Source organism: Pseudochaenichthys georgianus, chromosome 20 (assembly GCF_902827115.2).
Source record: "Pseudochaenichthys georgianus chromosome 20, fPseGeo1.2, whole genome shotgun sequence".
Lineage (NCBI taxonomy): Eukaryota > Metazoa > Chordata > Actinopteri > Perciformes > Channichthyidae > Pseudochaenichthys > Pseudochaenichthys georgianus.
The window spans coordinates 22,183,194-22,246,422 of record NC_047522.1 but is presented as its reverse complement, the minus strand read 5'-3'; the positions used below and the strand labels follow the sequence as shown (position 1 = coordinate 22,246,422).

The window sequence follows — 63,229 nt, the reverse complement described above, 5'->3', positions numbered from 1 at the left end:
ACTCATATTACTCACCGAAACCTTGTAAAGCCGGTCCCGCTGCTCTTACAGAACCGACTAACTCCCCTTTCGTGTATGTACAGCTCTCAACGTGTCCAGACTTGTAGTCACCTCGTTTTATACTTTTATTCTCATTCTGAAAGAAACAGGTGAAATTTGCTAACGTGACGGCCGTCTTTGTGATGGTGACGCGTATTGTGCGAGACGAGAGACCTGTAGTTCACTCAGCGGTTTCACAAAAAAAATGTGTAACTTCACAGTTTTACGACACATTTTAATTTTTTTGACTTTCAAAATATTCTTTTAAATTGACAAACATCATATGTGTCATTCGTGGCACAATTCAAACGGGATCAAAAGATAACCTTTCTCTCTCCATTGACTTCAATGTATAATTGTACCCTTCCGGGGTCCCATGGAGGCTCCCGGAAAGGGAGGGACTTCGCCTCTCTATAGAGTCTGGCTGCAGGCGGATCCTATAGGGGCGTTTCCTATAGTGACCGACGGGAGCCGGCTCTCGCCCGCGAACGAGCCGTTTTTTGTTTTGTTTTTGCGGAGGGATCTAGATCGGCATGAAGGCAATGGGCAATGTGGACATTATCCCGCTTATTACACATGGCCACATTCTCAACAAAGTAACGACATGACTCCCAATAATAATTGAAATGCTTTTATGGATTTAGAAAAAGATTTTATTGATTTAAAAAATAGTTTTATGTATTGATTTAAATTGACATGCATCCGCTAAGAAAAGTAGTCCGTTGTTACTGTTTGAACTACCGTAACAACGGCAGGAACTGCTTCCATAGTGTTTTTGAGGAGCTTTTTGATTACAGATTTGAAAACATCGTTGCTTGCTTTAAAAGTAGCACAATTCATTATGTCAAACCTTGAAAGATATCCCTGCCCTAATGCCAAAAGTAACTGGCAACTGTATATTTGTCGCCGTAGCTATGATGTCTATGTCTGGACCGCTGCGTAAAAAGGAGGGTTTCTGACCCATTACTTCTCTTCTTACTTCTATAAGAATAAAACACGGAGGACGGAGATCTCTTTTGTCCCCCTCTTCTCCCCGCTGCAGCCTAGCAGCTGATCTCAAAGCACGCTCCCCTCTCCTGCAGGGAGAAAAACTATATTTATATACTTATATAGGTTGATACAGTAGCCCCTTTTTTAAATAGTTTTTATAGGTGTTGCTATCTGTTTTGTGCAGCGTGGTTCTACAAGCAAGTCAATGCATTCATTGGGTGGTATCAGATTGTTACACGGGTCTGTAAATGCAATGAAAACAATTGGCCACAGCAAATAATTTATATTAAACATGTAATTTTTACTTTTGAATACTTTAGTACAAAGGATGTCTTGAATAATTTAAGTGATATATGTGTACACATATAAATAATTAGTCAAAACAGCGCTACATTTGATTTAATTAAAAGGTATAATATGTGGTAAACTGAAGAGCCCTTTGGGAGCCGAAAGAGCCGGCTCTTCTTGGTGAGCCAAATGATCCGGCTCAGCAAGAAGAGCCAGAATTCCCATCACTAGAACAATAGAGGCTTCTCAATACTCAAATTTCCCCTCCTCGACTCCTCGACTCCTCGGTCCTCCGGTAGTGACCCGGAAATGAATTTCAGCGCGCCATTTTGAAGGACGTCTCATTTCTCTAAATGCACACCGAGGACCGAGGATCGCGCGTCGAGGAGGCTCTCCTGGAGGAGCTATAACCGAGGATACACTGATGGTCCTCCACGGCTCCTCCGCGGATGCATTTCCGGGAACTGTGGAGGCGTGACGCACGGCCGGACTTATCTCAGCCAATGACAGCTCTGCATGCATCCCCTGGATATTATTTGAGAACCTGCTCTCATTGCAACGCGATGTTTACAGAGAGAACAGCTGTGAGGTCCGTCAGAAAGCAGAGCAGAGTGTATAATATTATCACTCAGTATAACAGGCCTACTCTCTTTATTTGCTTTAGTTAGTAGATATCTACAAACAAAGAGTCCAATATGGGTCTAAGACCATGTAAGTGCTTCACATAATAAAATACACAACGGCTGTAGCCTGATTATGCTTTAGGAGCTGTAGGTGTGTGTGATACAGTGTGTAGGTGTGTGTTGTACAGTGTGTGTGTGTGTGTGTGTGGTGTGTGTGTGTGTGTGTGTGTGTGTGTGTGTGTGTGTGTGTGTGTGTGTGTGTGTGTGCGTTGCGTGCGTGCGTGCGTGCGTGCGTGTGTGTGCGTGCGTGTGCGTGCGTGCGTGGTGTGTGTGTGTGTGTGTGTGTGCTGTGTGTGGTGGTGTGTGTGTGTGTGCGTGTGTGTGTGTGTGTGTGTGGTGTGTGTGTGTGTGTGTGTGTGGTACCGTGTGTAGGTGTGTGTGTGGTGTAGGTGGTGTGTTGTACATGCGTAGATGCGGCGGACAGACGGGTCTCAGTTGGTTTGGTGTCCTCTGCTTACTTTTAATACTTGCAAATACAACTTTTGGCCCGTCATTTCAATTCCCCATTTCAGCGACCAGAGAGAGGGGGGGGGGGGTATATCCAGTCTCTGATTGTGTTACGTTATTATGAGAGTGCTCTCATACTTTAAATTGCATATATTTATATAAATATATTTGTGTGTGTGTGTCCACATCTGTAGCCTGTTATTGTCTCATTATACCGCACTCTCAATGAATTCAAGGTAAATATGTGGGGGAACAATGTTCAGCTGATCCAGCAGAGATTATAAAATATGACAAAACACTCGACAGCTGATGCAGCTGTTGCCACGTAATAATGAACGGACGTCTCTTTAAAATGACCGCTCAGAGGAGAGGAGTTCTCATTTCTTTAAACGTCTGCTGCTTCCCTTCCTCTCTCCTCGGTTCCCCTCCTCGGTCCTCCGCTCGCATCTCCTGTGGGCGGGACTAAGTCTCGAGGAGGGGAGTCGAGGAGGGGAAATTTAAGAATTGAGAAGCCTCTAATGACTTCTTCTGCGAGGATTTATAAAAGCAGCTGGAATCCCTTAAATTGCTATTGGATAAAAAAAGTTAGGAAACGCCCCTATAGGAAACGCTTCCTTGCTGCGGTCTGCAGCCAGACCTGAGCCAGACCCATCTCGAACATTGATCCCTTTCCCATCCCATTTGATGCCCTTTCCCGCCTGAAGATGGCGTCCAATGCAGGTTTATTGTGGCAGATTTAAAAGAAGAAGAAGAAGAAGAAGAAGAAGAAGAAGAAGGCCTCTGTAATCTGCGTCATGTTTCCTCTCCCCAGCAGTCTGCAGGGGACACTTGTCTTCACCATGCTCTCCTACCTGCTGTCTCGAAGTTTCTGCCAGGTTTTTGCGGAAGTAAACCGCAGCTCTTACAGGACATTTGGCTCTGTTTTACGGGATTTCACAACCTCCAGTCCCACCTTTGGAGACGCATCCGAAAATGGTAAACATGCTCAAACACTCAGGTCCAACAGGAAGCCTTATATTCCTCTTTGCCTTTGTGACAGTGTCTCTCAATCTACTGTAATGAAATGTAACCTTGAATGCTGTTTGAGTACTGTACACGCAGTGGCGGCCGGCCCATAGAGGCGCTAGGGGCGCTGCCCACCCTCTTCCCACATGTTTGATTGTCATTATAAAAAAAATTAGAAAATAAATAAAAATTATATTTCTTTTTTAATGTACAAGGTAAATATTATATAATTGGTATTAGTAAAATGTATAATCTACAATACAATTTCGTTTAAAATAGTTTTACGATATCTAAAGTTACTGATAAGTCACATGTTTCCTGCCTGGCCGCAGCGTGTATCATTACCCTCTCTCGTCAGGGCGGTAGAAAGGAGCCCTCAGCCAGAGCAGCAGCAGCAGCCAACAAGCTGACTGTTGCTATCTGTATACTATGCCGCCGAAACAATTTCAGCCAATCAGCGTCGTCAGATCTGATGCTCAAAGGGCGCCGTGTCAGCGCCCTGGCCTGTGTGTCTGTGAGTTGTTTGGACTCGTATCCAAGGTGACGCTACAGTAGTTGTCGAGGATGGCTGCGTCTCGGTGCTAGTGAATCGCCGGAGCTGTAGATTAACATTTACATGCTTATTGTAGTTGTAAGGGCAATGCCTGTAGCGCCATGGAGCATATGTGTGGGCTGGACCTGTATTTTACAGGAAAGGAGTGAGCAGAGGGTGGAGTTGTCGATTCTTGTTCAGTTTTCATCTTCCTCACCCTCTCAAACTTTAAGTTGCGCGGCTACTAAAGAGACGCGCTACCATGGAAACCAAACAATGGTGGAGCTGTATTAAAGTCCGAGTGGAAACAGTCGTGAGTAAATCTGATTTTGTCAGAAATCGGGAGAAATATGACCCCGGGAGGAAACCGGGGAGAGGGCAATGAAATCGGGAGTCTCCCGCGAAAATCGGGAGGGTTGGCAAGTATGACTGACACACACACACACACACACACACCAACACGTTCTCACTCCCATCCCGTCACATATTGACGGACGGTCAGGGCCCCTCCCCGTCGCTATATTACGTACAGGGTACCCCTTGCCCGTCAGGCTTCTACGGGCAGGGCGTCCCATAGACCTTCATAGACCACGTGATCAACAACGATGGCCGACCTTCGTGTTATTCTCGGTGGAAAATGCCTATTTTAAGGTTCATTTGGCCATTGAAATGCGTTTTGATGTCATTTTATGCGAGTAATGAGTTTTTATTTCTGATTATTTGTGCAGTACATGGACATGATGTTTAGTTTGCCAGTTATGACGAAGATTACTTCATGAATGTGTACACATTCATGGTTGCTAAGGTGGTTGCTATGGACGCTGCGACAGCTCCCAGACCACGTGATCAACAACGATGGCCGACCTTCGTGTTATTCTCGGTGGAAATAAAAATAAAAATAACCGGAAACGGACGTCGGCATTTCGAGCGATTACCCAAGATCCTCAGCTACGCTGATTGGATGTTTTAGCCGCAATGCATGCTGGGATTTGGTGTTTATATTATATGAAATCCGGAAAACATTTTAAAAGAATAAAATAATACTTAATTCCGAGTGCTCTTGCTTTTCTCTTTGAAAGTCATCACATAACGGCATTGTAATACACGGTTCGGCTGCATTACATATTACAGATCTGCCGTAGTTCTTTATGTATGATGATGAGAAGACCTTTGGAAAAACTGAAGAAATGCCGCCGAAACTGAATACTTGACGTGGATCATAAATATAGCAACAATTAAAAAAACATCTTTAATTTCTCTTCACACAATACGTCTCCTTGCAGTATCAACACTAATTCGGCTGACTTTTACATTTGATATAATTCATAGATAGGTTATATTTACACCATAACGGTGCACAGCTGATAAAAAAGGACTTGTAGTTTTTGAAAGATATTACTGATTTGAATTGGATTGCATTTTGAATATAAGAATGTAAATACTGAGTCTGAAATAGTATAGAAATATGCTGTAAAATTATGTGAAAGCATGCATAAAACTACACATCTTCAGATGTTGTACATACAAGTGTCTGTGTGTACCTTGTGTGCACCACCTAGTGGTTAAAGCACGTTATTGAATTATTGTTTTTATGTGTTATATTTGATTAATAAAATATTAAGAGTACATATACTTTCATAGGGGGAAAGTAGAAGGTCTGTGATAGAAATATAAAAAATCAAGAAGATACTATAAGTGATCTCTACAATAAAACAGTTTAGTGCAGGATGTACAAAGATATTAATAGGAGGAGGTGCAAAACAGAAAAACGAATGAACCTTTATTTAAACATTAAATAACAGATTAATATCTTCTTTTAAATAAGAAAAAATCTATCTATCTATCATCTATCTATCTATAAATATTAAGCCTGACAAAGTACTTAACGTCTAATATATTGCTTTCCTGCAATGTTAACCATGTTGAAGCACTTATTTTAACTGATATTATACATATGGATTATACTCTTATGTATGTAGATGGAATAAGAAATGTGCAGAATATGACAATTTAATGGTGGAGGTACACACATATTGATAGATGTCTTGTAATGCACTGTTGAGGAACCTGTGACCCAAGTTTTTCATTCATTGCATAACTACACCGTAGTTGTGTATGATATGTCAAACCTTTGAAATCTTGAAAGGGATGTGCAAAATAGCCATAATATTCAGTCTTTAATTAACTATTAGTAGAGAATAACGAGTAATTAATATACTTTATTACTCGTTTCCATTCATGTCAATTGCAGATACATGTTTAGTCTTCTCAAGCACCAACTATCAAATATCTCTCCTGATTGTTGGCACTTGACAATCACCTTCCCTGCATTTTACTCAGGTGTAACTAAAGTCTGATTTAAGGGTTGTTTATATTTCACATCATTAATCAGAATCTGCAAAGTAACTCAAATAAATGCAGTGGAGTAAAAATACCAGGTTAACCTCTGAATTGTAGTGGAGTAGAATTACAAAGTATCAATGAGCTGTCATGTGGTTATATATTGATGCTATATATTGATGCTGCGCATTATGGACAGCGATTTTCACCCATTTATTAATTATATGTTTTACCAATGTGTTTAATACTGGCAACTTCTAATTGTGGGAAAAACGAAAAAGTTCAGTAGAGACGTCCCATAGAACATTTTGCGAAACACAATAGCCAGCATGTGTAGTTCTGGGGGGGCGTTCGATTCCAGTTTTGGATAGACTGCCGTGGTTTCGTTCCATTTCAAACAGCTGTTTGACGCTCTGCGTAACCTTGGCGCACTGCCACTCCAACATCCAATCCCAGACCTTGAAGAGTAATCATGGGGACTGTAGTCCTAAACGATAGCTGGGGATTATGGGTAGTGTAGTGTCTTCGGCCATCCTAAACTCAAAAATGTTGACAATCGCAATGATGCTCGAAATGTCCCTTATAGGCCTACGTCTGTTTCCGGTTATTTTTATTTTGAAATTCAGTTCCTGACGAACACCAAAAAAGACCGAGATTATGGAATTAAACCAATAAATAAAAGCAAGGATAATTGTGTGTTATTGGTGAGTAAATAAAAGTGTGTTATTTTGAAAAGAATAACAAATTAGAAGGAAAAAAAGATTTTAAAAATACGAGGCTCTGAGCCCCATGTATTTTCCTCACAGACGGCGACACTAAAGGTCTACAATAAAGACCTAAATGAATATTTGGGATGTTCTTGCCTTTAGATTCTCCCAATAAGAAAGAATAAAAACGTTAGCATTCATGAAGTAATCTTCGTCATAACTAGCAAACTAAACATCATGTACATGTACTGCACAAATAATCAGAAATAAAAACTCATTACTCCCATAAAATGACATCAAAACGCATTTTAATGGCCAAATTAACCTTAAAATAGGCATTATGTAGGTCTATGGGACGCCCTGCCCGTAGAAGCCTGACGGTCAAGGGGTCCGCTGTCCGCAATGAAGGTCTATGGGACGCCCTGCCCGCAGAAGCCTGACGGGCAAGGGGTCCGCTGTCCGCAATGAAGGTCTATGGGACGCCCTGCCCGCAGAAGCCTGACGGGCAAGGGGTCCGCTGTCCGCAATGAAGGTCTATGGGACGCCCTGCCCGCAGAAGCCTGACGGGCAAGGGGTACCCTGTACGTAATATAGCGACGGGGAGGGGCCCTGACCGTCCGTCAATATATGACGGGATGGGAGTGAGAACATGTTGCGCACACACACACACACACACTGCTCTTCCTCCCCCCCTCCCCCCCCCCTCTCGCATTTTCTCACGTTCACACTGAGAGAAAGTCTCACCTGGGCCATGCTGCAGAAACATCCTGAGGATGCTCCAGTTGGAGACTCATGGAAACCCGAAACTGTCTGTCTCTCCGCCGCAGGATTTATGCAGCCCGACGAAATAAAAGAAGCCCGTGAGAAAGAGGAGAGGGGTGGGGGGGGTCCATAGGGAGGAGAGGCTGTCCAGCAAAACACAAGCTGTTTGTAAAGTGCTGTTCCTGGGTAGCACTTAATAATCCCTCCTTTGTAGACAAGCAACTGTTGATTCAACCCTAAGCAGTGGGACTTTTTTATTCTAGACATGTCCTGTTTTATTAACGCAACGAGTTACACATTTTAGCATTCAGTATAGAAATATGTTCATATACTACTTCTGAAAGTAATATCAGAGCACCATAAAACCTTGATTGCTACCACTTTGATAACAAATACAGCTCTTACAGGACACACACACACACACACACATAATGTTCGTATTTAGTCTCCTGATTTTAAATGGGAATTAAATCCTTTGAGTGTTCCCAAAGCACCAGTGTTCTGCAGTGTGTGTGTGGACCCACTGTACTGTTGCACACTTTTGGAAGATTCAAAGCTAACCACACTGAAGATTATGGATTATCTCATATTTTTAAGCCTCAATTAGCCCCAGCAAAAATAATTTCCACCAGCCGCCACTGTGTACACGCATTAAGAATAATGTTTGAAGGCATCATCAGCGGCTGCCTGTGCCTCCTGCCAGCATTGTGACTCTGAATGGCCTGCAGTGTGTTCTGTTATTGTCTCAAACACAGAGTTTGGTTGACTCTGGCATTTTGTTTCAAGTGCACAACAAAGGTCTGTCAGTGGTCGGGAACAGGTCTAGTTTATCCTCACAGCAGTGACCAGCTCGGATAAACCAATGGAGGGTAAGAGTAGGCTCTTGCAGGCAGCAGGATGCGTTCCATTGGTAAAAAGGTGTATTTTCCTGTATAATAAAGTGTCATGTTTCCCCCTCAGCTTCTGTGGTGACCTACTCTCAGCTGAAGACCATGCTGTCCAGCGGAAACGTCCAGCTGTTCGATGTGAGAAATCCTGATGAAAACCAGGCTGGACGCATTTCAGACTCCCTCAACATCCCGTGTAAGTGTTAACACATCTGGGATTAAAGGGGCCTGTCTATGTTTTTTTTTAAATCGTATATTGTTTGGATATCAGTGGGCAACCTGGAGGAGTCCCTGAAGCTGTCCTCGGAGCAGTTTCAGCAGACATTTGACATAAGGCCTCCTGGGAAAGACGACGACAACATCGTGTTTCACTGCAATAGTGGCAGCAGGAGCTCCAAGGCTCTGGACATCGCCCGCCGGCTGGGATTCAGCAGGTAACGGACACAGTATGCACCTGTAGTCCAATTATCACCTTGTAAAGGGCAATGGCTATTACCTAAAGAGCGTGACTCGGATTGCAATCATGTAGGAAAATGTCAACCACATAATACGCTTCGTCGGAGCGCTATACAGTTAATGGCACATATATTCAATTATGAATCCTGCTGCATATTAGAGTGCGGTGCTCTCATACCCTGCTTTGGTTTGTTGAACGCTGCATGACCTTTTTAGTAGAAACAGCAACATCAGTGATCAGAGGCTAAGCTCTTCTCTTCATGCTTCTTCTTCCCAGGTCCAGACATTATAAAGGAGGGTACAGTGAGTGGGCCGAGCTAGAAGGAAACTGAACCCACGCTGAGTGACATCTTTTGAATACAGAATAACATAAAAGTCTGTATCAGTTACTACATATTAACTGCTACATCTTTATAGACACTGCATTTAAACCTGTAATATCTAATGTTTGGCATGAGCTGCGTAACCTTTTTATTCCATGACAATAACTGTGAAGGTGTTTGATGTTGATTAAATGATATACACATTTTAACTTTCTGTCTTTGTACATATTTGTCGTAGTTTGTCCTAATTCTGCTGTAGAAAATAATTTCTTACAGTTTTTCCACGAAATTGTCTTAGATCAAAAATCCTTGATCCCTGATTGGATCAATTACATTTGGATAACTTGCACAAACTTAACATGTTTTATTAATACTTGCTGTTGTTACATTTTGCCCCCATTTACTTCCATTTAATCAAACAAAGTTTCCTTCAAGAACTCAAGATAAAAAACGAGTGAATAAATGAAATACAAATTCTCATTTCGGGGGTAAAGTATTCCTTTAACCAGTTCATATGCACATTCATAATTGACCTATTTAATGTGAAAACGAACTGATTTGAATACTGTCACGTGACATTGTGAACAAACTCAACAACCTGTATTTGCATGAGTTGTACAGGTTATACGCAGTTACATCCCTTGGCCAGTAGGTGGCAGCAACATTTCACCCAAATGTTTATCTCCATTATTCCACCCACTGTCCTTCTGTCATTAGTGTAGCTGTGTCCTCAGGCCTGACCTTCACTAAAGCCATGCATCCTGTGAGCTGTCAGCATCCCAATCTGCACCGGGATCAGAGGTGACCATTCAGAGGTGGGGGGCAGGTCCACTTCTCCCTCACCCCACTCAATCTCACCGGGGCCATTTGCAAAACGTGTGTGTGTGTGTGTGTGTGTGTGTGTGTGTGTGTGTGTGTGTGTGTGTGTGTGTGTGTGTGTGTGTGTGTGTGTGTGTGTGTGTGTGTGTGTGTGTGTGTGTGTGTGTGTGTGTGTGTGTGTGTGTGTGTGTGTGTGTGTGTGTGTGTGTGTGTGTGTGTGTGTGTGTGTGTGTGTGTGTGTGTGTGTGTGTGTGTGTGTGTGTGTGTGTGTGTGTGTGTGTGTGTGTGTGTGTGTGTGTGTGTGTGAATGATCTGTTAAGTCTCTCCGTGGAGGGAGTTCATTGGACTGTTTAAAAACACAATTTGTTTTTTTGCACCTTTAACGCATGAATCACACAGCCTCTAAAAAGAAAATGACACACTTCCAGGAGCAGCCGTTCACGTGGGAGAGACAGATTGATTTCCTGAGTGTTGCACGACACAGGCGTAAATGGAAAGCAAGTGACGTCTGGATTTATCAGATGTTGGATGAGTGAAGACACCGCTGTGCACGCATCTTAAGACCCAAGACTTAATGTCACACACCATCACTTCTGACTAGTTCCTAATGTATGGATTCCCGCCAGCTGCAGTTAGGACTCTCCTCGCTGCCGCAGCTGCTGCTCACAGGAGATATTAACCTGCGTGCAGCTGTGGAGAAGAAGGATGGCTGAAATGTCCAAGGACATCTGGACACTTTAGCGTAAGTTAAAGCACAAACCGACTTCCGGTTGGTAGTGAGAAAAATGATCCGTTCGCGCGGTTTGTCAGCTGCTGCAGCGACGTCGAACAGATCATCACCCTCCTGCTGCTCACGGCCTTTTTAAAAGATGCACTTCATGGGAGATAGCAACATCTGGAAACGTTGTTTTCATTTGCCACCCTAATGATGATGTCAGAACACAAAGGTTTATAGAATTGTCTCTGATGTTCATGAATAAATTGGACTCTTTGCGAGTTGGAGCCGGTTCAGAGGATACAAACACCTTCCCTCGAACACTTCCCATTGATATCATTGTTTGTTTGGTTGCTCGGATCCTGCAGGGGGGTTCGCTCATATCTTAACATGCCATGTTGGAGATAGAGGAACAGAACACAGTGGCTGGGATTGTGATTAGCTGTATCTGCGGTGGGCTTTTTGTGTCTTTTCGTGTGTAAAAAGGGGTTGTGTGGTTGTGTACCAGTAGATCATTTGATGCATAGACTAGCCTGACCTCCTTTAAGTTCTGTAGGTACTGATCCTGTGTTATGATGTCACTTCCAGCAACCCAGACTGCATGGTTCAGGGTCAGGTTAAGGACTTCAGCCGTGGGGCAGGACTGAAACACATTCAGACATATTCTGTGTTGTATCATAGCAAATATTAATTTACGTGAAAAAACAACGTTGACATTAAACTGTTCTTTGGGTTGTAATAATAAGTCATTTGCGACTGCAGCCCTAAACGCGCATCCAAAAGGGAGACACCTGACGTCTCCACAATTACCCGTGCCTCCCGCGTCATGAGCCTGCAAAAAAAGTGGAACAAAAATAAAACGCCCAACACGTGTGACCGACATTCACACAGCCACACAGGCTTGGTGCACATGTAGATAGTCAGTGGTTCATTTGGAGCTTGCCACATTCACAGACCGCTGTGCGCAATGGCACGAGCGCTCCTCCCGCGGGGCTGGGCGCGATAACCGGATAACTTTCCCCTCTGCCTGAGGATGCTTTTTCTCGATGGCATCTGATGAATTCTCAACTGGGAAACAGTAACAGGTATGTAAGACTGGTTACTTTACACACACTAAATCAACCTTAAAAGCCTGTGTGAAGTTTCCTGTTACTGTTTTTTAAATGAAATTCTTATCTTCCGATTTGTTTTTGCTTTTTTGTGTTGTGTGTGCGCGCGCTCTGAAAGGTGATCATTACAATTATCCCTCTGTTACTGGACTGTGTCTGATCTCGAGGCGGGATAATGGAGCCTGATAAGGGGCTCTATCTCGGGCATTTAATTGAATGTAATGATGGGTTTGATTTGCGCAAATTAATCTTCCTTGGCATTGCAATTTTGGAAGAGATAACCAAATGCTTTATCTAGCCTGCTAAGACCTGAGTACATTGATTTGCTTGATGCTACATTCATTATAAGCCTCATATAATTAGAGTTATATCTTGAATACACTAACAACCTCCTTCCATTTCCTATGGCTGCAGAGTACACACACACACACACACACACACACACACACACACACACGCACACAAGCTTGCAATTAAGGGTCCATTCATGTCCAGATCACAAACACGTTGAGGTCAGAGTTCTGCACATTGCCATTGGTTGATAAGGGAACAAAAGAGTGACGAGGGGAATCAGTTTCAATTTCCACTTGAGTTACAACAAACAAACCATTCACTGGAGCACTCGCAGCTTTGTGTCATCACGAGTGCCGCTGGATGTAAATGAATGTGTTTGTGGTTTTATGATTTGCCATCTTGGCGACCTGTCACACCTGACTTTGATGAACTCACTCCTATCCGGAGGCTCCAATAGGATGGGTATCAGTGGCTGCTTCTGCGTCCTCTCTTGTTGATAAGGACACTGGAGCCTAACAGACTGAGAACATCTTTAAAAAGCCTTACTGGGTTCGAGCCAGGTCTAAAAATGATCTTCTTCCTCTTCATTTCTGTCGCAGGAAGAGAGACTGCATGAGATGGATCAGTGTGTTGAGCATGCAGACACAGGTGTGTGAGCATAACAGCAATGATATGTGGATTCAGGCCAGGGAGGATGCATTGCGAGGAGCAGAGCCGGGCTGGCAGCCAACCAGACCTCTGAGACTGGACTTATTACCCCTCCCTCATGAGCTAACCTCCCCGACACCGCTCAAAGGCAAACTGCCAGCCCCTCAGTGAAGTCACCATCTCTGCTTTTGGAGTTTGCCGTATTCAAAGTTGTTGCAGGAGGGAACGCGATGAGAGGCTGACTGAATGGCGCTGAGGAAGGTTGCTGTTCAGAGCATTCATCTCGAGTTCCTTAGCTGTATATCCAAGGAGCTCAGGAGGCATCGATATTTGCTTCATTTCTCAATCAGCAGGGGGGGGGGAGCACTTGAGCAAGTGTATACTGCAAGGAACTCCCCTGCAGGGATGCTTTTCAGCGGTTTTATTTATTATCTGGCTAATGTTACTAAAGGAGCCAAGAGATGTTCCGCAGCGGGCCTTTCGACCTGGAATGATCCCGCCACCAACATCTGAATGGTTTAAGGCCAAATACATTTCTGATCTCTTATGAACCACCCAGAACTCTCGGGTCTTCTGGGACGGGTCTGCTTTCAGTCAGAACTACATGGAGAAGCAGCGTTCAGTTATTATGCTCCATATTTGTTGAACAGAATCCTTCGTGTCCGCTGCAACTCTTACTAAGGCTGAAGACTTTTCTCTCTGTCGCTGCTTTTAATTGAACTTTTCACATCTCAGCAGCACTATTTCCTAATGCTCTAAATGCTGTTGTTGCACTTTGAATGGCCTTGTGTTGAAAGCTGCTATATGAATAAACATGCCTTGCATTGATGGTGAATGTGCCACCCTTTAATCTAAAGCAGGGGTGTCCAAACTTTTTCTCCGAGGGCCGCATACATAGAAATATACGGAGGGCTGGGCTGCTCACTAGAGGTATATTGCCTCATAAGTTAAGTTAGAAGTCAGCAAAATATGCTTTATGAAAACAAACAGCCATCCCAGCTCTCCAGAGGGCTTCATATATCTTGTTGGCAGCTCATTCCTTAAAACTTCAGATTGCTGATAATAAGAGGAAATAGGCAGGGTATATTTCAAGCTTGTTATGTAAATAAGTTATTGGGCTTTTTTATTATCAACTTTCAATTCATGAATATTAGTGATCTAAAGAGATGTGAGAGGAACCAATAGAGCAGGGGGGTCAAACTCAATTTCATCGCGGGCCACATTCGCATTATGGTTGCACTCAAAGGGCCGGTTGTAACTTTAAGACATATAAAAATACATATAATATTTAACATATATAAAATAATGTATTATATTACATTATTGCTCTGCATTGGATTATTATCGGATAGGGTAATACCTTCATAATTAACTACGTCTGAAAGCAGAAGTCTAGGGCAAATAATTGCAAGTCTCTTCAGTGAGAAGGTCACAAAATGATTTAAAAAGAAAAGCCACATTCTGGAAAAAAAAGTCCAAAAAAGAAAAGTGACATTTTGAAAAAAAAGTGACATTTAAAAAAAGAAAAGTCAAATTCTGAGAGAAAAGTCAAATTTCATAAATGAAGTCACGGGCCGGATTTGGCCCCCGGGCCTTGAGTTTGACACCCCTGCAATAGAGGGTAGGTTGTGTGTTTAATGGATAACCACTAAACTCTGCTCTTTCCCTTTGGTAGGTCTGCCGAACATCTCATCTCCCATGTCACCGGGACGTCTCCATGGCGATGTTTAGCAGCGCAGAGCGGGTCTGGAACGAATCGGACCGCCTGTGGTGGGACTCGGAGAGGAACGAGAGCTCAGAGGCGTCGGAGCAGGATGAGCGTAACTACTACGCCATGCTCTACTCGCTGCTCATCCTGGCCATCGTGTTTGGAAACGTACTGGTGTGTATGGCCGTGGTGAGGGAGCGCTCCCTGCAGACCACCACCAACTACCTGGTGGTCAGCCTGGCTGTGGCCGACCTGCTGGTGGCCTCGCTGGTGATGCCCTGGGCCGTGTACCTGGAGGTGAGGAGCTCAGGAGGTCTGCATGTTGAGTGCTTTTCAGGGTCTCCTACATCTTACAGTTTTCCCATTGGCCTAACGTAGTGATAATGCCCAGGTCGACCTCGGGGTTTTGTAGAGCTTACTAGAACATCTTTTAGGGGATTCAGCAGATTTGTCAAAACGTGGCAAAGAAGTGCTCTGGATAAGTTATTAGAGACTTACAGGAAGTCCAGCTTACACCTGTTCTTCCTGTCTATATCTCCCTCTGTGTCGAACAAGCACTAAAGCACTTCAGTCTGTTGACTCTTTTCGTCTCAGACCTCAGCACTTAAAATAGTTCTGACACATTAATGCGTTCAGTTAGCAGATTGTTTCAGATTGTTGATACGGATCTTTTTATGGATTAGGCAGTGTGCTTTTTCTCTAACATGTCATTTAACATTTAAAACAAACGGTTCTTGATCATAAGCTAGCATGCAGCTATTTCCCTCAGTTCTTCCCTTGCTTTTTAGACCACTAGCCCCTAGCCTAAATAGAGCTAATCCAAAATACTATTAGCAATGTTTCAACCATGTGTCTTCATGTAAACGGTCTGCAGAGTCACACACCCTCAGAGTACACCCTGTAGCGAGTAAAGCTCTAACACAGAGAAGACCTGTCTGCTGCCCCAGAACGCCTCGCTGGACATTTCTCTTGTTCCATTGTTCTCTTCCTGGTCGTAGTGATGTAACGGCTCCGCGGATTGGTCCGCTCCTCCCACAGACACTCGCTCAGCCTTATCTTTTCTCAGCCGCGGCTCCGCGCAGCAACCAGGAAACTACACCAGCTCACACTGTCCGCTCCTCACAGCAGCGAGCCCCGCAACGTCCCGCCAACACGGCACCCAGACCCCACGCAGCATTCTCATGGGGGGGGGGGGGGGCAGGAGCTCCAACAACAGCTCCGTGTAGGACAGAGCGTGAATACACAGACTATACAGAGATGCTGTTTGAGAAACCAATGTGAGTTAGGAACATTGAACAATGTAAACTCTTGTAGACCTCAACAATGGAATTTTGATCAGTAGAAATGGCCATGACATGGGACCTTTAAGATTTTGCAACTAACAACGTTTTTAATTCATTACGTTTATCCATTTCAACAGTTATTCCTTTCACTTTAAGCTAGCATCGACTTTTTAGCTTAGTGTAGCCTTTTTGCTAGCTATTTCTGCGGTGTATCCATTCTGCTAATAATATAGACCTTTACTTCGGCATGTATTTCAAGAGGTTTATCCACTTGGCTGTTGGGAATCACTGAAGGGAAGAAGGGTGAGAAAGTAGAGAAAGCAGAGGGGTTGTGGAAGAGATTGATATTCAGATGCTTGGCAGTGAGTAGCCGACGTTGGAGAGAAAACAAGAAAATTGAGCTAAATTCAGAACAGATTACGATCATTAGGAACTTATTATCTAGTGACAATGGCGTGGGTGATGGGAAGAAGATAATGATGATAAAATGATTGTAGATCAAACATAATTGCTATAGCACATATTGAATACTAACACAACTTCATTTTCTTCGGTTAATTGGCTGCGCTTCAAATTATGTTGAAGGGGCAAATTGAAATGTATGTTTGCTCAAACTCGAGGGGTAATTGTTCATTTTCTCAGCTCACATCCTTCTCTCCAGAAACTCCATTACTCGTACCGAAGACGTGACTCTGAGCATCCGCCTTTCATCAAAGTAATGCTCAGCATGCGGAAGACACACTGCAGAGGGGCCATGATTGGGTGTGTGGGTGTGTAATGCCATCTTGGGAGTAACTGAGTGAGTTGCTCAAGGGCAGGTGTTTGACCACATGACGTCTGAAAATCCTCTGGTTGAAGTCAAGTAATGTTTAACAAGCAGCCCAACGGTTGCTCACTGTCAGCAAAAAGCTCTATTTCTGACAGTGAGCAGAACATTCAGCGGCAGGTCAAGCATTACAAAAACATAATTAACATTCTCAGTGGGCAGAATCTGACCAATTAAACATGATGATATCCTACGTGTATGAGAGGTGAATTAAGGTAGCCGGGAACCTCGCCAAGAATCAGTCATGAGTCTCGGCAGGCAGTCATGCAGCTACCGTGTTTGTTTTCCAGATTCAAAGGGCTTAAAATCCCATAAGGAATGAGTCATGAGAAGATGACACAAGGGTACACTATTTCATAATTTAGCAGGAATGTAAAGGTCAGTGATATCTGGGAAACAGCGTTGGGAAAAGCATTTGAGACCAAGGCAAAGACTTTCAAATCCCACGACTGGCAGTGAACGCACCGCCGCCCGCAGGCTGTAATCTGATGGATGGGATTAGCTTGTTGTGACCACAGGGTTGCTGGTTGGCTTCTGCAGTAAAAGTGACCGAGTATCTCCTGTCCAATCCTGTGCCCTTGAGCAAGCTATACCTTACCCCTGATGGTGCTGCTGATGTATGACCTGTACTTGAAGGAAGTGGTTGCATTGGCAGTAATGACAAAGTGCTCACTTTGAACAATACATCCTGAGGAGCTGATGTGTTTCCTGACGACGGCAGCATCTCCACTTGTTGTCTGGAGATTATTTCAAGTCAAGATTTATCCTTGTTGTTGTTATATATTCAATACAGGGGCATCTGACAGTGAAAATGTGTTATGAACCGAGATACAGGACGCAGGACCCAAAAGCAGGATTCGGAGACAGATGTCCAAAAATAGAATGTTCTTTAATCACAAATTAAATCGTACTTTCACAAAAAATAGAAAGTAGATAAAAAGCCAAAACAAAGTTGTACAGCAACACAAAAACTCACTTGACAAAAGGTCTAAATCCAAAGGTAGGTATCAGGAGTCAAAAGGCCTGGGTGCTCACGACATGAAACATAACAAACTGACAAAGGAACAAAGAAACGCCAGGGCTATGTATAGGTGAGGGGGATGGGCACAGGTGAAAACAATCAGGGCAGGGCCAAGCAATCTCACGGGCGGGAAACACACAAAGGCAGGAACTGTGGGATCTGAAATGACAGGAAAGATTACTTTCAAAATAAAAACATAACTAAACCTAACATATCTGTCGAGTCACAACAAAAGGTCCGACGTTAGTGAAGAAAGATAGCTCAAAAAGTTGCATCTCCTTCACGATTATATCAGAAAAAGTATATGCCGGTTTAGGGAGTAACAGATTACATGTAACAAGGAATAAAGAAAGGCAGGTTTTCCTATCTGAGCAGAGGACACTTTGCATTCGATATTATCCAAAAGTAACAAAGTAATCAGGTTACTTTTGTATTGTGATGCTACGATTTATTTACATCTAACTAGAAACCAGAATCAGTTTAAAGTACCTCCCAAACCTGATTTGATATACAAGTTTCTGACAGATCCTCTCCAGCTGCAGTCTCTTAACAAGCTCCCGCTGTGTCTCTTTTTACCCAGAAACGCATCGCTCTTAAGTGCTGCCAAAGTATAGATCACACATGTGCAAACTGAAGTGTCTGCAGAGCCTCGCTGAGTCACCCTCATATTCCCACACGGCACACAATGTCCAATACGTGCCCACATGTGTGCCGCAGCCTTTTAGTGTGAGGGGGTGAACGTGTGAAAACAAGTATCGAGTGTAAATGTGGTGTTTGTATTTGTGCTCTATACTTGAGGACCAAATGTCCTCACGAGGAGATGCTTGGACTTCCAAATAGAGAATATTTTCCGAGACAACAAAGTCATTGTGTATTTGATTTCTTTCCATAGATTACGACGCTCCATTATTGCCTTTGTGACATGCAGTATGGATCAATAGCAAGCACTGTCACAAACCAATCCTTCGTCTGTATGCTTTTCAGACGCTCGGAGCCTATTCAATGAAAGTAATGTGGATGACTATAAAAGTGTATTGTTTGTAGGCGGGTTGAGATTGTTTCTTGTTAAACATTTGAAACGACAGGACAATGTTCCCATTTCTTTTACAGCCATAGATTGTTTTCTTTTGTCCGTCAAAGCTTGTGATTTATTCATTATTTTTTGCGATGTTTTAAACAAATATAATACAAAATGTTTAGGCTTGGGAGAGTTGACAGTGAATGTTTCCACAGTAGCAAGTCTAAATATGTGTTTCTGTCTGTACATGTGATTGTGTTCCCTGGTGTGCCTGCCGCCTGCCTGTGGAGGTTGGCGTTAATTCCCTTCTTGGGCGGAGGAGAATCCAATTTATCTTTGTCAGACAGTTATTAGCAGGCATTATGGAGCCTGAGTGAAAGCCTGTCGGCCTGAGCAGGACTGCACTGGGTTAGAGGTGTTATCGCGGGGGGGGGGGGGGTTAGTGTCTTCTGGAGATTGAAAATGTTTTCACGGTAATTAGGTTTAACAACATGTGTGGGTTATCCATCACACCACATGCACACACTTGCAGCTCGTGTGAAAAGAAGAACAAGGGACAAAGATATTAAAAAGACTAATTAGCTTTATTAAAATCCCTTAGCGTTCCTCTTTCGAGGGGTCCTCTCGTGCTTTGTGGGTTTCCCTCTCCTGGAGTGTGTCATAATGGATGTGAATGGTCTGCAAAGGCTGAAATCAGGGAACAATGATGGGCCTGAAACGCCTCCTTTGTTTACTTCCACAACAAGGGGACATCACACTTGATGTCTTGACGTTTCTATTGGCTAGCGCTCCAACACATTGTACGTGATAGTCTAAGGGACGAGACATATGTAAGCGGTTGCCCAAACGCAACAGAGCCGGCCAGCTAACCAATCAGAGCAGACTGGGCTCTGGTTTCAGACAGAGGGTGAAAAGAGGTGCTGCAGCATGAGAAAAATAAAGAGCTTTTTGAACATTAAAGCATGGAAACATGTAGAGACACTACATACTGATATACACCTGAACATCAGCAGGAGAGGACTCTTTAAAGTAGAGACACTACATACTGATATACACCTGAACATCAACAGGAGAGGACTCTTTAAAGCAGAGACACTAAATACTGATATACACCTGAACATCAGCAGGAGAGGACTCTTTAAAGTAGAGACACTACATACTGATATACACCTGAACATCAGCAGGAGAGGACTCTTTAAAGTGGAGACACTACATACTGATATACACCTGAACATCAGCAGGAGAGGACTCTTTAAAGTAGAGACACTACATACTGATATACACCTGAACATCAGCAGGAGAGGACTCTTTAAAGTAGAGACACTACATACTGATATACACCTGAACATCAGCAGGAGAGGACTCTTTAAAGTAGAGACACTACATACTGATATACACCTGAACATCAGCAGGAGAGGACTCTTTAAAGTAGAGACACTACATAGTACATACTGATATACACCTGAACATCAGCAGGAGAGGACTCTTTAAAGTAGAGACACTGATATACACCTGAACATCAGCAGGAGAGGACTCTTTAAAGTAGAGACACTACATACTGATATACACCTGAACATCAGCAGGAGAGGACTCTTTAAAGTAGAGACACTACATACTGATATACACCTGAACATCAGCAGGAGAGGACTCTTTAAAGTAGAGACACTACATACTGATATACACCTGAACACCAGCAGGAGAGGACTCTTTAAAGTAGAGGCACTACATACTGATATACACCTGAACATCAGCAGGAGAGGACTCTTTAAAGTAGAGACACTAAATACTGATATACACCTGAACATTGATAGGAGAGGACTCTTTAAAGTAGAGACACTACATGCTGATATACACCTGAATATCAGCAGGAGAGGACTCTTTACAGTAGAGGCACTACATACTGATATACACCTGAACATCAACAGGAGAGGACTCTTTAAAGTAGAGACACTACATACTGATATACACCTGAACATCAGCAGGAGAGGACTCTTTAAAGTGGAGACACTACATACTGATATACACTTGAACATCAGCAGGAGAGGACTCTTTAAAGTGGAGACACTACATACTGATATACACCTGAACATCAGCAGGAGAGGACTCTTTAAAGTAGAGACACTACATACTGATATACACCTGAACATCAGCAGGAGAGGACTCTTTAAAGTAGAGACACTACATACTGATATACACCTGAACATCAGCAGGAGAGGACTCTTTAAAGTAGAGACACTACATACTGATATACACCTGAACATCAGCAGGAGAGGACTCTTTAAAGTAGAGACACTACATACTGATATACACCTGAACATCAGCAAGAGAGGACTCTTTAAAGTAGAGACACTACATACTGATATACACCTGAACATCAGCAGGAGAGGACTCTTTAAAGTAGAGACACTACATTCTGATATACACCTGAACATCAGCAGGAGAGGACTCTTTAAAGTAGAGACACTACATAGTACATACTGATATACACCTGAACATCAGCAGGAGAGGACTCTTTAAAGTAGAGACACTGATATACACCTGAACATCAGCAGGAGAGGACTCTTTAAAGTAGAGACACTACATACTGATATACACCTGAACATCAGCAGGAGAGGACTCTTTAAAGTAGAGACACTACATACTGATATACACCTGAACATCAGCAGGAGAGGACTCTTTAAAGTAGATACACTACATACTGATATACACCTGAACACCAGCAGGAGAGGACTCTTTAAAGTAGAGGCACTACATACTGATATACACCTGAACATCAGCAGGAGAGGACTCTTTAAAGTAGAGACACTAAATACTGATATACACCTGAACATCGATAGGAGAGGACTCTTTAAAGTAGAGACACTACATGCTGATATACACCTGAATATCAGCAGGAGAGGACTCTTTAAAGTAGAGACACTACATACTGATATACACCTGAACATCAACAGGAGAGGACTCTTTAAAGTAGAGACACTACATACTGATATACACCTGAACATCAGCAGGAGAGGACTCTTTAAAGTAGAGACACTACATACTGATATACACCTGAACATCAGCAGGAGAGGACTCTTTAAAGTAGATACACTACATACTGATATACACCTGAACATCAACAGGAGAGGACTACTAAAGCAGAGACACTAAATACTGATATACACCTGAACATCAGCAGGAGAGGACTCTTTAAAGTAGAGACACTACATACTGATATACACCTGAACATCAGCAGGAGAGGACTCTTTAAAGTAGAGACACTACATACTGATATACACCTGAACATCAGCAGGAGAGGACTCTTTAAAGTGGAGACACTACATACTGATATACACCTGAACATCAGCAGGAGAGGACTCTTTAAAGTAGAGACACTACATACTGATATACACCTGAACATCAGCAGGAGAGGACTCTTTAAAGTAGAGACACTACATACTGATATACACCTGAACATCAGCAGGAGAGGACTCTTTAAAGTAGAGACACTACATACTGATATACACCTGAACATCAGCAGGAGAGGACTCTTTAAAGTAGAGACACTACATACTGATATACACCTGAACATCAGCAAGAGAGGACTCTTTAAAGTAGAGACACTACATACTGATATACACCTGAACATCAGCAGGAGAGGACTCTTTAAAGTAGAGACACTACATACTGATATACACCTGAACATCAGCAGGAGAGGACTCTTTAAAGTAGAGACACTACATTCTGATATACACCTGAACATCAGCAGGAGAGGACTCTTTAAAGTAGAGACACTGATATACACCTGAACATCAGCAGGAGAGGACTCTTTAAAGTAGAGACACTACATACTGATATACACCTGAACATCAGCAGGAGAGGACTCTTTAAAGTAGATACACTACATACTGATATACACCTGAACACCAGCAGGAGAGGACTCTTTAAAGTAGAGGCACTACATACTGATATACACCTGAACATCAGCAGGAGAGGACTCTTTAAAGTAGAGACACTAAATACTGATATACACCTGAACATCGATAGGAGAGGACTCTTTAAAGTAGAGACACTACATACTGATATACACCTGAACATCAGCAAGAGAGGACTCTTTAAAGTAGAGACACTACATACTGATATACACCTGAACATCAGCAGGAGAGGACTCTTTAAAGTAGAGACACTACATACTGATATACACCTGAACATCAGCAGGAGAGGACTCTTTAAAGTAGAGACACTACATTCTGATATACACCTGAACATCAGCAGGAGAGGACTCTTTAAAGTAGAGACACTACATAGTACATACTGATATACACCTGAACATCAGCAGGAGAGGACTCTTTAAAGTAGAGACACTGATATACACCTGAACATCAGCAGGAGAGGACTCTTTAAAGTAGAGACACTACATACTGATATACACCTGAACATCAGCAGGAGAGGACTCTTTAAAGTAGAGACACTAAATACTGATATACACCTGAACATCGATAGGAGAGGACTCTTTAAAGTAGAGACACTAAATACTGATATACACCTGAACATCGATAGGAGAGGACTCTTTAAAGTAGAGACACTACATGCTGATATACACCTGAATATCAGCAGGAGAGGACTCTTTAAAGTAGAGACACTACATACTGATATACACCTGAACATCAACAGGAGAGGACTCTTTAAAGTAGAGACACTACATACTGATATACACCTGAACATCAGCAGGAGAGGACTCTTTAAAGTAGAGACACTACATACTGATATACACCTGAACATCAGCAGGAGAGGACTCTTTAAAGTAGAGACACTACATACTGATATACACCTGAACACCAGCAGGAGAGGACTCTTTAAAGTAGAGGCACTACATACTGATATACACCTGAACATCAGCAGGAGAGGACTCTTTAAAGTAGAGACACTAAATACTGATATACACCTGAACATCGATAGGAGAGGACTCTTTAAAGTAGAGACACTACATGCTGATATACACCTGAACATCAGCAGGAGAGGACTCTTTAAAGTAGAGACACTACATACTGATATACACCTGAACATCAGCAGGAGAGGACTCTTTAAAGTAGAGACACTACATACTGATATACACCTGAACATCAGCAGGAGAGGACTCTTTAAAGTGGAGACACTACATGCTGATATACACCTGAGCATCAGCAGAATATGTCCTCTTTTAATGTAATATATCAGGGTGAATGTATTTCTGGCATCTTTCTCCCTCACTTGTATCATTCATAGCCCAACTGTTTTCCTTCTTCCTTGCCTTTCTGTCACATGTGCAGGTGTGTTTTTCTGTGCGCTCAGTCGGTGTGAATAAATCCAAGAGAAACATGTGCGTTGATAATAATAATAATAATAATACATTGCATTTCGAAGCGCTTTTCCAGGTGCTCAAAGACGCTTTACAGTGGTGATAAAACATGATAAAATAGAATTTAAAAGTTATTAGAACAAGATAAAATAACATTTAAAAGTTATTAAAACAGCAATACAGCATAATTCACAGATTAAAAGCCAGTCTGAAGAGGTGTGTTTTGGTCAGTGTTTTGAAAGTGGGGGGGTCAGTGCAGTCTCTGATGATGTGTTGATAATCTTCCTGTCTGTCCTGCAGGTGGTCGGCGGGGCCTGGCTCTTCAGCCGGCTCTACTGTAACGTCTTTGTCACGCTGGATGTGATGATGTGCACCGCCAGTATCCTCAACCTGTGTGCTATCAGCATTGACAGGTGAGTGTGTAATGTGTGTGTAATGTGTGTGTAGGTCGACTGATATCTGCCGTCTGACATCTCCAGTATAAATGTCATCCTGTGAGATTTCCATATTTCCCCCTCTTGCCCTTTTCTTCACTTCACTTCATAGATATTTCAACGCCCTCCTGGTGGAAGACGCTCTTTTTCCATCTTGTCCAAATCCTCTTGATAGGTGTGTGTATCGTTCTGCATCAGTGTGTGACAGACTGAGACTCAGTGAGGAGCAGATAGAGGATTTTCTGTGGGTTTTTATCTCAAGTTTTAGGTTCAGACTCAGGCTTTTCATGCGTCTTATTTCTGCGGATTTGTTTGCATAAGTGCAGCAGGGAACCGTGTCGTGCATTAGCCGAACTTTACTTTAAGCGTCCTGTATTTAAATAATTTATTTGCTTGGTTTTCTTCTTGTGTCACGGTTAATATTTAATTACTCTCTACGGTCTCGAACTTATAACCTGCAGGCAAGAGTTCAACAACATACAACATACATGGATGTGTCATGGGGGATGAATGTGGGTGCTTGGACGTAAGGTACAAAGTTACCAAAAGTTTGCTTTGCTTTTAGGCCATCGTCATGTACAGTAAAACCCATGTTCTGTATGTTTAATTGAACATGTGTACATGCCTGCAGCAGGTAGGCTACATTATGTCTGTTTACACATCTGATAATTATAACCTGCTTCCGAGGGATGGAGCTATTGCCTGAAGCCCCGTGTTCCTCTCTGAATGAATTATTAGACGGTACAGTATCACACGCTTGGTGAAGTGAATCTCCGGGGGCATTCTGTGTCATCGATAGTGTTCAACACGCACGCATTACCTTCGTGACAGCATTGTTTATTTATAAAGTCTCACAGCAGTCGTGACAGGGAGGATTTATCGCCTGTTCAAAAGGAAAGAGTCAAACCGGGCGAATCGGAGGCGGAAACACTGAAATAAAGTTCTTACATTAAAACTTGAAGGTGAGGAGTCTGCTCTTACAGCGTGGCTCAGGTTTCACTGCAGTCCACTCAGAAGAGTCTTCTTTCATCCTGTAACTCAAAGCAGGACTGGATCAATGCATCACGTACATTATTTCTCGTCTTCTTCACTGTTCCCTCGCTTCGACCTCAGGAGGTCACCGTGACTCAGAGAATACCTGCGCTCCCAGCTCAGCCCTGCATTTCTACCCAGAAAGGGAGCCAGTGCAATTAGTCTGATGAGGACAAACAAGGATGACAGTTGGCTCAAAGCAACACAACATCACGTGCATTTTGGGTCGGGGTCCAGCGTAATTGCTCCTCCTTCTGATCCCATTTCTCCCCGGGCTCATGACACACTCTTGGGTTCTGTGTGCTGATTAACTCTTAAATCACAGCTTCACTTTTATTGCTGAATATCCAAATTGTTTCTAAATAGAAGTGCCTGCTTTGGTGCTCCTTTGTTCCTCCCTATATATCCAATTTCCCTCAGCCGTGCTTTTCTGGAAGCACCCAATTTCTCACTGCAATTTTCCTGTACTTTCCCAGCACTTCAGTCTCCATTCAGATGTCACCATGTTCTCTCGTTCTCACAGCGAGACAGACTGTGAATGTCAGGATTGTTATGTCATGTCACGTTTCTATGTCGAGGTGTGGGTGTGTTTCCGTTCTCCTTGTCATGTTTCCTCCCTGTATATTGTCTGCTCTCTTTCCCCTGTGTTTTCACGTCTGTCGTTCGTTTCCCTGGTGTGTCTAATTTCCTGATTGTTCCCACCTGTGTCTTGTTACCCTGTGTTTAAATTCCCCTGTGTTCAGTGTCAGCTCGTCTTGTCTATTGTCGTGGTAAGGTCTATGCTCCTGGTACTCTTGAAAGGTTTTCGATTCCTCACTGCGAGCGCTTTCATTTTTTGTTCTCCGTTTTTTGTCATCTCGACTAGAGTTTTGGTGGTTTACCTTTTTGTTCATTTTTGCTATTCATGGACAAATAAAGTATCTTACAATACTTGACCTCTGTCTCCCGGGTCGTGCAATTGGGTCCTACCCCCTAAGTGCCTGAGTTGGTAACAGTAAATGTGTGTTTTCCTGCAGGTACACAGCCGTGGTGATGCCCGTCCTGTACAACATCACGTATCGCTCCAAGAAGAGAGTGTCTGTGATGATTGGCACCGTGTGGGTCCTGGCCTTCACCGTCTCCTGCCCGCTGCTGTTTGGTTTCAACACCACAGGTCAGTTCTACATAATGACGAATGATGATTCAAGTCACGAAAGGCAGCGTGTGACTGGGAAACTCAGGGTCAGGAGTATTTTCCTTTTAGGGTCAGCTGTGGGACATGACATGCAATCTAATGTGGGATTTAAAGGTGCATTCTACTAATTTAGCATGTCAGAGTGTCATGGTCTACTACTCAGCCTCAGAAAATGTTGTTTAACGTCTAGCCCAGGGGTGTCCAAACTGTTTTCACTGAGGGCCACATACCGAAGAATATACGAAGGGCTGGGCCACTCACTAGAGCAGTGCTTCTCAAAGTGTGGTCCGCGGACCACTGGTGGTTTTTCACATTTGAAATAAATAACTAAATAAAAGTTTTCCGCACTCTCGCGGGAATATCTCCGCAATGGGACGAGCTTAAGTTTCACTATCGATTGCATGATATAGCCCAGCGCAACACCTTCATCACACATGTTTACACTTGTTTGTACCATTTTCAGGCGATTTGTAATCTGTTCTAGAAAAACGATGTGTTTTTGGATATTTTTGGAGTTAGGTGGTCCGCGAGTGTTTTTTTATTGGTTAAGTGGTCCTTGGTATGAATAAGTTTGAGAAACACTGCTCTAGAGGTATATTGCCTTATCAGTTAAGTTATGAATTAGCTACATCAATCAAACGTAGGGTTGGATACTTGAACATGCTTTAAGAAAAAAACAGCCTACATCTCAGCTCTCCATAGGGGTTCATTCATTTTGTTGGCAGCTCATTCCTTAAAACAAAAGCCTCAGATAGCTTATAGTAAGAGGAAATATGAAGGGTCTATTTCAAGCTTGTTATGTCATTAAGTTATTGGGCTTTTTTTTAAGATTTGTTGACTTTAATTGACTGAATTTATTTGAAAAGTGGGATCGTTAACACATGAATACTACTGTGTAATATGTGTTCACATACATATTGAAGAAGTACAACAAGAACACGTTTTATTTGTGGGCCATATTCCATTATATTTTTTAATTAGCTGAGGGCCAATTCAAAATGGGCCGCATTTGGCCCACGGGCCGTAGTTTGGACACCCCTGACAAAAAAAAAAACTCATGACGAGACTGGCCATTTACCCGAGAGCTTGTTTGTATTACAAGCTGTTGAGTTTGAGAGACATGTCCTAATCACAAGGTCATACGGGAGTACACATCCATCTTGTCGGGCTCCAAGTCATACTTTTAAAACATGCAGTCAACATCCTGGCAGCCGTGGGCGTGGTTAACATAATTTCCAATGATGTCCCCTCAGATGGTCGAGTGCAAACAAACCATCTGGTGTCAGGTTGGACATGAGGAGCAGCAGAAGCTGTCGCCTTGGAGTTGTCTTTCAAAGTCACACAAATTCAGAATATCTGTATACTCGTGTTAAAAATGTGTATTTGTACTACATTACGCTTTAAATGCATTCACTACAAGGTGAGGGGGATTTAATTAAACGGGCCCGATTGTGCTTTTTGGGGTTTTCTCTTCCCTCCAGTGTTTATATGGAGAGGCGGAGTCCCTCCCTTTCCTCCATGGGACCTTATTTCAGAAAAAGTATGTATTGAAGTCAATGGAGAGAGAAAAGTTATCTTGTTATTGTGCCACGAATTACACATATGATGTTTGTCAATTTAAAAGATAATTTTGCAAGTCAAAAAAATTAAAATGTGTCGTCAAACTGTGAAGTAACACTTGTTTTTGTGTGAAACCGCTCAATGAACTACATCTCCCGCCTCGCACCACACACCAATGGCGCGTTTCCACTGCAGCCCTCGCTCGGCCTCGCTCGGTTTGGTTAGGCCTTATTATGCCCGGCTCACTTTAATGCTGCGTTTCCATTACAGTTTAGGAACTGGGGCAGTAACTATAGTAACACAGTGTAGGCGGAGCCGTGACGTCATCTTCAATGAGCGCCCCAAAAAACAACACAGCCGTTAGCTCTTAGCACTCAGAGCTCACAGCTCTTCATATCTGTTCAGAAACTAGACAACAGTTAAACAAGTACAAACCACAGACTGCCTGTGTCATGGTGAATACAGTCGCTGCTTTATTTATGTCTGTATAGGCCGTTGCTGTGAGTGTGGACGCAGTGATGTACCTGAACGCGTTCAATGAACGATCGTTCATGAACGCGTTCATATTTTGGGCGAACGTGAACTGAACGTACTGTATTTCCGCTAGATGAACGTAATTGAGAACGCGTTCATTCTCAGCGCTGTATAACGGCGTTCAAACGTGCGTTCATTCTCAGCACTGTATTATAACGGCGTTCAAAAGTGTGCCAGATTTCATATGCCTTTCAGCCGAAAACCCAGTTAAAACACACCGTAAACAGGCTTCAAAATAATGCGGAAAACCACCCAATTTGGCAACAACAAGCTGCCTGTGACGCGTACGCGCCTGTCACCCCTGGCTGTCGCACTAAAATATAAATATACTAAATATATCAGACTCCTCACAACAAACAATGTGGAACCGCGGAACCGGCGAGCATTGAATGAATGAATGAATTAGTATGGACGAAGCCGAGAGCAGCTGCAGCAGCACTCGCTCAGAGTGAGAGTCTACGGCAGGGGTGGGGAACCTCCGGCCTCCGTATACGGCCCGCGAGACAATTTGGTACGGCCCTCGAGGTAATTTATAAACACACGCAAAAAATAAAAAAATGAAAGAAATCTAGACCGCAAACAAATTAAACAAGCGAGTGCCTGTTTTTCCTGGCCAAGATCAGGGTCCTTGAACACAACACGAGCCTAACGTGTCATCACGTGGTATATGTCTCGACTGACAGGGGTGCAGTTCTGACGGAGAGCACCAGAACGCCACTCCAGCACTTCAGAAATTGCAGAAAGTCCATACACATGCCGCAGTTTCTGCGTGTCTGTGTCTTTAGTTGAAAGCCCAGAGGCGATCTGCTCATCTGTCATACAGTCAATAACTTTGTTGTTATCATTAGCATCTGGTTAGCTAGCTATGCTAACGAATATAAGAAGCTTTTTCTCCAACCAGTGAGGTAAAGGCACATCTTTATATGATCATTATAGTTATAAAAAAAATAAGAGAATAAAGTAAACAGGTATAAAATACTATATGACAGTTATTAATAAAGAAGAATACAGTTTGAAAGGGGAGTGATTTGTCAAATATCCATAAATTAAAAGTAAATCTGTTTACAGTTCTGTTTCATCTGGGTGTTGAGAGATGTGTCCATCGATCTCCTAATGTTGCTCTCAAAGTGCACCAGATTGATGCTTTTAACTTCAACATTTAAAAAAAATCTAAACTAAATACATTTGCACACATCTTGTGTCCAGATCTTTCTGTTTTGGTGGTCACGCCACACCCTGCACGTGCATGCATACGCGAGTCATGGTGAGATATCTGGATTCAGAGGTTGCTTTTTCTTTGCACAGAATGAAATGAATGGGCTGTGATTTTAGTTTTTTTAAGCAGAGGTCAATAACTTGTACGGCCCTCTGAGGATATTGTAAAAATTGAAATGGCCCATTAACATCGTACAGGAGACAAATAATAGCTCGCAGCAACGTATTGAAAAAATAACTATGAACTATAAATTAGTTCATTTTTGAAACCATGAACTTTAGTTCAACATTTTGAATTATGAACTATGAACTGAACTAGTTCATTTTAAAATATGTGAACTGTGAACTGAACTAGTTCATGTAGAAAGTGAACTTTCCCAACACTGTGTGGACGGTCGGAGCATATACAACGTTAGCTTAGCCAAGCTACATTTAGAAAACACGCATTTTAAAAGGGTTTTTCGCCTGCCGTCTGTCTGCAGACTTGTCAAAGCATTAATTCATGGTTTTTACTAACCGGTATCAGTATGTTGTTACTTCGGCATCATTTTGAAACGTGTATTATAATTAAATCACGGTCAAATATGTTCATCTTGTTGTAGTTGTAGCCCCCTTGCCAGCGATCCTCTCTCTAGTTTAGCATACTCAGCCCGACTCAGCCTGGTTGTTCCTGGCCCTAGAACCACGATTTAGTCGGGCCAGAAAAAAGGTGAAAAAGTAGCCCCGGGCCAAAACTAGGCCAAGTGGAAACGCAACCAAAAACGGGCCCCGCACGGCTCGGCACGCTTAAAGCGAGCTACCCGCTGCAGTGGAAACGCGCCACAAGACGGCCGTCACGTTGGAACATTTCACTTCTTTCTTTCAGAACGAGGCGGAAAGTATTAAACGAGGTGAAAATCACTCCAAGTCTGGGCGCGTTGAGAGCTGTGAGTGTGCACACACAAGGGGAGTTAGTCGGTTCCGTAAGAGTCAACATGCGGGACCGGGACTCTGGGACTTGTAGTCTTTCTAGTTGCGTATTTTTCATAGTCTAACAGTTTTACGACAAACTGTGACTTTTTTGACTTGGAAATTATTTGTTAAGATTGACAAACATCATATGTGGAATTCGTGGCACAATTCAAACGGGATCGAAAGATAATCTTTCTCTCTCCATTGACTTCAATACATACTTTTTCCGAAATAAGGTCCCATGGGTCGGAAGTAGATGGGCGGGACTATAGGTTTTTGTGAATGTAAACGGTCTTCAAAGGCCAACATCTGTAAAAAAAGAGGTGCTGCAGCACAGGCAGTATGAGAAAAAGAAAGAGTTTTTTGAACATGAAAGCAAGGAGACATGTAAAGACACTACATACAAATATGAACCTGGAAATGAGCAGAACAATATTTGAAATGTCACAATAACTCAGTCTAGACCATTTTTAAAAAATCTAAGTGCCTAAACCTTATTAAACGGCAGCACGAAGTGCCCTTGATAATGATGCACAGCACTCTGAGAGCTTTACAGAACTTAATATATCCGTGACATTAAGTGCACCGCAAGAGAAATGCTTCTAGGTTTTTTCCAAATGTGACTTTTAGTTGTTTGTTTTGAGAGATGTATCTGTGGAGGGAGTATAAATAATTGCGTTTTCCCAGTCAGGTGAAACATGTCTCCTTTTTTGTTTACTTTCAAAATGAGGTTTCATGTTCAAGGCTTGTATTTTCATTGTCATGGCAACAGTGTAGTTATGACAATGAAAACCTTAGGTCACAGGCTCCTCCAACAGTGCAACACGATACAACAGATACAATGGTTAATAGAATATAATAGAAAGTGCAGGTGACATCTTCTTCTAGTTTCTCTCGGATGATTCTGAGGGAGGTTTGTTGGTCTCACACGTGTTTGTGAACAATACAGATGGAATAAGGTCTTGTGTTTGTGTGAGGAAGAATGAAACAAAACTGTTAAACAAGACAGAGAAAAGCAGCTATTTGAATTCACATTGCCAGCAGCACCATTGCATGGCTGCACATTCACAATGTAAAGCTGCTCTCTGCGATGCAGGCATTCGGTTGCTCACAATCAATGCTAGACAATGGCTAGTGATTGCAGAGTTTTCTTGTCGGCATGGAACCAACCTGAATCGGCAACGAGTGAACGGTGGGTCCTTCATTAACCCTCATAAGAACTGGATTGAAACACGGCAGCTAAAATATGCAATTACAGTACAACATAACATAGAAACCGAACGTGGGTTGGGTCGTGACTGGAAATAGATCGTGTGTGTCCCATCTTTCTTTGTATTGAGGGGTTATTGATCCACAGGAACATCCGTGGAGAGGCCAATCACTTCAGTGTGTGCATGCCTCTGGCCTGCACAGAGATATTCAGCTCGGGCTTTTGATTGAAATATGGCTCCACCTTATTATTATGTCAAATCAAACGGGCTCTTAATCTGAATAAATGGTAGATAATCATAAAATCATACCCCCCTCACTGCCGTGTGATACGCAGGATACGAGACAAGTCCTCATTTCTTACGGGGCAAGATTGTGATTTATAACCAAGGGAAATACAATAATAACAGATGAGAGGGATTTTAGCCTTTGCAGGCCATTTACATGCACACAAACATAAAAGACACTACAGGAGAGGGGAAAAATCATAATAGGGCCCTTTTAATTATTACAATACTTAAGTGCGGCCCTTTGTGAGTGTATTCATAAAAGTGCTGTTCTCCGCAATAATGACAAAGGCCCTAAACTCCATATTTTGTAATCTCTAGAGGTTACCTATAAACTACGCCTTCTGTCTCTTTTACTATCCTGAGGTTTAAAGGCTGTTTTATTAAAGGTCCCCTATTATACTGTGTTTCATCAATATATCACAGGTCTCAGATATATCCAGAACCTGTCTCTGATTGGCTGAAACACCAAACAGATTATTGCAGCATTACCCATAATCCCCTCTGTTTCAGCCCTGTTTCCAAAGTGCTGATTCTCTGTCTGTTACTTTAGATGAAAACAAGGAGCCCCTCCCCACGCCCCTCTGAGAGAGACTTGGTTACAAAGAACTCAATGGTGCTCTAGAGGAGATTCAGGTGATGTGGGGGGGGGGGGGGTTACCTTGGTTGCTGATTGGCTAATGGCTACACAAGACAAGACATCGTTATGACATCACAAAGTGGCCAAAATCTGATCAGCTCATTTTCAGACAGGTTTTTATAGAAATGGATCAAAAAGAGAGAAAATCTTTGTTCCTGAAACTTTCAGAGTCTCTTTCCACAGAGGGGACACATGTTGATGTAGAAGAGACATGGAGAAGAGGGGACACATGTTGATGTAGAAGAGACATGAAGAAGAGGGGACACATGTTGATGTAGAAGAGACATGAGGAAGAGGGGACACATGTTGATCTAGAAGGGACATGAAAAAGAGGGGACACATGTTGATGTAGAAGGGACATGAAAAAGAGGGGACACATGTTGATGTAGAAGAGACATGAAAAAGAGGGGACACATGTTGATGTAGAAGAGACATGAAAAAGAGGGGACACATGTTGATGTAGAAGGGACATGAAAAAGAGGGGACACATGTTGATGTAGAAGAGACATGAGGAAGAGGGGACACATGTTGATGTAGAAGAGACATGGAGAAGAGGGGACACATGTTGATGTAGAAGAGACATGGAGAAGAGGGGACACATGTTGATGTAGAAGAGACATGGAGAAGAGGGGACACATGTTGATGTAGAAGAGACATGGAGAAGAGGGGACACATGTTGATGTAGAAGAGACATGGAGAAGAGGGGACACATGTTGATGTAGAAGAGACATGGAGAAGAGGGGACACATGTTGATGTAGAAGAGACATGGAGAAGAGGGGACACATGTTGATGTAGAAGAGACATGGAGAAGAGGGGACACATGTTGATGTAGAAGAGACATGGAGAAGAGGGGACACATGTTGATGTAGAGGAGACATGAAGAAGAGGGGACACATGTTGATGTAGAAGAGACATGGAGAAGAGGGGACACATGTTGATGTAGAAGAGACATGAAGAAGAGGGGACACATGTTGATGTAGAAAATACATGAAGAAGAGGGGACACATGTTGATGTAGAAGAGACATGAAGAAGAGGGGACACATGTTGATGTAGAAGAGACATGAAGAAGAGGGGACACATGTTGATGTAGAAGAGACATGAAGAAGAGGGGACACATGTTGATGTAGAAGAGACATGGAGAAGAGGGGACACATGGTGATGTAGAAGAGACATGGAGAAGAGGGGACACATGGTGATGTAGAAGAGACATGGAGAAGAGGGGACACATGTTGATGTAGAAGAGACATGAAGAAGAGGGGACACATGTTGATGTAGAAGAGACATGGAGAAGAGGGGACACATGTTGATGTAGAAGAGACATGAAAAAGAGGGGACACATGTTGATGTAGAAGGGACATGAAAAAGAGGGGACACATGTTGATGTAGAAGAGACATGAGGAAGAGGGGACACATGTTGCTGTAGAAGAGACATGGAGAAGAGGGGACACATGTTGATGTAGAAGAGACATGAAGAAGAGGGGACACATGTTGATGTAGAAAATACATGAAGAAGAGGGGACACATGTTGATGTAGAAGAGACATGAGGAAGAGGGGACACATGTTGATGTAGAAGAGACATGAAGAAGAGGGGACACATGTTGATCTAGAAGGGACATGAAAAAGAGGGGACACATGTTGATGTAGAAGAGACATGAAGAAGAGGGGACACATGTTGATGTAGAAGAGACATGAAGAAGAGGGGACACATGTTGATGTAGAAGAGACATGAAGAAGAGGGGACACATGGTGATGTAGAAGAGACATGAGAAGAGGGGACACATGGTGATGTAGAAGAGACATGGAGAAGAGGGGACACATGTTGATGTAGAAGAGACATGGAAGAAGAGGGGACACATGTTGATGTAGAAGAGACATGGAGAAGAGGGGACACATGTTGATGTAGAAGAGACATGGAGAAGAGGGGACACATGTTGATGTAGAAGAGACATGGAGAAGAGGGGACACATGTTGATGTAGAAGAGACATGGAGAAGAGGGGACACATGTTGATGTAGAAGAGACATGGAGAAGAGGGGACACATGTTGATGTAGAAGAGACATGGAGAAGAGGGGACACATGTTGATGTAGAAGAGACATGGAGAAGAGGGGACACATGTTGATGTAGAGGAGACATGAAGAAGAGGGGACACATGTTGATGTAGAAGAGACATGGAGAAGAGGGGACACATGTTGATGTAGAAGAGACATGAAGAAGAGGGGACACATGTTGATGTAGAAAGACATGAAGAAGAGGGGACACATGTTGATGTAGAAGAGACATGAAGAAGAGGGGACACATGTTGATGTAGAAGAGACATGAAGAAGAGGGGACACATGTTGATGTAGAAGAGACATGAAGAAGAGGGGACACATGTTGATGTAGAAGAGACATGGAGAAGAGGGGACACATGGTGATGTAGAAGAGACATGGAGAAGAGGGGACACATGGTGATGTAGAAGAGACATGGAGAAGAGGGGACACATGTTGATGTAGAAGAGACATGAAGAAGAGGGGACACATGTTGATGTAGAAGAGACATGGAGAAGAGGGGACACATGTTGATGTAGAAGAGACATGAAAAAGAGGGGACAGATGTTGATGTAGAAGAGACATGAAAAGAGGGGACACATGTTGATGTAGAAGGGACATGAAAAAGAGGGGACACATGTTGATGTAGAAGAGACATGAGGAAGATGGGACACATGTTGATGTAGAAGAGACATGGAGAAGAGGGGACACATGTTGATGTAGAAGAGACATGAAGAAGAGGGGGACACATGTTGATGTAGAAGATACATGAGAAGAGGGGACACATGTTGATGTAGAAGAGACATGAGGAAGAGGGGACACATGTTGATGTAGAAGAGACATGAAGAAGAGGGGACACATGTTGATGTAGAATAGACATGAAGAAGAGGGGACACATGTTTGATGTAGAAGAGACATGAGAAGAGGGGACACAGTGTTATGTAGAAGAGACATGAAGAAGAGGGACACATGGTGATGTAGAAGAGACATGGAGAAGAGGGACACATGGTGATGTAGAAGAGACATGGAGAAGAGGGGACACATGTTGATGTAGAAGAGACATGGAAGAAGAGGGGACACATGTTGATGGTAGAAGAGACATGAAGAAGAGGGGACACATGTTGATGTAGAAGAGACATGGAAGAAGAGGGGACACATGTTTGATGTAGAAGAGACATGAAGAAGAGGGGACACATGGTTGATGTAGAAGAGACATGGAGAAGAGGGGGACACATGTTGATGTAGAAGAGACATGAAGAAGAGGGGACACGTGTTGATGTAGAAGAGACATGAAGAAGAGGGGACACATGTTGATGTAGAAGAGACATGGAGAAGAGGGGACACATGGTGATGTAGAAGAGACATGGAGAAGAGGGGACACATGTTGATGTAGAAGAGACATGGAGAAGAGGGGACACATGTTGATGTAGAAGAGACATGAAGAGAGGGGACACATGTTGATGTAGAAGAGACATGGAGAGAGACATGAAGAAGAGGGGACACATGTTGATGTAGAAGAGACATGAAGAAGAGGGGACACATGTTGATGTAGAAGAGACATGAGAAGAGGGGACACATGTTGATGTAGAAGAGACATGAAGAAGAGGGGACACATGTTGATGTAGAAGAGACATGGAGAAGAGGGGACACATGGTGATGTAGAAGAGACATGAAGAAGAGGGGACACATGTTGATGTAGAAGAGACATGGAGAAGAGGGGACACATGTTGATGTAGAAGAGACATGAAGAAGAGGGGACACATGGTGATGTAGAAGAGACATGGAAGAAGAGGGGACACATGGTGATGTAGAAGAGACATGGAGAAGGAGGGGACACATGTTGATGTAGAAGAGACATGAAAGAAGAGGGGACACATGTTGATGTAGAAGAGACATGGAAGAAGAGGGGACACATGTTGATGGTAGAAGAGGACATGAAGAAGAGGGGACACATGTTGATGTAGAAGAGACATGGAAGAAGAGGGGACACATGTTGATGTAGAAGAGACATGAAGAAGAGGGGAACACATGGTTGATGTAGAAGAGACATTGAAGAAGAGGGGACACATGGTTGATGTAGAAGAGACATGAAGAAGAGGGGACACATGGTGATGTAGAAGAGACATGGAGAAGAGGGGACACATGGTGATGTAGAAGAGACATGGAGATGAGGGGACACATGTTGATGTAGAAGAGACATGGAGAAGAGGGGACACATGTTGATGTAGAAGAGACATGGAGATGAAGAAGAGGGGACACATGTTGATGTAGAAGAGACATGGAGATGAGGGGACACATGTTGATGTAGAAGAGACATGGAGAAGAGGGGACACATGTTGATGTAGAAGAGACATGAAGAAGAGGGGACACATGTTGATGTAGAAGAGACATGGAGAAGAGGGGACACATGTTGATGTAGAAGAGACATGAAGAAGAGGGGACACATGTTGATGTAGAAGAGACATGGAGAAGAGGGGACACATGTTGATGTAGAAGAGACATGAAGAAGAGGGGACACATGTTGATGTAGAAGAGACATGGAGAAGAGGGGACACATGTTGATGTAGAAGAGACATGAAGAAGTGGGTTTTGCATAATGGGTGACCTGTAATCCTTTGTCTTTACTCAGATGACCCGCTGGTGTGCTCCATCTCCAACCCTGACTTTGTGATCTACTCCTCGGTGGTGTCCTTCTACCTGCCGTTCATCGTCACTCTGCTCGTCTACATCCGCATCTACGTGTTCCTCCGGATGAGGAGGAAGAGGATCATCTTCCGTCAGGCCAGCCGCAAAGTGCAGCCGGGCTCCACTGCACCGTCTGTGGTGAGGACGCATTACCTCTGCTGAGATACGGCGCTGCGGTTTATTTATGACTCCGTGACATGAGGCGTGGGGGAGAGAAGGGAGCCACGCAGAGGAGGAGGCGGAGGAGGCCACGGAGGAGGAGACGGAGGAGGCCAAGGACAAACGTTAACAAAGATTTGTGTTTTATGAACCGCTGCTAGATAGTACTTCATTTTCTTTTGTTGTGTACCAATACATGCGCAAACAATAAGGGAATACAAATCCAATCCAACTTTATTTATATAGCACTTTAAACACCTTCAGACCAAAGTGCTGGACAGAGAGATAAGCTCACACAACATAATATAAATACAAGATACAAACACAAAACAAACCAGAATAAACGTAATAATTAAAAAATAAATAACAGGCATATAATAAATGAATGCCAAGGAGAAGAGGTGGGTTTTCAGACGGGATTTAAAAGCAGTCGGTGTGGGAGCCTGTCTGATGAGCGAGGGCAGGTCGTTCCACAGGTTAGGGGCGGCAGCAGAGAAAGCCCGGTCCCCTCTGCGCTTACACTTTGTTTTTGGCACCCTCGGGAGCAACTGATCAGCTGACCTGAGAGTGCGAGTGGGCGTGTAGCTGTGTGACAGCTCGGAGAGGTACGGCGGGGCCATTCAGGGCTTTAAAAGTAAATAAAAGAGTTTTAAAATGAATCCTCAAATGAACGGGCAATCCTGGCCAACTCGAGCAATCAACGTCCCTCGCACAGAAATGTGTAATTTGCGCTGTTGAGATTCAAAAAGACGATGCAGAAACATGCAGCTTTATTATCAACCATTGTCAGCAAGGCTTTCTAGACGCTGTGTAAAGGGTGCTTATTAGGAAGTGGTCCCTGATTCATTATATAGAGCTGAGTTCTGTTCTCGAATGAAACCCTTTAGGTCTGATCCCTCTCCCTGACCCATGCACCTCTCCCTAACTCACACCCATTCACGTTATTCATTCTCATCATGGCAGATATGGCAGACCAGTGACGAACCGTGTCTATCACAACTGGACTTCTGTAGACACACACCCCCCCCCCCCCCCCCCCCCCCCCCCCCCGGCGGCGTTATAATGTCCGTCTTTTCACTGAATTGTCGTCTTGAAAGGGTACTCGCAACAATTCCACAACAACTTCTTCTCCACCTGTTGCACTTGTCCTTTCAACGTTAAAAACAATAAAACGGCATGAATTGCTTCGTCACATTCATCTAGATCCTCTGTCTCGAGCCAGCTAACTAGCGGGCTTCTAGAACACCCTGGAACCGAGGGGAACTCTGGAAGAACACGCCCACTGGCTACAAATCAATATCTGATTGGTTGATCAAACTGTCAGTCCGAACGTACGCTCTCATTCAGTGCGACGGCCAGGGCCTTCGATCAAGGATGTCACAGTTGAAGGATATTCGACCCAGAACGAGATCTGATTGGTTGCTTTCTTTTCTAACACAAACCACTGAAATGCGTAGCATGGTCCGAGAAGGACAAACAACTCAACGTAACGCTGTAATATTACAGATCAACACGATTCTCATTTATTCACTTTATATACATTTTATTTATATAATTAAATCGATTTTGTAATAGTTTTATCTGAGTGTTCCTACTCTCTGAATACCTTGAAGGCCCTGACAGTTCGCCACAGGGAAAACCTTTTACAGAGCTTCATAACTAGCCTAAAAGAAAACACTTTTGTTCCGAATACTCAGTAAAATTGCACGAGATGAAGCTTTTTTTCTCATTATGAACTGGACAGAAAAACAGTATCGTGGTTCATAAGAAGCTGTCAGGCTGTCACTGAAAACACGAGAAGTGTTCTTCATTAAAAAGGCTGTCAAGTCGCTTATAAACGGACACTTGAATTAGATAGGAAAGTGCTCCGTGCTGCCTCGTTCTTAAAGTAATGAATACACACAGTGATGGATAGATAGTGAACTACATATAAAGGAAAAGGATATCTCTGCTTCTCTTCTTAGTGTTTATTTTGAGAGCCAATTATATTCCAGTCCATACAAAGCGTCATGTCTTCTCATTAAAGTGCTTCTTCACATGGCGTGTACCTCTCTTCCTCCTCCTCACTCCTTCTCCTCCACCTGTCATGTCTTTGATCACGTCCATCACTCTGGTGTTTGTCCCAGTTACATCTATCATTCATGATGGCTTTAACCTTCCTGTACGTTGCTGTATTATTCACCCCCAAGGCTGTTACGTTTCAAAGATAATGAAAATGATGGCTTTATCTATTAAAAGGCCAAGGGTACCAGTTCCTGTTCTGTGCATCTGTATACCCTTTTTTTCTTCAAGATGAAAAGCCACTATTATTCAATTGGATGACAGCACCAGCAATGGGAGCTTCCTGTGCAATGTGGTCCCGCAAGATGTGTCCACTCCATTGTCCACACAGCAGCTTTAGACGAATCTTCCAACGCTTCTCTGCCCATTGACTTTGAATGGGGATGACGTCACTTTGCCTCGCTTTTCGCCGAACTGCATTGTGGGGGAGCGAAGCGAAGATTTCCAGGATTCAAAAGTTGAGCAATGTTCAACTTTTGAAGCTGAGCTGGAACCGTCAGCCAATCAAACACGTTTATGCAAATCTGACAGTAGAAGCGCTAGCCAATCAAACCGCGTGTAAGCAGGGAGAGCCAGACCGCAGTTCATTTCCTCATATTCCAAACGAGAAATTACGGTAGCAAATCACCCGGTTCTTTACGACCAGAACTATTAACGGGATACAAACCGGAGGAACCAGGCGTGGAGGGAGGTGGCAGAGACAGTGGGGGAAACTGGTAGCTTTTCGCCTGTTTGGGGAGTTTATATATATATATATATATCTATTGCTCGCATAAAATCCCCGGGGTTTTTTGCTTTGTATGTCGGGGGCGGGAGATTCATGTGATTGGTTGTTGGTCGCATTGCTCGCAAAAAATCCCCAAGCTGTCAGACACGCCCAGCTCCAAGATTTTCAAGATTTTTGAAAAGCTGCTGTGTGGACGTACCGTACCTCCCAGTGAAGTCTACTATTTAACAGCGTTTTACAGATGATCGGTTGTCGTTGAGCCCCAGTTTGGGATCTCACAATGAGTGCAGACACTCATTGTGAGATCTAAGCCCCGGAGGAGATCAGGCTGAGGGGGTTACAATGGAAACGTGTTTTGAAATATCATAACAGGACTGTGACTCAGTCAGCTGAAGGATATTGATAGGTAGAAGGAGGCTGATTTCAAAAGAGACTTATCTTTATTTCTGCAGGGAGCTCTAATGGAGTCGTGCTGCTTCCCGCTCAGAAGTGAAAGGGATTGAAAACGTATAAGACGTGCATTGTAATTCATGTCGTGGGACACGGAGTCGCCACAAGATTTGTCGCCAGCCTCTGACATACGTAGGCTGGGTTTCATTTCGATCTAAATATGTTTTAATTAGAGGGAGGGAAATTAATTGATCGGCACATAAAAGTTAGCGCTGCTGCACGATTAAAAACGAATGTCTGTTTAGTTAATCCATCCAAGTCTATGGAGTTTAATTAATACGGAAAGCTTACTGATAAATAAGTCAATGTTATTAATATGGCTATAAAGAGGCTTATTGTGCTTATACTATCTTTGGGCTTTTCCCTTTCCTTAATATAGTTTTTAGTGCATGTAAATGGTCTGCAGAGGCTAAAATCTCTGTTCCCTCAGAGGGAGTTTCTCTCCCACACACTGTCAAAGCAGAAGATACAAATATGAAACCATATCGGCACAATGGGGCCCCTTTAATTATTCCTCCTTTGATTTTTGCTTGGAGGATGGGCTCTGTGAGGAAGTGGCAGATTTCCTCCGGTCGTGTATTTTCAAATTCTAGCGCACTCGAGCCGGTTTCTCAAACTTACATACACTACCTTTATGTTCAGACATTTAATGAGAAGTTGTAATTGATTCTCTCTGAATGTTAAAGTTTTAAAGCATCTTGTAGCATGATTTAAAGTTACATCATGACTTCTGTATAAAATAAGCCTTGTGGGTGTAACTCCCTCTATGGAAAAGCATAATGACTTTCTATACCTGTGAAGTGCTGGGTAGGGGTGTTGGGATGAGATAAGGAGGGTTTAAGCATTTCCTTAGAAATAAATATATCACCTTCTCATCCTTTAGGAGACCTGTCTACAAGAGGAGACTCCCAAGGCAAAGCAGGACCTGTCCCCTATAAGGATCAAAGTGGTAGGTGCTATTTCAAACTCGAGATCCAAAGCGACCGTGAGAATCGTGAATTTCTTTCACTGCTATAGTTTTGCTGAATGCAGCGCAGCCTGACTAACTCTCATATTGACTGTGTTGGCGTTTTGTGACTTGGTTGCATGCACAGAGGTTCTGTTTTTAGCTTTCGTCTGCCAGCTTGTATGTTCGTGCAAACTTGGGTTTTCTGCTCCGCTACGAGGCTGCAGCCCAGGGCTCTGAGAGGGAGCTGAACATTGTGAAGCTGGGAGGTGTGTGTGTGTGTGTGTGTGTGTGTGTGTGTGTGTGTGTGTGTGTGTGTGTGTGTGTGTGTGTGTGTGTGTGTGTTGTGTGTGTGTGTGTGTGTGTGTGTGTGTGTGTGTGTGTGTGTGTGTGTGTGTGTGTGTGTGTGTGTGTGTGTGTGTGTGTGTGTGTGTGTGTGTGTGTGTCACACACACACACATGCATACTTATCTTACTCTAGTAGAGATTAGAGGACAGGTCTAATGCTGTGAACAAAAACTTAATAATTAATCTTGAATGACTAATAACTCTAAAGAAGGCAACAATTTACAATGTGGATAAGGTGAATACTTATCCAAAGTGGGGGGGGGGGGTGTGTGTGTGCATAGCATTACTATACTTGTGGGGACCTACATCTGTTTACACAGTCACATGTGGGGACTCGACAAAGTGGAGGTCCCCATGAGGATAATCATTAATCTTAGGGTGAAGACTTATGGTTATGGTTAAGGTTAGGATAAGTCTCCTGTGTGTGTGTGTGTGTGTGTGTGTGTGTGTGTGTGTGTGTGTGTGTGTGTGTGTGTGTGTGTGTGTGTGTGTGTGTGTGTGTGTGTGTGTGTGGTGTGTGTGTGTGTGTGTGTGTGTGTGTGTGTGTGTGTGTGTGTGTGTGTGTGTGTGTGTGTGTGTGTGTGTGTGTGTGGCACCTGCATTATCAACAGACTGCTCAAAGGCAGAGGGAATCTGTAATGTGTGAAGTCAGAGAAGATTGAAAATGTTACTGTGGCTTTACTGAAAGTTCACATTACATAATACGTCCACCACCTCCCCTCCCTTCAAGAAAGCTGCAGTCTCCGAAGCCTGATACGGATGTGTGTGTACAAAACACAACAAACTCTCACTCATATGTGCTGGGTCCAGGCTCAAGGGCGTTTGGCACTCTCAACTCTTTCCAGGACATGCCCGGGCCCTGCCTGCCAGTAGCTTTGCCGATATCTGTGTTGATAGGAAATAGATTAAGAGCGGTAAATCATCTTAGAAACAGGAAGCACTCAAACGTTTGTGTGAGTTTATCTAATTTAGCAGTGATTCCATGTCAGCCACAGCTTGTTACAAAAAACATGACTGATAGTGTGTTTAACAAACTTAAACTAGCTTTATTAAATGTCAGGTCTCTGGCAGGAAAAACATTTTTAATCAATGATTTTATCACTGAGCACTCGATTTTATGTTTTTAACAGAAACTTGGATTGAACAAAATAATAGTGCAGCTGTTCTTATCGAATCAACCCCTCCCAACTTTAGTTTTATGAGTCAGGAAAGAATGCATAAGAAAGGAGGTGGAGTTGCTATTCTGTTCAATGATTCCCTTCAATGCAGGAAGACATCGTATGGAAACTTTGATTCTTTTGAATATGTGGCCCTTCAGCTGAAATGCTCCTCTCGAGCTCTGTTCCTAAATATCTATAGACCACCCAAATACTGTGCAAGCTGTTTTGATGACCTTACTGAACTGCTGTCTATAGTGTGTTTTGACTTTGACCGTCTAGTCATTGTTGGTGATTTTAACATCCATGTTGACAACCCCCAGGACAGAGGGGCTAAAGAACTGTTTTGTGTTCTTGATAGCTATGGACTGACTCAGCATGTGACGGAGCCCACGCACAATAAGGGGAACACTCTGGACTTAATCATCTCAAAGGGTCTGAATATCTCTGAGGTCGTGGTGACTGATGTTGCACTGTCTGACCATTCCTGTGTTTTCTTTGAGAGCTCTATTTCTGTTCACACAAGTGTTCAAAAAGAGGTAACCACAAAGCGATATTTAACTGAAAATACTAGGGAAATGTTTACTCTGAGTTTTTCTTCCACACTTGCCCCTGCTAACATCTCAGTAAATGAGCTAGTAGATCATTTTAATTCAAAAATTAAAAATGTTATAGATGCCATTGCTCCAATTAAGGTAAAAGAAGTGTCTGGGAAGAAAATATCTCCATGGAGAAAGGCCATGACCGTTAAAACAGAAAAAAGAGAATGTCGAAAAGCTGAACGCAGGTGGCGAAAAACAAATCTCCAGTTTCACTTTGAAATCTATAAAGAGAGACTTGGCCTTTATAATTTGGAATTGAAAAACGCACGACAGTCGTTCTTCTCTGACATCATTACCAAAAACAACGCACGTGCCTTGTTTGCAACCGTCGACAGACTAACTAACCCCCCAGTGTCAGGAGCCTCTGAATTTCTATCCACCAGGGCGTGCAATGATTTTGCCTTTTTCACTGACAAAATTCAGAAAATCAGACAAGCAGTCAGTGCCTCTGCATCAGGAACAGCAAATGTGTTGTCTCTGTGTCCAGTTAACATCAATTCAGACATCATGACACAATTCCATCAGATTAATGATAAAAACCTAGAGGACATTATTCAACTTCTGAAGTCCTCCTCCTGCTGTCTTGATATTATTCCAACAGGATTTTTCAAAGATGTTTTGCCTTGCATGGCCTCAGATCTACTTCATATAGTAAACAAATCTCTTCACTCAGGTATTTTTCCACAGGCCCTGAAAACTGCAGTGATTAAACCGCTCTTAAAAAAGAATAATCTTGATGCTTCAGTAATGAACAATTACAGGCCCATATCAAACCTGCCATTTCTAGGTAAAATCATTGAAAAAGTTGTTTTTCAACAGTTGAGTAATTTCTTGCATTTAAATAACTGTTTCGATGTGTTCCAGTCAGGCTTTCGCCAAACCACAGCACTGAGACTGCTCTTGTAAAGGTCTTTAATGACATCCACTTAAACAAAGACAGTGGCAGAACTTCAGTGTTAGTATTATTAGATCTCAGTGCTGCGTTTGACACAGTTGACCACAGCATATTACTAGACCGACTGGAAAACTGGGTGGGACTTTCGGAAACAGCTCTAAATTGGTTTGAATCCTACTTAAAGGACAGAAACAACTTTGTTTCTATAGGTAAATACACATCTGAGTTGACAAATATGACATGTGGGGTTCCTCAAGGCTCCATCTTGGGGCCTCTTCTCTTTAACGTCTACATGCTACCACTGGCTCCGATAATGAAGAACAACAAAATAAGTTACGATAGCTATGCGGATGACACACAAATGTACGTAACAATTTCACCAGGAGACTATGCTCCAATTCAAACACTGAGTAAGTGCATTGAACAAATCAATGACTGGATGTGTCAGAACTTTCTCCAATTAAACAAAGATAAAACTGAGGTAATGGTTTTTGGAGCCAAGGCAGAACGTATAAAAGTTAGCGCTGAGCTTCAGCCTGCAATGTTCAAACCAACAGATAAAGCCAGGAATCTAGGTGTAGTCATGGAGTCTGACCTGAGTTTCAACAGTCACATTAAAACAGTTACTAAATCAGCCTACTATCACCTAAAGAACATATCTAGGATTAAAAGACTAATGTCACAGCAGGATTTGGAAAAACTTGTCCATGCCTTTATCTTCAGTAGACTCGACTACTGCAATGGTGTCTTCACAGGTCTCACTAAAAAATCTATTAGAAAGCTGCAGCTGATTCAGAACGCCGCTGCTCGAGTCCTCACTGACACTAAGAAAGTGGATCACATCACTCCAGTTCTGAAGTCTTTACACTGGCTTCCTGTGTGTCAAAGAATAGATTTCAAAATACTGCTGCTGGTTTATAAAGCACTGAATGGTTTAGGCCCAAAATACATTACTGACCTCCTGCTAAACTATGAACCATCCAGATCTCTCAGGTCTTCAGGGACGGGTCAGCTTTCTGTCCCCAGAGTCAGAACTAAACATGGAGAAGCAGCGTTCAGTTATTATGCTCCAAACATCTGGAACAAACTCCCAGAAACCTGCAGGTCCGTTGCAACTCTGACTACTTTTAAATCCAGGCTGAATACTTTTCTTTTTGTCGCTGCTTTTAATTGAACTATTCACATCTTAGACTGCACTGTAACTTTTATCCATGTATTTTTCCTTTTAATGTTTATTTTATTAGCTTTTCTTTTTTAATGCTTAATGTCTTTCATTTTTTGTAAAGCACTTTGAATTGCCTTGCGTTTAAAAGTGCTATATAAATAAACTTGCCTTGCCTATTGAATGACTTTTATTATCGCTCCGAGGGGAAAAGGGATCATTGGAGCTGTTACTGAATTTGCTGAGTTTTTAAAAGTAAATTGCTGGAAGAAGGCTAAAAGAAGGATATTGTATTTACAGATACCGTCACACTGATGTTTCCTTAACGTTAACTGCATCTGTCACTTAAAAACTAGGCATTGAGGTTCACGAAGAAGTCTCTATTGCTATGAGATTCATGTCTGAACACCGCAACACTTCTAAGATGTATTGGACATTGTTACAGCCGCTGTTACACCTTGTGCTGTTAACTCTGTCTTGTGTGTATATGTGAATGAGGTGTGCAGTCCATCAGCTGTTATTGGCCGTCCCGACCTCGCAGCATCCGCGGTGATTGGACGGACGTCATCCAATCCCCGCCCGCTTCTGCCACGTCATCCGGGGGAGGAGTACAAAGGCCGGGCACGGACATCATTCTGGAGGCTCTGTATTATGGGACAGACGCCTCAAGCCTCTCGCTTTACTACCGCAATACTGTGTGATTCGTTAGACTGCCTAGCAGTGTGTTTAGTAGGGCTCTGTGTTAGTTACACTGAGTAGCAGTGTATTGTAGTAGCTTTGTGTTTGGCATTCTTGTGTATATTGCTTCGATCCAGGTGACTAGCACCTGTAGACCAGCATTTGTGTGTGACCGAAAAGTGTAAGCAAGTAAAGAAGTATTGTTTGTTTTGTTGGGCGATCTGAGAACACTGACATAGTTTTTCACATTGGCTCGTTGGCAAACACAGGCAGTTTGAGAAGAATAAAGACCTTTTTGAACATTAAAGCATGTAAACATGTCAGAGTGAGGAAAAAAATACAAATATTAACCTGAAAATACCAGAATATTGCTGCTAACTTGGTTTGCCATTTGGTGCTTTGCATATATACTTCGACAAATACTGGTGCAAATGGGTCTTACACATGAAAAGGGTTATTACATAATCATGAAGAATGTTCTGGATGTACTAGAAAGACTTGACTGATATCGACACGATTTGTTGTGATCCCATTTTGAGACTATTCACTGAGGATATATTGATTAGATTAGATTCCTTTTATTGTCACTACATAGAGTACAGCGAAATCCAAGCATTGAACAGTACACTTACAAAACACATTATCATACAAATACAAGAACAATACGGTCAAGGCAGTACAACCTTGAAACAAGTCAGTAAGTTACACATGTATTTATCAATGCAGTTGATAATTACAAAACTAATAGGGCTGTGTTGTCAACTAAATGTAACAATAAAGTGTAAAAAAAGAAGAATATGTTTTCTGACTGTACAGCTTATCTTTGTCATGTGTTGTGTCCCACAGCAGGGCGTAGAGCCTTCAAGCCCCTCCAAGCCCAACCTGTTGTCAGAGTGTTGGTGGCGCAAGCGTCCAAAGACGAACCCCGTGGACTCCGGTCTGCCTCCGGTGGACATGCAGAACAGCCTCACTCACGCCTCCTGCGGTCGCACCGAGATGGAGCCAGAGAGAGAGGAGGAGGACGACGAGAACAACCAGCCTGCCGTCAGGGGGAACTGCGAGGTGAAGGATCTGTCAAACGGACGAACGCACACGACTGTACGGTGGACGGCTCAATCACAAATCAACAGTTCGAGATTCAGGAGCATGCACGCACGTGAGAAAAAGGCCACTCAGATGCTGGCCATCGTGCTGGGTAAGTGAGATTGTCTTAAGTGGGGATGAAAGAGTAAAGGTCATGACACTTATGGCGCGTTTCCACTGCAGGCCTCGCTCAGCCTCGCTCAGCTTCGCTCGGTTTGGTTAGGCCTTATTAGGCCCGGCTCACTTTAATGCTGCGCTTCCATTACAGTTTAGGAACTGGGTTACCATAGTAACGCAGTGTAGGCGGAGCCGTGACGTCATCTTCAATGAGCGCCCCAAAAAACAACACAGCCGTTAGCTGTTAGCACTCAGAGCTCACAGCTCCTCATATCTGTTCAGAAACTAGACAGAAGTTAAACAAGTACAAACCACAGACTGCCTGAGTCATGGAGAATACAGTCGCTGGTTTATTTATGTCTGTAGGCCGTTGTTGTGAGTGTGGACGGTCGGAGCATATACTGCGTTAGCTTAGCCAAGCTACATTTAGAAAGCACGCATTTTAAAAGGGTTTTCGCCTGCCGTTTGTCTGCAGACTCGTCAAAGCATTAGTTCATGGTTTTTACTAACCGGTATCAGTATGTTGTTACTTCGGCATCATTTTGAAACGTGTATTACAATTGAATCACGGTCAAATATGTTCATCTTGTTGTAGTTGTAGCCCCCTTGCCAGCATTTCTCTCTCTAGTTTAGCATGCTCAGCCCGACTCAGCCTGGTTGTTCCTGGCCCGAGAACCACGATTTAGTCGGGCCAGAAAAAAGGTGAAAAAGTAGCCCCGGGCCAAAACTAGGCCAAGTGGAAGCGCAACCAAAAACGGGCCCCGCACGGCTCGGCACGCTTAGGGCGAGCTACCCGCTGCAGTGGAAACGCGCCATTAGTGATGTTTGTCCGGGCCAAATTGATCTAAATACATACATTTTTCTTTATTTTTCTTCCAGAATACCGTCTAATTGACATTTCTATTATTATAGTATGAATAAAAAGTAATAAAATGGACTTACACAGCTTCACGATTTCTCAATGTACGCTTAAGCCTAACACGGTATTGTGCAGTTCACACAAAGTAACATCATGAGTGCAAACAGGCTACAATACACAGCTGAAGCCTGAGCATTAGCAGGCTATCAATGCCTAGTATTACAATAATAAAGCAACTGCAGAGGCAATTTAATGTAGACTTGCTTACCCTGCAACATTTTGATTGTCTTTTCTGCTTGTACCGTCTACTTCCCGGAGGTGATGGCAACAGCACATTTTCTCACGCGGTGTGCATTTGCTGCATATTTTGCAGAGCCCCAATAAATCAAGTTGAATTGTCCAAAATGTCCGGTTGGCTTTGGGTTCCCAGCGTGAGTCCAAACACACACAGCTCCTGACGCAGCTTCCACACGCTCCAACTATCAGCCAGCTTTCTATAAGGCCGGACAGGTTAGCTCTGGCCCGGTATGGATCTCTCTGACATGAATGAAATCAGAGGTGTCTCATTACGTTACACAGGTGTTGGTGAAAACTGTGGCGCATACACAGAAGTCATCTCAGTCTCGCCCACTCCCACATGCTCTTCAGCCAACGGACCACTGATATTGCCATGAAGCTGTGACCCCAATTATAGTGCTGGAAATGAATGAGTTTTCTACTATGCTGCAGCATTTATAGTTGTTTATATATAAAAAACTTCCTATGGCTGCCTGGGGAAATAAGTGAGAGTGGTATGAAGTCCCAAAGTATGGATTACTAGGGAAACGAAAGTGTTTTAATTGCTATGCCTGTAGAGCTTTCTAACACAACTCACAGGCAGTTTTGAATGAGACGCTGATTAAACACTCAACATTTATAGTTACTTTTCGAAGTAGTCGGTCTTTGATTTTGCATAAAAGTAAACAAATTCAGGCCAACTGCTGCTGCTGCCCGCGGCTGTTAATTGATTGTTATTTCATCTCAAATTCTGCCATGAGTTTGTTAACTAAACCTGATTTTTTTGCTTTTTTTCTACCTTTGACTGTTTTCTAAAATCAACTGTCACCCCAAATGATCATGCATATAGTTAGCTATTATCTATATTAATTGTTATACACCATTAGATTACTTTAGAAGTGCATTTGGTTTGTACTGTTGGTCATAGGCTAATCAGCCCAGCATGCTAACGAGTACCTCACGTTCAAACTTCCCTAAAAGTCCAGTGTGTGGGGTTAAGGGGGATTTATTGGCAGAAATGGAATATGATATTAACAAATATGTTTTCATTTGTGTATTATCAACTGAAACTAAGAATAATTTTGTTTTTGTCAGCTTAGAAAGAGCCCTTCATAGCCTATCTGTATTCCTCTTCGCGGAGTTAGCCATTTATTTACATTAGCTTAGAACGGACAAACCAAACTCTGGCTAAAGAGAAGGCTTTAGCGTTATTGCCTTGGCTTAAGGCCACTGTTTTCTACTAAATTGAACACACTGGACCTTTACATTATTATACTTTATGATATCACTTGGAGATTTGAAAGGGGCTGTTGGTAGTAAGCTAGTTAGCTGAGCATGCTAACGTCTTTAGCATGTTGTAGCAGACACATATTCTTACAACTTTGTTTGTGCTTTTTGTGTTTCGTCCTTTCTCCATGCCTCTCCAGGGGTGTTTCTCATCTGCTGGCTGCCCTTCTTTGTGACTCACATAGTGAACACCCACTGCAGGACATGCTACGTGCCTCCTGGGCTTTACAGCGCTTTCACCTGGCTGGGTTACGTCAATAGTGCCCTCAACCCTATTATCTACACCACCTTCAACATCGAGTTCAGACGGGCTTTCATCAAGATCCTCAGCTGCTGAGCGACAGGATATTAAAAAATGGATATTACCCAGTGTGCTGCACTTATTGAAATGGTGAAAACAGATGGCCACGATGCAGATATTATTAACCTGCCTTACTCGAGCAGCAAGAAAAAAACAAAGACGCAATGCAATAAAGAGAATTTTTACTTTTTCCTCAACAGTACTTGGACTTCAATGGAACAGTATCACTCTTAAAAAAACATACAGTCTTTTCGATAGCACAAGGTGTTGGACTTTCTTCTCTCATACAGTATCTGTGCTGCTCTTTGAAAAAGGGACTATCCGATCCACATATTCGAAAGCTCTTTGGACCTAGAAAGATGAAGCTTCAAGACTGATAAGATCGCAGAGCTGCGGGCCACTTTGTCCAAAGTGTGTGGATTAACTGAAGTTACTCACCTCCCTCTCTCACCTCTTACTTCACCATCAGTTACTCTACAGTGCATGCACACATCAAGTTTCAAGGGCATTCGCTTGGATTGTGCTGGAAGGATTGTATTTGTCCCTAAAAGACACCATCATTCTTGAAGATTGTCATATTTTTTGGTGTGGAAGCATTGTGCTCAATGTGGATTCATTAGAATACAAAAAAAGAGATTTGAAGATGTAATGCTCATTGGAAAGGTGTTTTTTCAAAGGGATTGTCGGTGTATTGGCGAAACCCCCCTGTGATTTAGAGCTGATGCCAGAGATGGAGTACTCGAGTCCTGGACTCTGACTCGAGTCGGACTCGAGTGCCGATTTTCGGGACTCGTGACTCGACTTGGACTCGCGCACTGATCGACGCGACTCGGACTTGGACTCGTGAATTCTCGCGCACGATGACTTGGACTCGGACTCGTGAATTTTCCCCCCACGATGACTCGGACTCGACTTGTACATTGACGCTCCGACTTGGACTCGAGCAAGTTTTCTCTGGAGGTCTGATGTCCTCTATCCTGGCGTGTGCACCTGCGAGGCGAGTTCACGTACTGGGCCCGCTATTCCAGTCTAGAGATGTCCAGAGACACACCCCGCATCGTGCCGTATGCTTTCACACATTCTGCTTCCACATTGGGAAAGAGCAAAATGCTCGTTATGTGGAACAAAGATTGAAGAGAAGGCTCCGTAACACATACTCTAAGGATCGAGTTCAGACATATAGGCTGTCTTGAACACTATCATCCGAGTAACGTGATCGAATCAATAAATAAAGATTCAGCCGATAACACGAAAGCACATGGCTACTGAACATGCAGAATGTCTTCATTTTGCATGCTCAGTAGCCATGTGCTTTCTGGGCCTTAATCTTTATTGGTAGAATTTAAACGTTCACTATAATAATTAGCGTCCGGCTGAATGATGGTCAGACTCTCCAACTGATGGTATCTGTTTATTGATCGCCCTTAAGAGCTTGTGCTTATCAGCCAGGTGCTAAAAACCCAATGTAACTATTTAGTATATAATAATAATAATGCATTTTATTTATATAGCGCTTTTCACAACTCAAAAGACGCTTTACAGTATGAGGGAGGGTAGACAAATAAGGACAGCCAAACAAGTAAGTATAGTAAAATAAATAATAAAAAGGCAGTCAAGAGGACAATATGTTAATTTATTCGTCAATAGACAGATTAGTATAACATGAAAGGATAAAAGCAATGTCGAGGAGCGATAGCTACATTTCAACAAATATATCCACTAATACATGAAGACTTGTGACTCGGACTTGACTTGGACTCGAACACTCCTTGCGTGACTTGGACTCGACTCCGACTCGAAAAGTGGGGACTCGAGAGTGACTTGGACTCAGACTTGAACACAGGTAATGATGACTCTGACTCGGACACTCCTTGGGTGACTCGGACTTGGACTCGACTCCGACTCGGACTCGAAAAGTGGGGACTCGGACTTGACTCTTCTTGGGTGACTCGGACTTGGACTCGAACACAGGTAATGATGACTCAGACTTGACTCGGACACTCCTTGCGTGACTTGGACTCCGACTCGGACTCGAAGTGGGGACTCGAGGGACTTGGACTCAGCCTCGAACACAGGTAATGATGACTCTGACTCGGACTTGACTCGGACACTCCTTGGGTGACTCGGGCTTGGACTCCGACTCGAAAAGTGGGGACTCGAGAGTGACTTGGACTCGTGAATTGGTGACCTGGCTGACGCAGGGGCTTTGTGATCGTAACACATCGAGCTAGGATTGTAAAGTGTATGTCGGGAAGATCTGAGCTGGACGTCTACTGTGTGTGTTGTAAATAAAATAAATGATTAACCGGCTTTCCAGGCTATTTCTACACACAGTATTACACCGTCCTTATTATCCATGTGTATGTCTGAATATTGCTGTTGGAAAAGACACATCCCACACTGCGGATAAAGCAGTTAGCAAACAGCATGTTGTGAGATTAAGAGACGGAAATAAGGAGTAACAGAGGATGGAAATCACAACGTATACGGAGAAGGAAGAGGAAAGAAGAAGAGTCAAAAAATAAAACAAACAATAAGGATTTTGAGGAGACATGTATTATTATTAAGGCTGCAGAAGGAAAGCAAAGAGGGTCATTCTGCATCTCCGGCTCTCTTAATACTCAGAGCTATAAACACCTGCTCCCCTGACACTTTGTGCATCACGTCGTCTCCACCGAGACCACTTATGATCACGACGCACCTGGTGTGCATATATATGTGTGTGTGTGTGTGCGTCTATTTATGGGTGTTCGCTGTGATGTGATCATCAGGCTGCCAATGAGCCAGTGTTAATTTATGTTTACCTCGTACCTGAAATCAATAATAAAAGTGATTCGTAGACGCTTGGTGATGGAATCAGGACATTAACAGACGGAGGTTGAGACGCCATTGTGTTTGCTGCTCTGTTCTTTAATTGGAATTGAATGTGGTTTAATTCAATTAAAGTGTGAGTACTGCACAGCTGTGCGCATGGTCCTTTAGATCACCAGTCATTCAGAGTAATAAAGACCGCTTTGTGGAAATGAACTGCGTATGAAAGGCAGAGAGCAGCCACATATCAGAGGCTCAGATGTTCATTGCATCAATAATAGAAAGACGTCAATCGACCGAACAAGCCGATGATCCTCTGCATCAGTGGCGAGGCTAAAAGTGTACATTTATTCAAAAGAAGGTGTGTGTCACGCAATTAGATTTAAAGTCAAAAGACATGTTTTATACAAAGCTCTTCAACCTGAAGATCATGCAAGCACGTGTGGAAGATGTTAGTTCTGTAAATTGCCTCATTAGAATCAAGAGCATTTCATTCTGGACATTATTTTTTTTCCGTTTTCTATCATCCTATGGGTTCGTTACATAAATTACATAAAATCAATATATTTTTCTTTTTAATTTCCATGACCTTTTCTGAAAAGATCTGTTCGTTATAATTGCTTGTAATTATCGGGAAAATTCCAATTAGTTGCTCGACCATCTTGACAGCGAGTCGGTGCACAGCGGGAGGGCTGATCACGCGCACAGGTGAAAGGTTTCTACAGGAATACAACATGAAACTATATTAGATACGACACATCGCGGGGGAACAAAGCCTTTATTGAAGCCGCTTCTTTTCAAGTGATTTTCTTCACGATAAATGTGAGGAACAAAGGGCGCCACCCACCATCAGTAGCCTCGGCGTTTGATTTTGACAGCAACGTTTTTACTCGATGGCCCCCCGCTGTTCGTCAGAACGCCCACACAGGCGTGCGTCTGATTTAAATCCCTCAGATAACAGGAACTGGGTCAGATTGACGGATAACAATGCAGTTTGTAACAACAACATTTACGTTATGTATAAAGCTTAAACTATGGATCTTGTTTTGTAAAAAATGTATATATACTTATGTTTACGGTTTCATGCGTGTCTATTCCTCGGGGAACCAACAACATGTGTCCCCTCTTCTTCATGTGTCCTCTACATCAACATGTGTCCCCTCTTCTTCATGTCTCTTCTACATCAACATGTGTCCCCTCTTCTTCATGTCTCCTCTACATCAACATGTGTCCCCTCTTCTTCATGTCTCTTCTACATCAACATGTGTCCCCTCTTCTTCATGTCTCTTCTACATCAACATGTGTCCCCTCTTCTCCATGTCTCTTCTACATCAACATGTGTCCCCTCTTCTTCATGTCTCTTCTACATCAACATGTGTCCCCTCTTCTTCATGTCTCTTCTACATCAACATGTGTCCCCTCTTCTCCATGTCTCTTCTTCATCAACATGTGTCCCCTCTTCTTCATGTCTCTTCTACATCAACATGTGTCCCCTCTTCTTCATGTCTCTTCTACATCAACATGTGTCCCCTCTTCTCCATGTCTCTTCTACATCAACATGTGTCCCCTCTTCTTCATGTCTCTTCTACATCAACATGTGTCCCCTCTTCTTCATGTCTCTTCTACATCAACATGTGTCCCCTCTTCTCCATGTCTCTTCTTCATCAACATGTGTCCCCTCTTCTTCATGTCTCTTCTACATCAACATGTGTCCCCTCTTCTCCATGTCTCTTCTTCATCAACATGTGTCCCCTCTTCTCCATGTCTCTTCTACATCAACACGTGTCCCCTCTTCTCCATGTCTCTTCTACATCAACACGTGTCCCCTCTTCTCCATGTCTCTTCTACATCAACATGTGTCCCCTCTTCTCCATGTCTCTTCTACATCAACACGTGTCCCCTCTTCTCCATGTCTCTTCTACATCAACATGTGTCCCCTCTTCTCCATGTCTCTTCTACATCAACATGTGTCCCCTCTGTGGAAAGAGACTCTGAAAGTTTCAGGAAAAAAGATTCTCTCTCTTTTTTGTCCTGATTTATATAAAAACCTGTCTGAAAATGAGCTGATCAGATGTCATAACGATGTGTTGTCTTGTGTAGCCATTAGCCAATCAGCAACCAGGGTTTAAGCAGCAGACTTTCAAAATGCAATAGTCAAATAAACGAAAAGTTAGTTGTCAGGTCAGGTAGCTCAGGGATATAGCAGAATGGTTGGAGTGTCAGGGGTTATGAGTTTAAAGGGGACCTATCATGCAAAATGCACTTTTTGATGTCTTTTATACATAATGTGTCCCTGGTGCGTCGGGGAACTCACGCAGGGTCAGAAAATAAAACCCTCTCTCTTTTCCTCCGTACCCAAATCTCTAACAACGGGGGTGCAATGGAGCTGATCCAGATTTGCGTCCGATATTACGTAATATCGGCGGCGGACCCACAGCACTATCAGAAACAATGCCCGACTGTTTTGGACGTAACATAGTCGGTGTTTACATTAGCATCGCTAGCACTCAGAGCTAACCTGTACTGGAGAGCATGTGTGTGAAGAAGCAGGAAATACAAAGGAACTCACCTCGTGGTATAACCTGCAAGAGAAAAAGCGTTTGAGCTCCATGCTGTTTCAGAGATAATCCTTGATCTAATAATCTTGCTGAAACCATCACCACAGCATTTTAGACGGTGTCTGCCAGGTCCCGCATGAGCCGGTATAAGCTCCGCCCCCTCTTATTTTTATTTTTTTCAGTTTAACAAAAAAAGCTATTTTTCTTTTTGCCTTTATTTATACAGGTGAACGTCTCACTCTCAAGAGAGACCTGTTTATACCCAGAATCAGCACTTTTGAAACAGGAAGTGAAATAGAGGGATATGAGGCATGGCTAGAATGGGTGATCTGTTTGGTTTTTTGACCAAAACACTTCAGAGACATGTTTTTTATATATCTGAGACCATACTATTGCCTAAAAATAGCATGATAGGTGACCTTTAAGACTTGTGTGGGAAGGGACTGGTCGCTTTGGAGATACATATGAAGGGGGCATGTGCGATAGAATCAAAGCATGGAAAATATGTTGGCTAACAACTGAAATGTTATTGGAAAAGAGAATTCATGGATGTGGACATAAGCCATGGTCTTCATCGGTGGCTTTGCTGGCACCATCCTGGATTCATCTGAGGACAAAAGAAGAGAAGGACAACATGAGTTTTGCATCGAGCTCACGAACATTATAGTGCAGTATGTCAAAATGTAAAAATAAAAATACAGTATATCGAAAAACCTTGTATGCTGACACATCCTGCTCTGCACCAAAGTGATGGACAGACTGAACAGACCCTCATTAGACCCCCGCTGCTAGTGGAGCCAAAATAGAAATAAGTTATAACCCTGAATATTTAAGGATAACAATGCAAAGAAAACTGAGTTCATCAAGTCTTCATGGCACACATCTTTGTTTGGATACTGTACTATCTGTCATTGTATATGCTGTGCAGCTTTTTGCACAAGCATGGCTACATACATGGACTTTGGGGATATTAATATTTGCTCCATGACATGCGTGTGATGCGTACGTGTCTGAGCAAGCACACACAGGTGCTGTCTTTGTGTCTGTGCATGGTGTGCATGATGGAACATGTCGAAACAGGTCTTTGTGAGTGAGGACGGTAAAAAATGAAGGTGCCCAGCCATGAGTGAAAGGCAGAGGGAGGGCTGCGCTGCGCTGCTCACCAGGCCAGTTAGGGAGCGACACTTCAGAGGAGGAAGGAGGGGAAAGATGAATGCGAAGCAGAGTTTTCATGTTTATCAGCGGGTCTCAGAAGGCACAGGACGTTTGTGTGAGTGATGGCAGGTCGTTGTTTAAATACTGAGACGTGGTGACACCGCTTTGTGACCGAATGATGATGACTGAAGGTACAACCGTTCCAGTTCCTGCACAAAAAGCAAGTCTCGATATTAGAGGCTTGTTGCAAACCTGTGGGTGGACGAACAGATGTGATGGGCACTTGCAGTCTTTTGCAGTGGCTAATGATGATGGATAAAGATGGTTATTACAGACATGGTGGATACACGCCTGACATCCACTCGTTCCCTTTCTTCTTCCACCATTGCCTCCCACAGTGTGTCAAAGCTGCAAGATAATCACCTTCCTTCTCTGTCGCTCCCTGACGTCTACACATGTTGCCTTAACTGTTCATTAATAATTTGATGCCATTTTGAGGTGAAGGGGTCATGTGTGGGGAGGGAACCAGTCCTGCAGTGGTGGGGAAATGAGTTCTAGCAATTTGACTTGCAGGACTTGCACATTATGGAGGCTCAACCTTCAATCAGGGGACAAACAGCTGGTCGGCACAAGGTTAAAGATAAAGGTTTTTAGCTCTCTTGATGAGATTGACATGGCGGTCCAACCACTTTAATAGCTGTGCTAATGTGTAGCTCCAGCCAGCAGACTGTTAGCTTAGCTTAGCATTAACACTGGAGAATGGGGAAACGGTAAGCCTGGATATATATCAACCTGGGCCGTTTCTCAATCTCGAGGAAACTGGCTTCCAAGCCAATATTTCAAGGATGCTACGTCATCGAGTGCCGCCGAAGTACTGTTCCAATCTCCAGCATACTAGGAATTCCACCGAGGCCGCGTCCTTGGTTTGGGGAAAATGTCGAGGCTGCACATGGGTAGACTTCGCTTATAATCCCCACAATGCTTTGCGCACGGACCAATTTCAAAAACCCTTGCGGAGAATGGCTGAACCGACGCAGCACACATTTAAATGTAAGTATGTAGTGGCGTGGCGTAGAACATGCGTTGGTAAATATGTTACTTTGTTACATGTGTTTGTTATCACCATAAATGTGTAAGTGAAAGTAAAGCAAGTTCATAATTAGATAGACATCGTGAGGTATTTATTTTCGGTACAGTTTATGTTGAAACCGTTAGAGAGAGTGGCACACTTGTTAGCCTGTTCCATTCTTCTTCGTTTTCCGAAGCCGTGGCTTGGAAGCATACTGGCTTCGGGGGGGGGGGGGGGGAGGACACGTTTGATTCCTGTTATGGATAGTGTGCCGTCGATGGGTTTCATTCCATTTCAAAATGCTGTTTGACGCTCGGCGTAAACTACGCGCACTGCCACTCCAACATCCAATCACAGAGCTTGAGGACTAGTCACGGGGTTTGTCAAGCAAAGCACATGGTGTAGTCCCAAACGATAGCTGAGGATTCTGGGTAGTGTAGTGTCTTCTGCCATCCGAAATTCTGAACAAATATTTGTTTCTCCGAATCGAAAGAGGAAAATACAAAAGCATTGTACACAATTTAAACCAATCAATGTTGTTTAATCAACAAGGATAATCTGGTGTTTTTGAGTTGATGAGTAGTGCAGATAGCACTGTAAAATCCTGCGTTATCCAATGGGAATGGACGCTCACATTGCTCTCCGTAATACAATGAAGGGGACATGATCAAATAGGAATATAAATATATTTAAAAAAACGTTAACTAAAGGGAACAATCTATTGGACACAGCTGAAGCTCTGGCCTTCCTTAAAAACTAACTGATTTAATAAAAATCCCAGTTGTATTACCCACAATGCACTGTTTTTTGAGAACAAAAATTCGTAACTAATACATTCTGACGAAAAATAAAAATGATTATGAATACAAATAAAATAAAAGAAGCCTCCCGTGAGTTACTACAAGCTATAAAGTAGATTTTAAAAACGTTTTATAGAATAAAAGCTCACTGCAGGACGTTGTAGAAATGCGTGTGTGCACCACGACAAAGGAGCCTCGTTCACTTTATATTGGGGTTGTTTGCGTGGTGCAGACACGTAAATGTAGCAAAGTTTGTGACTCCACCACGCAATGCGGTGTTAAGGAGTCGTGGTGGAGTCACGCATTCTGGTGAGATCAGGTTGATATATAACTGATAAAAACAAAATCCAACTACAAGCTCCACAAAAGACAACTTAACATAAGGTCGCCGGGGAATAAATGTGAATTGACAAATTGTTGGCCTTTGTGTGTGTGTGTGTGTGTGTGTGTGTGTGTGTGTGTGTGTGTGTGTGTGTGTGTGTGTGTGTGGTGTGTGTGTGTGTGTGTGTGTGTGTGGTGTGTGTGTGTGTGTGTGTGTGTGTGTGTGTGTGTGTGTGTGTGTGTGTGTGTGTGTGTGTGTGTGTGTGTGTGTGTGTGTGTGTGTGTGTGTGTGTGTGTGTGTGTCACCTGCATTATCAACAGACTGCTCAAAGGCAGAGGGAATCTGTAATGTGTGAAGTCAGAGAAGATTGAAAATGACATAATACGTTCTAACTATTGAATGACTTTTATTATCGCTCCGAGGGGGAAAAGGATCATTGGAGCTGTTACAGGCTAAAAGAAGGATATATTGTATTTACAGATACCGTCACACTGATGTTTCCTTAACGTTAACTGCATCTGTCACTTAAAAACTAGGCATTGAGGTTCACGAAGAAGTCAGATGGTCTAATGCTGTGAACAAAAACTTAATCTTGAATGACTAATAACTATAAGGTGAATACTTATCCAAAGTGTGTGTGTGTGTGTGTGTGTGTGTGTGTGTGTGTGTGTGTGTGTGTGTGTGTGTGTGTGTGTGTGTGTGTGTGTGTGGTGTGTGTGTGTGTGTGTGTGTGTGTGTGTGTGTGTGTGTGTGTGTGTGTGTGTGTGTGTGTGTGTGTGTGTGTGTGTGTGTGTGTGTGTGTGTGTGTGTGTGTGTGTGTGTGTGTGTGTGTGTGTGTGTGTGTGTGTGTGTGTGTGTGTGTGTGTGTGCCTTTCAGGCCTCCGGAGTAGGCTCCAGGGCACACTTGCAACTATAATATTGTGCAGTTAGTGTTGGACTACAAGATAGATGCAAGTCTGTACAGGCAGAGTGATTTAAAGCATAAATGAGTCGGTTGGGTTCTGGAGGTGTGGTTACAGCATTGTGCTTAGTTGGCGTGGCCTGGGCCTGGTGGTGGGCCCGGTGCTGGGCCTGGTGGTGGGCCTGGTGGTGGGCCTGGTGCTGGGCCCAATGTGATGTCTTTCCATGGGGCCCAAAATCCCTGGCGGCGCCCCTGGTTGTGTGAGTGTATGCTCCAGAGGGCAGGACCTACATTTACTGCCCAATAGCATTGTGAGGCTGAACAAAAGGACCTTTTGACTATGTAAATGTAGTCTTTTAAAAAACCAAAACATTTACTGACTTTTTTAGGATAGCTTCAAGTAATGTTGTAAAATTACAACCGGTGGCCGCAGGGTTAAGGGCTATTGTTTATTGTTATTTAATTTAAGATGTTTATTCTTAACCTCATTGAATTGAAAAACTCTCTAAATTATGTGTGTGTGTCTCTGTATTCCTGAAGATACACAGAGAATGAGCTCATAGGGCTGCTGATCACCATGAGCTAAACAGTCTGTATATTGCACTACATTTGTATAATGTAAGCTTTGTTGATACTTTGCCTGCGGGAATACGAATATACTGGATATTATTTGATCTATTCCACCACTAGCTTAATCCCAAATAATCTAGAGGCGTGTTGTAGGTGCCTTAAATAACACCTTATTTTCTTGTGAGATGTATTTTTATTAGAGCCGGGACTCGATTAAAAAAATTAATCTAATTAATTAGAGGCTTTGTAATTAATTAATCGAAATTAATCGCATTTTTAATCAAATATACATATTTGACCTGAGAACAGTGAGAAGCCATTTTCACATGGATTTGACTCCAGGTGCTCTACAGTCGAGTGCAGTCCAGTGAGCCAGGGAGCCAGGGAGCTGGTTATTAGATTAAAAAACTAAAGTTTAATTTAAAATGTACCACATTTAGAATGCCAAGGATCAACATTTGAAGAGTTTCCCCGTACTTTTCCCGTTTAGTTCCGATAGTTCCTGGGATTTTGCGTTCACACCAAAAAGAGAACTTACTTCATGAGAACTTTTCCCACCTTTTCAGTCGCTGCTAGAGAGCAGGTACTTTCCTGGGGAGAAAAAGTTCCAATTTCTGATTGGCTGGACGAATTGCAAACCACGCCCCGTAAAACTCAGAAAGGTTCTTTGAAGTCGCTGTCGGTACCATATGTGTTCGGGGTCCGTCTCTTACCAATGACGTCACGGATTGTGATTGGGTAGCCGTATGGAATGTGTAATGTGTAATGTTACGGCTTTAAACGGAACAAAGCCTTCCGTTAAGCTGTTTTCACTCTCACTCGTATGGTGATAGGGCACACCAATTTCCCTGCAGGCTAGGCAGTCAATAATACTCTAATTAGCTTCGGCTTGATGTGGAGATGTGCTTTGATGTGTCGTTTGTCCCCCAACTCCTCTCCAAAGTTGAGATATGTAATAAAATACTCAGGGGAGTTTCCTGAATTTTCATGCCACTAGGCCCTGGGTAAATTAAGAGGCTGATCTCGGGCACTTTTGTCCACTTTCCCTGGTACTAGAAACTCAAGCCAGACATCCCTGGAATCGTCTCAAAGAGTAGATGATCAGTGGGGCCTTGGTTTTACTGAAACATGATGTTTCGATGTATATTTCCATTGAAAATGCTAACCGCTAGCCGCAAAGCTAGCATCGCCACTGCTCAGTTTTCGGAGACTTTGCACACGTTTTTCACAAACCTTTTCACGCTAGGAGTATGGGAGTACTTCCATTCGCTTTGTCTTGGTCTGTAGATGTGATTTGATGTGTCGTGGGTCCCCCAAAAATAACAATCGACAGTGTAAACATCATTATGTAAATAACCCAATTTGTGTTCAGTGAAACGGAAAAGGATTTTACATTGTTTTTGTTACTTTCGTTGCAGTGTCTTAAATGTAATTTAGGTTAACTTCCTGTTTTAAGTTGTTGCTATGGAAACAACATGACGGAGAAAAAAGTAATATCTTCTACATATAATAGCGGACAAAGTAAAGAATGAAGTGTAGGCCAGGGTTGCCAACTGTGGGTACCTGGCTGGAGTGAGATTTTGATATCATGGGTTTAATTACACATATGCGCACGAAATGACTGCTATCGTGTCAGCAGCGGGACCTTAGCATATATATAGGATATAGGATATATATATACAATATATACAAATACACAATATTGGACACAGACTATAAAGGGCACAACGTTTCATTCACTAATGAAAGTCAAACACATGTTTGTTTCCACTGTTTTATTGTGTGTCGCGATAAGCAATTCATTGACTTATCGTACGATAAATAAAAATGAACTCGAACATTTCCATTTACATGAGGATGTGACTAGCAGTTCGAAAGGATGTACTTCAATTATTATTATATATTATCATGATGTCAGGGGTCTAAAATGGTCATACAACGGTGCCGACAATATTGTTGTTTATC

The 63,229-nt window shown here is 43.0% G+C and overlaps 2 protein-coding genes across 2 annotated transcripts; both read left to right on the top strand.

The window, feature by feature from the left end:
• Positions 1 to 3,082: 3,082 nt before the first annotated feature.
• On the top strand, positions 3,083 to 9,668 carry LOC117465749 (thiosulfate:glutathione sulfurtransferase). The gene is made up of 4 exons (XM_034108747.2): positions 3,083 to 3,422; positions 8,754 to 8,876; positions 8,952 to 9,114; positions 9,414 to 9,668. Exons 1-4 carry the CDS (start codon positions 3,242 to 3,244, stop codon positions 9,466 to 9,468), a joined length of 522 nt encoding a protein of 173 aa, XP_033964638.1. The 5' UTR covers positions 3,083 to 3,241; the 3' UTR covers positions 9,469 to 9,668.
• A 2,266-nt stretch (positions 9,669 to 11,934) lies between these two features.
• drd3 (dopamine receptor D3) lies at positions 11,935 to 53,379 on the top strand. Its single transcript, XM_034108337.2, has 8 exons — positions 11,935 to 12,078; positions 14,720 to 15,049; positions 24,518 to 24,630; positions 26,700 to 26,836; positions 37,915 to 38,108; positions 42,251 to 42,316; positions 48,002 to 48,350; positions 50,918 to 53,379. Exons 2-8 carry the CDS (start codon positions 14,762 to 14,764, stop codon positions 51,112 to 51,114), a joined length of 1,344 nt encoding a protein of 447 aa, XP_033964228.1. The 5' UTR covers positions 11,935 to 12,078; positions 14,720 to 14,761; the 3' UTR covers positions 51,115 to 53,379.
• Positions 53,380 to 63,229: the final 9,850 nt, after the last annotated feature.

Coding starts and splice junctions, on each gene's coding strand:
- LOC117465749 (XM_034108747.2), top strand. CDS start 3,242: ATGTTTCCTCTCCCCAGCAGTCTGCAGGGGACACTTGTCTTCACCATG. Junction 3,423..8,753: donor TGGAGACGCATCCGAAAATG/GTAAACATGCTC, acceptor TTTCCCCCTCAG/CTTCTGTGGTGACCTACTCT. Junction 8,877..8,951: donor AGACTCCCTCAACATCCCGT/GTAAGTGTTAAC, acceptor TTTGGATATCAG/TGGGCAACCTGGAGGAGTCC.
- drd3 (XM_034108337.2), top strand. CDS start 14,762: ATGGCGATGTTTAGCAGCGCAGAGCGGGTCTGGAACGAATCGGACCGC. Junction 26,837..37,914: donor GTTTGGTTTCAACACCACAG/GTCAGTTCTACA, acceptor GTCTTTACTCAG/ATGACCCGCTGGTGTGCTCC. Junction 38,109..42,250: donor GCTCCACTGCACCGTCTGTG/GTGAGGACGCAT, acceptor CTCATCCTTTAG/GAGACCTGTCTACAAGAGGA.